This window comes from Hoplias malabaricus, chromosome Y (assembly GCF_029633855.1).
Source record: "Hoplias malabaricus isolate fHopMal1 chromosome Y, fHopMal1.hap1, whole genome shotgun sequence".
Taxonomy (NCBI): domain Eukaryota; kingdom Metazoa; phylum Chordata; class Actinopteri; order Characiformes; family Erythrinidae; genus Hoplias; species Hoplias malabaricus.
The window spans coordinates 55,849,476-55,900,037 of NC_089820.1; the positions used below are offsets into that span (position 1 = coordinate 55,849,476).

Consider the following 50,562-nt stretch of genomic DNA (forward strand, 5'->3'; position numbering starts at 1 on the left):
AGTGAGTGTGTGTAGTTGGTTCTTGAGTTCTCTGTATATTGTATTCTTTGTATTTTAATATATAGTAGATAAATATGACAGTAGGAATGAGAAAATATACAGTGTTAGGACAATGGGGACACGTGTCTTCCTCCATGAGAAAAAATAATTATATTATATCCTCCATAAACTGCAATTTCTTTTATTGAAAAATAAATGCTCAAGATCAGAAGTAAGACCAGGGAGTCAGGGCCGCAGGGCTGGGACCACAGGGGCCGGATGAAAAGGCATGACTGGAGTGGGCTGACAGAGAAGGGGTCACAGAACTTAAACCCCTGCCCTTTTCTTTTTCTAAAAATGAGCTTATTATTGACCTGCAAACCTGTGTACAGCTTAAAACCCAAGTTATGTTGCCCTGGCTGCACTGCTGTTAGTCCCCATGGTCTGAAAGAGTCTCACAGACCTGATCAGGCGGAGAAGGCAGAGGATTTATGCTCCATGTTCGCAAAGTACCCAGAGAGGCAGCTACTTTTACACACAGACCATGGCATTACCCAATAAAGACGGGCATACAAACGTGTGTGTGTGTGTGTGTGTATGCTATTTCCTCAGCTGAGGAGATCTGAGAGTGTTCTATTTCCTCAATTGTAAAGTCTTGTCTTCTTGAGCCGTGAGAATTATCTGTGAATCAGATCTTTCCTGTGCGACCGATTACAGCGGCCTGATGCCGAACATGAACACGAGTGCCGGCACTCACAGAGCAAGAGGTGGTTGCTGCTGATGTCTTTTTTTTTTTCTCGGGACTTGTTTCAGCTCTCACTGATTGTAGAACCTGATACCTCAAGCTTTTATTAAAAACTCTTTCCTTTTATTTACACTCACTGGCCACTTTATTAGACTCTCCACACTTACTTCCAATCACTTTATTAGAAACACTGCACAAGACTTACACTCACTGGTCACTTTATTAGAAACTCCATCTTGTACTTTCAATCCTAGTTCACTTTATTAGAAACATTCCTCTTGTACTTGTACAAAATGGCCACATTATTAGATTCCTGGGGTGTCATTAGACCCAATATACTGGAGTCTGTGCACCAGTTAATGGTTGTTGGGCCCCACTAAAATCACAGCGGCAAAAAGTTTATCCCGCAGTGATCAGCAGAATTCACGGAAATATTTAAACGTAAGGTCCAAAAACACATGTTTGTAGGTGGATTAGCTGCTAAAAAAGGGTCCATAGGTGTGAGTGAATGTGTGTTGCCCCCTCCAGGGTGTGTTCTGGGTGACACCTTGAATTGGATATGTGCTGATGAATGAATGAAGTTACAGAGGACCACACACAAGCCTTATAAAGCAAAGGTTTCCATTAAAGTGGCCTGTGTGTATGTGAGGTGTTCGTCTTGCAGTGTGTGAGATGTTTTTGAGTCAGATGCGTGGTCAGCATGTGGAACCCTTATTATTTCCAACTGAAAGCTGAATGTACAACACATTCAACATTGGTTCCTTTCCCTCTTGTTTTATTATGACAATTAAACGTAGATTTGCATGTCGTGTCAATAACTGTGTGTCTGAATGGGAGCAAAAGAGCAATTATGATGATCATCCTGTAATTGCTGTTTGGTTCAAGCTTGGACAGAACACAGCTGTGCGATCACGCCTCTTTGTGGATCGGTGATGGCAGACCTGATGTTTGGCTCTTTCTCTGTTCTTTTCCTGTTTCTTGTAACGTGATTATTTGTTTGTTTGCTTGTTTTCTTTAACCTCCTGCTGCGCTCCTGTGTGTGATGACCCCTGTCCTGCCCCCAACGCCTCGCAGAGAGTTCAGAAGGCAGCCAAAATCAAGAAAAAGGCGGTGTGTAAAATGACAGATGCTTTATTAAAAGACACAAACCATCAAACAAGAGAAACGCGCTCCACATCCCCTCCTCCGTCTTCTCCGCCCTCCTCCCTCTCACTGCTCTCCCTTCATCTGTGCTCCATCTTTCTCTGTCTGACCGCTGTGAATCAGAAAGACTAGAAAATAGTGTTATTATCAGATGATTTGGGGTGGTTCGCTCTTTAAAGGGCATTTAGACTGAACCTCTTTGGAAGACAACTAAACTTACATTTTAAATTTGTAAACGTACATGTGTTTACTGTGATATGGCCCCTTTAAATACATCTGACCAAAGTTTACAGACAATGCTTGGCAAGGACGTTCATCCTGTGCCAGAAAACAAATAAAGCCACTGGCTTATGTTAAAAGGCCTTTGCTGTAAATCATTATATTGCGACTAACAGACAAACAATGGCTTGTTGTGCTGATGAATGTGGTCATTTACAGTTAGTTCAGCAAGGTCAGCAGGGAAGAGGGAACAAAAAACATGTCATGTCTGAGTGATGTCATCGGCAGTGGGCAGTTGATGACATGATACAGCACCAGTGTCTCTCTCTCTCTCTCTTTCTCTCAGTCACCTGTCGCTCATCTCTCGTGGTGCTTGTTTTCCCGCTTGGCTGCTTCACCGCACAGATGGCTGTTTTGTTTATTCGTTTTTTCGTTTATTCATTTATTTATCCCATTTTTTTCCACTCATCCCTTATGTTCATTTAAAGACATGCTTCAGTTGATCGTGTTAATGGTAATGACAGTAAAGACAAATACAGTCAACAGTCAAAAATAGTCAACAGTTAGCATTATTCACATAGCATCAGCCTCGGTATTTTCATTCATTCATTCATTGGCTGTAACCACTTTCCAGTTCAGGGTCGCGGTTCAGTGTGTACGTCTGTGTGCAGATCTGACAGTTAGGCCTGTCACTGTAGGTATACTACAGTGGTGGACAGAAATAATTGCGATAAATGATATTATTTGTCATTTAAGACCATTTTATGCAACTGGTAATTAATGATAATGTAAATAATAATGCAATTACAATCATTTAAAGAGATATGAACTGTAGAATATTTAGATACTGCGCTTGGAATAAAATAATGTAAAAATGTACAAATTAATGTAATAACCAGAGTCCAGAGAAAATCAGAGAACAGAGCGAGTGGTTAAAATATTGGAGACATTCAAAATTATATATAAGAAACACACCAGGAAACACAATGGGCGATAATAAGGTCAGCAAAAATGATTGAGAATTGTATGCTAAGTCAATGATGTCATTATTGTGACAGGCCTAACTACAGGTTTGTTTGTAGTTACAAAGTTTGACAGCACTAATTACAGAGTGATTTCAGTGCTGAATATATCTGTAGAATATTTTGCATCCTGTATGAATCTGCAGTGTGTAGTTGTTGCTGTTTCATTTATTATATAGATGCTCTCTGAAGTGTGTCCTTTACTGTTTGAGCTATGAATACCATTGTTTACTGACTGAGCATATGTCCAGCCCCCCTGCTGCCCCCTGAGACCCAGCTTGCATTAGCCCCTGATTTATAGATACATTTAAAGCGCTTTCGGTAGAGGTCAAGGAGCACAGTGCCGATTATCTTGGGCCCCTCATGGGCCTTTGTGAGAAAATAATAAAGGGACGTTAGTGGCTACTGTGAGCCTCCAGGGGGCGCTCATGTGTCTCATATACGTTTTCTATATGTTTCTCTTTAGAGTCCAGATGGGGACACGCAGACTCTGACCGAGGTTGACCTCTTCATCTCCACCCAGCGGATCAAAGTCCTCAATGCGGACACACAGGTATGCAGACGCAGGGGGAAATGACAGTGTTTATATAAATTAATCACTGAACAAAGTCGTAAGAGCGTGCGAGCTGTTAAAACAGGAGACAAATGAAGTCATTTAAACGCCAGACACGCTGGACACCAGCCACAGCAATTAATTACCACAGCTTCAAAAAATACCATCAGAGAAAATCCACTGAATTTATTTAGAAAAACATAAACAGTCACTCTCCCTCCCTTCCTCTTTCTCTCTCTCTTTCTCTCTCTCTCTCTCTCTCTCTCTCTCTCTCTCTCTCTCTCTCTCTCTCTCTCTCGCTTTCTGTTTTCTCTCATCTCTCACTGGCAAATATATATATATGAATTAAATGATGATGATATGGTATTGTTATATATTTCCTTTCACACTTGATGATGTCATGTGTTTACCTGACCTCAGAGGACTCTGAAACAAAGGGGAAATCATGTCATCGTAATCCACATCGGTCGTGATCTACAGGGAGATTAGCGCTGAGCGTTAATCCTTCGTCCTTACGCTCGCTTGTCTATAGTTGAATGCTGCTGCAGCCTTTTAACAAACGTCTCACATATTGATGTAATCACAGCGCAATCCAGAATTATCTCTGTGCTATCTAACACAGACGGCTGCGGGAATGAGAGCATGAATTATAGATGATGTAAATGATGTGGAATGCGTACCAATGGACTCTTTCGGTCAGGAGTTCTAGTGCCCGTGTAAAGAAGTCGAGTGGTGGAGTGATTGCAATTCAGTATGAACCTGCACTTTGTGTAGGGTTTACAGTTTAACAGAAAGATACGCAGGTTTAATCTTTTGGATCTGTTTGTTTCCCTTTATTAAATCCTTCTTGTATAGCTCCACATTCTTTCAAACCCATAACACTAAGTTGTTTTCTCACAGTGGAAGGATGGACAGTCTTTTTTTTTGTTCCCAGATCTGAGCCAAGAGGTTCCTGTCTCTCAAAGATGAAACCGTTAAGTGCTGATTGGGTCCACCAGCTGTGACATGGTTAAGGATGTTTTCTGATCTCCTAATCGTTTACAAACTGCGGTTTTAGAAAGTCATTCTACTTCACATCCTTCTCCTCTGCGCTCCCTTACACAAGGGGGTAATCTTCCATCTAATGCCCTCAGAAATATCCCCTGACCAATGAATACATTTTGTATATACCACTGGTTTTAACTGGAAATTAAGTTACAGAGGGTGGTCTTTTCAGAGGAACCGTGTATCAGTTTTCTGTTTGTGATCTAGAAAGTGATGGCTGTCAGGGTTTTAACCTCCGCTGGCAGTGTTATTAGAAGCATATGGCATACTCTCATGCTGGGTTTACTCTTGTGCATTACATCCAGAGAGCTGATAATAAGCAGAAAATCTGTGTGTTTTTGTGTGTGTGCACGCATTTGAGAGAGAGAGAGAGAGTGTATATATATATTTATATTTGTGTGTGTGTGTATGTGTGTGTGTGTGTAACTGAACAACAGCAGTGTGTGGGAAGACTGGCATGGACACTGTGTATGTACTGCAATGCAGTGTCTCTCTGTCTATCTAACACTCTCTCTCTTACTCTCTCTCATTCCCTCTCTTTATTTCTCTTTCTCTCATTTGCTCTCTTTATCTCTCCCTCTCTCTCACTCTGTCTCTATGAAGTTGCTGCGAAAGGGTGTTTTACAAAGGTCTAAGATCATTCGGAGATGCCATAGGTGTGGAGATAAAGTCAGGAGCCATTAGTAAATCCAGGCCATGTCCTGCCGCCCCTTTAATTTAAAAGCTCCTCGGCTTCGTCACCGGGGCAGAGTGAAGAACAGGGGACTGATTACACTGTTGATGCACCATTATTGGCCTCCTGCCCAGTGTGTGATTTGAATGGAAATCTATGGATCTCTGCTGTGCTCTCTCAGCCTGTGAAAGGTTAAAGGATGCATGTGCCCCACATGCACACACAAATTGGATCATTAATTGCTCCAAGCGGCTAATGATGTATCTGCCGAGCGTGTGTAAGGTGTGAAAAAAATACACTGCTCAGGCGTGTTCTTCCACAACCCACATACACTCCGTTAATCAGGTTAACACAAGCCTGGGGACGGGGCCAGTAGACATAATCATGTAATGTATGCCGTTTTACAGTAAATCTCTCAGAGACGACCTCGGATTCATAATTATAGTTCAGAATTATCTAAAATATAGTAATTATATATGGTTTTAACAGATAATCTATTAAAGCTGTCTTAGATTTATCTGCGTCTAGTGGTAAGTTTGCAGAGTGCAGTTAATTGAATACCCCTCCCTCACGCCTCCCGTCCCAAGCTGCTGCTTAAATGTAAAAATGTAAAAGGCACTCTCAAGAGTCAGTGTTTGTTTTGTTCGCCTCTGTTGAAAGAGGACCCACTCCGTATTTAGATATGAAGGGCTCGTCCAAAGCTAGTGAAAACACAGGTGATTATACACTAATGAGAACATGGTTTGTATAATATTTTCCATTTCTGCTCATACATCCCCTTTAACTCACACCCTGCATATTTAACTCAGTAGTGAAATGTAGTGTTGTTTGTAGGTTTTGTGTGTAAAGTGTCTCTATTCCCTGAGAATCACACTGAGAATATTATTTGAATCATACTGAGCTTATTGAATACTGATTGTAATCAGTTCTTGCAAAATCAATGCAGTAGGATCACCACCTTCAGATCCTTCATTAGGCCCCATGTGCTTTCACACACCTTGTGTTAATCATCTAATTAAGATGCTGCACCGTGTGAAACAATGCAACTTGAATTTGAAGGAGGTGGATTATTCTCCTTGAAATAAATGTTGCTCAGTCGTGGAGAAATAATGCTTTGGTAAAAAGTGATGAGTGAAAAATGTGTGTCTGTCAGAAAAGAAGGGTTAGTGTTGATTTTCTTGTCATTTTTTTGCAGGAGACGATGATGGACAATGCGCTGCGCACCATCTCGTACATCGCTGACATTGGAAACATTGTAGTGTTGATGGCGCGCCGGCGCATGCCCCGCTCAGCCTCGCAGGACTGCATCGAGACCACCCCCGGAGCCCCCGAGGCCAAGAAACAGTACAAGATGATCTGCCACGTCTTTGAATCAGAGGATGTATGTGAAGGCCAGGCTATGTGTGTGTGTGTGTGTGTGTGTGTGTGTGTGTGTGTGTGTGTGTGTGAGTATATGTGTGTATGTGTGTGTGTGTGAGTGTGTTGGGGTGAGAGTGCTTGTGGGGGTTGGGGTGTTGTCTCTATATGTGTGTGTGTGTGTGTTGGGGTGAGAGTGGTTTTGAGGGTTGGGGTGTTGTCTGTGTGTGTGTGTGTGTGTGTGTGTGTGTGTTGGGGTGAGAGTGCTTGTGGGGGTTGGGGTGTTGTCTCTATATGTGTGTGTGTGTGTGTTGGGGTGAGAGTGGTTTTGAGGGTTGGGGTGTTGTCTGTGTGTGTGTGTGTGTGTGTGTGTGTGTTGGGGTGAGAGTGGTTTTGAGGGTTGGGGTGTTGTCTGTGTATGTGTGTGTGTGTGTGTGTTGGGGTGAGAGTGGTTTTAAGGGTTGGGGTGTTGTCTGTGTATGTGTGTGTGTGTGTGTGTGTGTGTGTGTGTTGGGGTGAGAGTGGTTTTGAGGGTTTGAGTGTTGTGTGTGTGTGTGTGTGTGTGTTGGGGTGAGAGTGCTTGTGGGGGTTGGGGTGTTGTCTCTTTATGTGTGTGTGTGTTGGGGTAAGAGTGGTTTTGAGGGTTAGAGTGTTGTCTCTGTGTGTGTGTGTGTGTGTGTGTGTGTGTGTGTGTGTGTGTGTGTGTGTGTGTTGGGGTGAGAGTGGTTGTGGGGGTTGGGGTGTTGTCTCTATGTGTGTGTGTGTGTGTGTGTGTGTGTGTGTGTGTGTGTGTTGTGGTGAGAGTGGTTTTGGGGGTTGGGGTTTTGTCTCTCTATGTGTGTGTGTGTGTGTGTGTGTGTGTGTGTGTGTGTGTGTTATGGTGACTGCCCACTGCACTATATTGAAAAATCCAATATATATATTATAGAATGTGCACTAATATAACAGGGCTAATATAACAGAAGAGACAAAAAGGACATTATTTGTCTTAGAGATTTAGATTACATCGTCTTTAATATTATCTCTTAGTGTTATTGTTGTTGTTGAATCATATTAACTTTTATTTAATAACATTATTTCTATTCATAATAACAAGACACGCATTGTGTGTTATTCCCTGTGTAGCTGATGATAGAGATATGCATTATATTGTAGAAATGACTAACTGGAATATTTTATATCTAAAGGGCAGTTGTGTAATGTGTTATATCATTTTTACAGTGTGCACAGCGGTGCTTTTTTACACTCAGTCTGAAGTGGGTGCAGTCTTGGTAAATGTCTTCAGTTTGTAATGATGCAGTTTCTTCTTACCCTCGTCCTCTGCAGTGCAGCTGTTACTCACTGAGGCTGGATAATTAAGCTGTCTGTACGAACCAGAGCGAGGGACAGGAAGAAAGAAACTTATTGTTTGAGAGTGAGAGGGATTAGATGCATCATTTAGATGCCGCTCCACCACATCCACCCTCAAAATGTTCTTTTATAGCACTTTGAACCCCGACTTCTGCACCACAGCACAGCACTGGGATCAATAGTGGGCCGGTTGGTTTGCCTTTATCCTGCAGAGGCTGACTCAGTCTGTAGCAGGGTCCAGACCCCATGGGATTCTCTTCTGACTCCACTTTTCCTCAAAATGTAGACTAACTAAGATGTAAACAGAGGTTTTCATAGTGGTTTAATATTAAGTGCCCCATTCTGGAGAAATCTGTAGAGTGAGAATTATTCACAGTGGTGGTGATAAGAACCAGACGTCTGAAGAGTTTAATGGCTCTAAAAGCTCCTCAAAGAAAGGTATTACAGGAAGCAATTATGAAAACGCTGCCTGAAGCCTGAGACATTGTTTTGTGAACAAAAGCTAAGCAGCAAAAGTGGGTAGTAACCAGTTTCAGGGCTATTTTTCAACTCTAAATGCTTCTGTTGAAAGTGTAGTTGTGAGAGCATTTGAGCATTTGAACTATGGAAGTTGGTTACTTCTCTGATTTTCAGATTTAGTGTTTCGTTTTAGACAAAAAGACAACAGTAGAGTTTAGGAGAATTCAGTTCTTTTGCTTATAAATGCTGTTCTATTGGTTACTTAAGGTGGCGCAGCAGGTAGGTGTCGCAGTCACACAGCTCCAGGGACCTGGAGGTTTTGGGTTTGATTCCCGCTCCGGGTGACTGTCTGTGAGGAGTGTGGTGTGTTCTCTCTGTGTCTGCGTGGGTTTCCTTCGGGTGACTGTCTGTGAGGAGTGTGGTGTGTTCTCCCTGTGTCTGCATGGGTTTCCTCCGGGTGACTGTCTGTGAGGAGTTGGTGTGTTCTCCCTGTGTCTGCGTGGGTTTCCTCTGGGTGACTGTCTGTGAGGAGTGTGGTGTGTTCTCCCTGTGTCTGTGTGGGTTTCCTCCGGGTGACTGACTGTGAGGAGTGTGGTGTGTTCTCCCTGTGTCTGTGTGGGTTTCCTCCGGGTGCTCCGGTTTCCTCCCACAGTCCCAAAACACACGTTGGTAGGTAGATTGGCGACTCAAAAGTGTCCGTATGTGTGAGTGTGTAAGTGAATGTGTGTGTGTGTGTGTGTTGCCCTGTGAAGGACTGGCGCCCCCTCCAGGGTGTATTCCCGCCTTGCGCCCAATGATTCCAGGTAGGCTCTGGACCCACCGCGACCCTGAACTGGATAAGCGGTTACAGATAATGAATGAATGGTTACTTAAGTATTTGTGCACTGCTGCTCTTGTGTGTGTTTCAGATTTATTTTCTCTGGTGTTACTCTGCTTTCACTGGAATTTGTTACCACTCCTCTGGCCACCTCTGGAGAGTATGGCAGGTGTTTGCAATGAAAAGAGGACTGCTTTCCTATTGATTCTTTTTTTTTAAAAGCAATTTTTTCAGCCTTCCAGAGTATGTTTTACTGCATTTTAAACCTTCCAGTGAACCTTTGTGTTGCTCTGTCTTCAGAGAAGATAGCTGGCCTTTTATCTAAGTGAGAGCACAAGGCGAGTGTGTTCTCAAATGTAGGAATCAATGAAACTGGCACAGAGCAGAGCAAGGCCTGAGTAGCGTCATTAAACCCAACTCAAACGAGATGTGATCTGTAGCACTTGAAGTGCATTATGGGTATCTGATTCAGATTTGGCTCTGACAAATAATGTGTGGTGAGTTTTTGGACGAGGGGTGAGTTGTGGATAAGTGAAAGTGTGAAAAAATGTAGAACATTTTAAACGATAAAAGGACACTAGATCAAATCACAATTCATCTAGTTTTCATTCATTCATTCATTTTCTGTAACTGCTTAGTAAGTTGGAGCCTGCGTGGAATCAATGCAGGAACGCACCCAGGACAGGGCAGCAGTGCATCACAGGGCATCACACATTCCACCTGTCCGCGTGTGTTTTTGGATTGTGGGAAGACACCAGGAAGCACCTGGAGTAAACCCATGCAGACATGAGGAGAACACATAGTGACCCAAGGATTGAACCCAGGATTGACACTGCCTATAGCATCACCATACTGTTAATTGTTAACGTTGCCTGTTTTTTGCTGGTTGCGTGGTTCACAATGCCATCTAAAACAGCTGTAGTTTTTACCACCTTCAAGACGTGTCCTCAGAAGGAATTTATTTTCTAGTATTTCACTGGACAAGTCCATTTGGCAGCACTTTAGAGTAATCATAAGGTATTGAAGGTCAGATGTTAAGATGCAGGATGATTACACTTTCCATTTTGGTCAAAATGTCACTTTAAACATTATACCGTGTCCTGAGCTATGATATCAGAGTTGCAGTGTCCTACCAACGAGTGTGTGTTGAATAATGGTTTATTCCAGGTGCAGATAGCAAGGACATTAGAACCCAATGAAGCAGTGAAACTAATATCTGAAGCTTGAGAGTGTTTGCCCTGAGTCAGCTGCAGAGAGCTGGTCATTACCTTGCTGTTGCAGATCTCTCGGTCTCAGCATGCAGCACAACACTCCCAGTGCTATTCAACTTCTTTATAATTCCAGTGCTCTGCTGTGTGCTGTTGTTCTGGGTAATGTAGTGGAGACAATTGCCTTCCTTAATTGCCTCTTATTGTCCCATGTTGGGCTCAAATGCAGTCTTTTGTTTCTCATGTCTTCTACTTTCTCTGTCCAGGCCCAGCTCATCGCCCAATCTATCGGCCAGGCCTTCAGCGTGGCCTACCAAGAATTCCTCCGAGCCAATGGCATCAACCCTGAGGACCTGAGCCAGAAGGAGTACAGCGACATCATCAACACGCAGGAAATGTACAACGACGACCTCATCCACTTCTCCAACTCGGAAAACTGCAAAGAGGTCAGTGACTGGATGTTGTTCCTCTTCGCTGCCTTTACCTTACGGCCTTAGAGCTGAATATAGCTCCTTCAGGGCCTCTCTGGAATTACAGTAATGGAGAGGACAATGGTGTAAAGCACAGAAAACGCACTCACATGCTTTTTTAAGGTTGCATTGGTGGCATTTGCTTGAGTAATAGCTGTATAGATGGATAGATAAATGAGTGGATAGATTGCTAGATGCATACATACATACAAAATATTAAAAAGGGTCACCCCCACATGAGGAACCAATTCTTTGGAGCATAAACTTGTTCGGGGACTTCAATAGAGTTCTCATTTTAATCTCATATCAGTTGCCCTTCATTGTTGCTTCCAGAACAATTTTGGTTGTATTTAAAGATTAATCCTTTGTCCTGGACACTGTCTCCTGCGGTGTTTTTGATGTGGACTGAAGTAGTGGTTAAATCAGAAGCTGGGTGTGTGTTTAGTCTGAGTCAGCTGCAGAGTTGTTGTCTGAGGTGGCAGATCTCTCAGGCTGTGTGTGCAGGACTCTGAAAGCTGTTCAGCTGCTGTGTCCTGTTCTTGGCGTAACGTAGTGAAGTCGATTGCGTTTTTTTAATTGCCTCTCTTTGTCCCTCTTCAGTGCATCCTCTTAGTGGGAATCAGCACTTTCAGCATTTATTACTCATTTATTTTTTCACTGCCTCTGTTCCAGTCTTACTCAGTGAAGCTCTGCACATTCACAGTGTTTCTCTTTCATGCAGTCTCTCTCCTCTCTCTCTCTCTCTCTCTCGCTCTCTCTCTCTTCTCTCTCTCTCTCTCTCTCTCTCTCTCTCTCTCTCTCTCTCTCTCTCTCGCTCTCTCTTCTCTCTCTCTCTCTCTCTCTCTCTCTCTCTCTCTCTCTCTCTCTCTTCTCTCTCTCTATCTCTCTGTGTGTATCTTTCTCTGTGTGTATCTTTCTCTGTGTGTATCTTTCTCTCTGGTCTCTCTCTCTCTCTGTGTGTGTGTGTGTGTATCTTTCTCTGAATATTCTGTCTCTGCTTCTCACTCCCAATTCACTTCAGTTCAGTTCAATCCAATGCTTTGTTTGCTTTATTGGCTCCTCCAATTGATCCATGTTCTGTCCAGAGTTGTGTTGTTGAGTAGCGAAAGTTGCCAAGTTGGAAAAGCTGGCAAAAGTGTAGAAAAGCTGCCATAGTGTAGCACACAACCTAAAGATATATCTACATTTAAGAGAGTATTGTTTGTTAATAATGCAGTTTTGATGTCACATCATTCCACCAAAGAGTATTAGTAATGGCAGTTTTGGGTGATCCCAAAATTACTGGAAGGAGCTACATCACTCCAGAAAATGCAGTTTCACTGCGACACAGATCAGTGCTTGAGTCCCCACTAGGGCTACGGACTTTGGTAAATACACAACGTATAGGAATCCTGCTTTATGCTGCATGGCGTCACATGGGTTTCTCTCTCTCTTTCTGCCTTTGTCTCATGTCTGTCACAGCTACATCTGGAGAAACAGAAGGGGGAGATACTTGGTGTGGTCATAGTAGAGTCCGGTTGGGGCTCTATTCTACCCACAGTGATTCTGGCCAATATGATGAATGGAGGTCCAGCCGCTCGCTCTGGGAAGCTTAGCATCGGTGACCAGATCATGTCCATCAACAACACCAGCCTGGTGGGACTGCCCCTTGCCACGTGTCAGGGAATTATTAAGGTCAGTAGTGGTCCTCAGGGAAAACCTGATGTCTTTTGGAGACATTAAGCTCATGTGCAGATGCTCTAGAGGTTCACCTTAATATTTTGTGTATGGAAATTATACATTTTAGGAGTATATATATATATATAAACCCTATATGTAGATACAGTGGTTGGACAATGAAAGTGAAACACCTGTCATTGTAGTGTGGGAGGTTTCATGGCTAAATTGGAGCAGCCTGGTGGCCAATCTTCTGCACCAATAAGACCATGTGCATCCAATGGTTCAAACATTGTGTCCTGAAGGCGGTGCCGTGTATCAGGACGACAACGCACCAATACACACAGCGAGACTGGTGAAAGATTGGTTTGATGAACATGAAAGTGGAGTTGAACATCTCCCATGGCCTGCACAGTCTCTCTTCACTTGTTGTTAAGTGTTGTTGAACATTTTTGACCTCAGCTGGCTTTATTAATTTGTACTTGAGCTATAGGGCTCATGTCACAAACACACAGTGCCTTGCTTCGTATCATCAAACTGCAGCTCTCAGTCATCTTATATAGGCTTTAAAACCATGTTAAATAAAGTAATCTCTAACAGATTTGTTTGTGTGGTTTCTGACACAAAAATAAAATACTTCTATCCGTTTATACCAGTTCAGTGTATTCAGCATAATGCAACCTCAGTTTATCAGCTACACACTGGATAATTGTGTGTGCATTTGATTTTCCACTGAACTAATGGTGTGAAATAAACCGATGGCAATTTAATGTGAGGGCAAACGGAGTGTGTATAAAGCAGTGTATTTAAAAAATGCAGTGACACACTTCTGTGTAGGTGTGATACCAATCTATGCTTGCTCTGTCCCTCTCCCTCTCTCTCCCTCCCTCTCTCCCTCTCTATTTCTCTCCCTCCCTCTCTCCCTCTCCCTCCTTCTCTCTCTCTCTCTCTCCATCCCTCTCCCTCGCTCTCTCTCTCTCTCCCTCTCCATCCCTCTCTCTCTCTCTCTCTCTCTCTCTCTCTCTCTCTCCATCCCTCTCCCTCTCTCTCTCTCTCTCTCTCTCTCTCTCCCTCCCTCTCTCTCTTACACTCTGATGCCTCAGGGCCTGAAGAACCAGGTGCAGGTGAAGCTGAACATTGTGAGCTGCCCCCCTGTGACCACAGTCCTCATCAAGAGGCCTGACCTAAAATACCAGCTGGGCTTTAGCGTTCAGAATGGCATTGTGAGTAGCAGGAGCATAAAACCTCCACAAAACACATACGCAAAAAGTCCAGAACGATTTTAATGCATTGTTCAGCATGTATTTCCATCAGCCTCTGCTTTGCCACTTCATAAATCTGGGAGTTGAATTGACTAAGTATTGGCTTAGCGGCTCCCATGAAGTTCCCATTAAATTTAGGATCAAATGATGAATACAGGTTGAAAAAATGACATGTTTCATTATATTTAGGGTAAAAAAAATGTTGTATTAAAACATAATGGATGTCAATACCCACAGTTTTAAAACATTCAAAGACTTGGGTGAATATATATATATATTCACCATGACTACTCCACATCTCCTTCCTGCATTTTCAGGATTAGCTTATAACGCTTGATGTGAAGCATTCACTGGGTTAAATCTAAATGTTATCTCAATGAAAACCCCTTACAATGGCTAATCATTAAACCATAAATAATCATGGCGTAATGAACATTAAACCTACTTCTGATGTTGTTGTCCCTGTGTAGAAGCCCTTATCATGTGTTCACACCAGCAGTCGACAAAGCGACAAGTGTCCAGTCATTTCCTATGAAAGAATGTGATTTGTAGCCGCGATTCAGCAACAAGCGACACGGCGACAGAGTGACAAATCAAGTTGAGATTGAACCAACCGTAGACACAGGGTCCGAAGTTCGGCTAGCTTCTGTTCTCTGAACACACATCCCCCCACCTCACCACCCCCCGACAGCACACCTACAAGAGACAAACTTGGGGGGACGTAAGCAACTTGTCCCCTGCTAGTGTGAATGTAGGGTTAGGTGTGACAATGAGGAAACACACTGCTGTGTGTGTAAAATTTGGACTGGATGTTTTGCATAACACTCATGCCTTGAAATATTGAAATATTTTATATTACAACCCATCGATTTGAAGGCATTTTTGTTGTAATTCTAGATAATCGGTCCCAACCCTTTTTCCCAAATGTTATTCAAGACCAGACTACGGACTGTTGGCTGAAAAACACCCAACCCATCCACATATCGACAGTGCTGAAATCCTCGTGTGTTTATGGTTCTGTACAGATCTGCAGTCTGATGCGTGGAGGAATAGCCGAGCGAGGAGGCGTCCGAGTCGGCCATCGCATCATCGAAATCAACGGCCAAAGCGTGGTAGCCACAGCTCATGAAAAGATTGTCCAGGCACTGTCCAACTCTGTGGGAGAGGTAAGACCTCAGGACGCTAGAAGCACTGCAGACAATTCCGGAACATAGTCTTAGAGTGTTTTGTCTGACCACTAGGGGTGGGTTATATGGCTAAAATATTATATCACAATAGACAGTAGGTATCAGAATTTCATTCAGTGTGATAATGTGTCTATATTGATATTAAACTCTTTTTTTATCCCTCTCTTCTAAACAGATCCATATGAAGACAATGCCAGCGGCCATGTTTAGGCTCCTAACTGGACAGGAGACTCCAATGTATATATGACTTAAACAAATCTCTGTGACTGGTGAAGGGCCAGTGATTACTAAAGACTTCTGGAAGGGGCGTCTGTGTCTAAGGATATCTGTCTTTCGTCATTCGCCAGAATCCTCCTCGCTCTTCTTTTGCTTCACAGATATTAACCCGTCACTCTTGGTTTTTAACACATTGTTTTACACTCGTTTTCTGATGAGCCTGTGGGTTTTGTTTGCGCCGTCTGTCCACACCTTGTTGGGGATTCGGTCGAAAGTTGAAAGGTCGAGCCAATTCATCATTTCTTTCCTATATGCAAATAAGAAAGGGGAGCTCCTGTATATTTATTTCAGCTTCCCTCATTGTTGTATTTATTTTGTATTGATGATAATGTGGGCGTGTGTGTGTGTGTGTGTGTATGTGTGTGTGTCTTGCTCCTGTGTGTGTTGGATTCTGTTGGAAAGTTTGTGCTGTATATATTTACTCATTCTGTCACAAGATAGGAAATGAAAAGCCAGGGTGAGAAGTCCACCCATGTAATGCCCAAAAATAGCAAGACTGGAGGCTGTATCAGAACAGGGAAGAAAAGTTGTTCCACTTGGGAAAAAAAAAGAAAAAAAGAATAGCAACACAATCTCTAATGAATCTCCAACTCTTTTAACAGTGTGGCTGTCTGAACTGAATACAAATTTTACAGTAATTACTCTCAGGAGACTGCTACGCTGAAGTTGAGTAAACTACCGTGCACCTATACTTTAGTAATTTGTTGGTTTTTGAAGCTGAATGCCAAATCCAACACCTATTTTTTTCCACCAAAGCTTTTTACTGCCAGCAATATTGGAGATTTTCCAGATCAAGGGATAATTTACTTTGACAGAGGGAGAGTGCAGAGAGCCCACCCCCTGCTGCGGCTGCACACAGAACCTCTGTGGAAAAGGGGAAAAAAAAAAAACTCTCAGTCTAGGCAAGCGAGCCTGAGTTTGGGTGCCCATACATTGCTGCAACAGTATGTCAAATGCTGGCAAGAAGGAAGTGTCAGCAATAGAGCCTTCATGCTACTTCTGGGGCGAGAATGCCAGCCAATCCCTGGTGGTAAAGTTGGGGGAGGGGCTGCAGAGCGTTATGGGAAATTTGCTCATAGTGTAGTACTTTAAAATGCAGTCTGAATGTAGGAGCTTCATCACTGAGGAGTTGTGTAAAACGTTATGTCCCACTGATAAACCCATCCAGGCCTTGAGAGAATAGAGAGTAGCAGCTCGGTTTCGTAAATCTGTTACTGTCACATAAATTCATACAGTAAGAAGGAACACGCTTTCAAAATCACATTTTATTACCTTAGGCCCCTTGACTTTTTGCTTGTGGCCTGATACGATCCGTAAAGTCAACACTGTGGCTCCCACTATTCAAAGAGTTGAGTTTCAGTAGCACGTCGCGTTAAAGTTGCAACAACTTCTTTTTCTTTTTTTTTTCTTTTTTGGAAGTTAGGACAACTTCAGCTTTCCCCCACAGTGAATGTTGATCTACATCACTGAACATATCGAGGGCTATACTTTTACCATCTGTATATACTCTTAGTACTTCAAATAGTGTAGCAGCAGCAGTGGGAGGTTCAGTATTCTTACAGAGATGAATGTCTCATGCTTTTCAGTCTTCAGCTTAGCAGGAAGTAGACTTGGAAGCTTTTACTTGAATTCAACAGAGAATAGGCCTCCTACATTCAATACCCAGCAGGAGGCCTGACCCGCATCTTCAATAACCCATCTCAATAAGCAAATAAAGGATGACATTGTTAGACAGTGATTGCTACTAACTTCACAGCCATATATGATACGAAAACAAGCTCCGTCCTTCTTTCAGAATATTCCCCCTCCAAAACTCAGAAGCACTGCAATGTAGGCCACAAAACGTCATAATGCTACATGATACCCACCTATAAGCCTTTCATAACAACTGACATAAACCTACAGAAAGATCTATAAGAGCTTATTTTAACCAGCTCTTCATGGTCACACTTAACTCAGCAAGTATTGACGTGTTGAGATTTGCCTTTGTAGACGATGATGCAGGTTTATGTCTGGATCATGGACAAAGACCTACAGTGAAGTGTTACCCATGACCTTATAATATCCACCTGAAGTGGGAAGAATGATGGGTTTTAAACCGATGTACATACCAAGCATCTGTAAGGAATGTTTTTTTTTTGTATTCTAGTTTACCATCTGAAGACTGGGGTCTTCTTCATGTAGTGGGCATTAAATCAAGCCGACCATTTTAACACTACGGTTTTTTAACATGGGAGCGTCTGAACATTTTGTAATCCGCCATATGTAAAACACAACTACACACACCATAATAATCCCATAATCTAAATGAGTAACATACTGTAAATGATTTTTCTCTCAAAGGTGTATGTCGTATGAGATCTGAGAGTTTATTTTTGACGTTCGCCACGTCCATTTTCGTGCGTGTTCGACTGAAATTCATTTGTAGCTGTAAATGTGTTGTTAATAGTGTGTCCATTACCTTGCAGCAGTATTAGAATGTCTGTACATAAAATGCAAACCTTGTTTAGTATTGTGCCCATGTAGAAACCCACTGACTCTTAACACTCCCAACCCTCCCCCTCCACGTTTGTGTCAGGTTCTGGCCTTGAGGAAAATACATTCACACTGTGACCAAAAGCCTTACCACAGAGTAAGAGTGCTTTTGAACATGTAATAAAAGGTGAAACGAGAAAGCCAACAAAAAAAATCACAAAGATAAATTACCTGTCTGCATGCAGCCTACGATGTCGTTATGGCGAAATAAATAAATAAATAAATAAAAAATCCCAAAAAACAATAAAGTGTAACATAACCCCTTGCTGGAGTCCCTTTGTGCTTTTTATTCGCAGCTGTTGGAGCAGCTGGATGCACTTGCTGATAGGGTTTGTTATCCATCTGATCCAAGAGCTTGGATCTGCACCAATTTCCAGCCATTTCCAACCATGGCAGCTTTCCATTCTTTTAAATCACTATTAACCTTTGTGTTTTAATCTTATATTTTAAAGGGGACTGTAGTGATCGCTCAGAAAGACTTTATTATCTAGTCATTAACATGTAAACCATGTAAAATTTGTTCTTTTCTCACAGTGGTAGTGATGGGAATCAGATATCTAAAGATATATTAGATAAAGTTAAAGATTATAGAAAGATAAGTCTTTGAGGCATAAACATTTTATGATTATGTTGCGACACATCAAATGTGTTATATCCTTTTATCAATTATCTGTGTTAAACATAAAATTTACTGGTGGTTTTTGGATATTAAATAAAATGGCTTTGTGTTGCAGCAGGTAGGTGTCACAGTCACGCAGCTCCAGGGACCTGGAGGTTGTGGGTTTAACTCACGCTCCGGGTGACTGTCTGTGAGGAGTGTGGTGTGTTCTCCCTGTGTTTGCATGGGTTTCCTCCGGGTGACTGTCTGTGAGGAGTGTGGTGTGTTCTCCCTGTGTCTGCGTGGGTTTCCTCCGGGTGACTGTCTGTGAGGAGTGTGGTGTGTTCTCCCTGTGTCTGCGTGGGTTTCCTCCGGGAGACTTTCTGTGAGGAGTGTGGTGTGTTCTTCCTGTGTCTGCCTGGGTTTCCTCTGGGTGCTCTGGTTTCTTCCCACGGTCCAAAAACACATGTTGGTAGGTGGATTGGAGACTCAAAAGTGTCCGTAGGTGTGTGTGAGTGAATGTGTGAGTGTGTGTCTCCCTGTAAAGGACTGGCGTTCCTGCTTTGCGTCCAGTGATTCCAGGTAGGCTCTGGACCCACCGTGACCCTCAACTCGATAAGGGTTACAGGCAATGAATGAATGAAATGAATAAAATGACTTTACCTGTGACCCCTGACACTTACCATAAACCTAAAGAAATCAGAGGCAGTATGTTTCTCTACTGTCAAGTCTTTTACATTTAAATGCTCTGCTCGACTTCTGAGAAATGTCCCTGTAAAAAATGCTCCTGGTTGAAATGAATGCCTGGCTCTTCAGCCTCCACACTAGGTCTCTAAAGTCGTGCCAGGCGGCAGCAGGTGGAAAATTCAGTTTGTGGCAGTTTAATTCTTTTACTGAATTGAAGAGAGCCCCTTGGGGCCTGAGGTTGTTTGATAATTCATTGACACAATTTGTAGAGTCTTGTCGGCCCCCGGTGGTGAGAATAACACACTGCAGCGTTTGAGAATAAACGAAAATCCAGGTTAATTTCTTACATTTGGCAAAGAAACCGTGGAGTTCAGAGAAACCAGATGTGCCCACTTCAAGGAGGATACATTTCCTGGACTCCACAGTGTGGGCGTGAATAAGAATGGCTTTTGATCACAAAAGAAAAACATGTCTAGACACCATTTTATTTGAAGGTCATCAAAACTATTACAATAAACATTCAGAGAAAAAGCTGGAAGGCATGAAATATGCAAAACTGATGTTTCTTTAGTTGATATACATTTATACCAATATACAAATAAAATGAAGCACATCAGTCTAAAATAAAGTGCTTATTTAAGTGCAACAGTGGCAATTACAAATGTTATTAGTCTGTTCATCACATTCACAGTTGCACATTGATAGCTGGCTGTCAGTCATGGGTTCTGGTCACTTTTGTCACATTTGATCATGACTTTGACCCCGTGACCCTGCCTTGTTGTCTCAAACGCCTGCATGGCTTCCTCCAGTGGATAAATATGAGTGACCAGAGGCTTTACGTTCACCTGCTTAGACGCCACCATAGAAATAGCCAACGGCCAGCTGAATACAAAGAATAAAGGGAATATTCAGTATTCAGTGCCCAAATAGGTCTCAAATATGTTTACTATTCAATGTTTGATACATCCTGACCACCAGCTGTCAGTATAACGTCTGTTTCATCATGTGAAAGAGAATCACTGGAGAAAATGAATGACTGCTTCACTACAGCTTCCACAGAAAATGCTGCTATTGTTATAAATGTAATCTATATATTTGACTTCATTCATTGTAGGCAAGCTAGCATTCCTTTAAATACGTGATATACTTCTGTAAAACGTATGTGGGCAGAGGACAGTGGTGTGTAGCGTAGACTTACGTGTTACAGTAACGAGATACTCCTCTGATGTCCACTTCTCTGACCACTGCGTTGAGAAGAGGCACTGTAGTCATCTTAGCACCAAGCCCCACCAACACCACAACCCCCCCAGAGAGAGTGGCCTGACACACACACACACACACACACATTCAGTGTGCAGCAAATCTGTCAGTCCCTTTCTGAATCTTGTTAAATATACACTGAACGATCACTGGATCCCCTACTTGTATCTACATTCATTGTCCATTTTATCAGCTCCACTGACCAAACAGGAGCACTTTGTAATTCTACAATTACAGACTGCACCCCACCTGTTACTCTGCAGTTCCACTCTCCACTCTCTGTCCACTCTCTGAGACACTCCTCCCTCGTTGGTCCACCTTGTAGATGTAAAGTCAGAGACAGTAGCTCTGTGTCGGTCGTCCTCTAGTCGGCTGGATGTTTTTCATTGGTGCACAATTCTCAGTTCAGTGGTTGACACAGTGGGTTTAAAACTCCAGCAGCACTGCTGTGTCTGATCCACTCTACACCAGCACAAAACACACAAACACACCACCACCATGTCAGTGTCACTGCAGCGCTGAGAATGATGCACCACCCAAACCATACCTGGACCTTGAAGAACATGGTGAAAGGGTGCTAATAAAGTATGCAGGGCAACAGCTGGACTACAGTCTGCAATTGTAGAATTACTAAGTGCACCTGTTTGGTCAGTGGAGCTGATAAAATGGACAATGAGTGTAGATACAAGGTAGGTGTTCTGATCCAGTGATGGGTCAGTGAAATAACACATTCTCTAAAATATCATGGCTCTGTTTGACATGTGTACTGAAAATCCGCAGATCATGACTTATTTGTGTGATCGTAGAGAGCCAGCACTCACGTAGATGGCTGTCTGAATGCTGCTCTCTGCTCCGGTGCACTCAATGCTGATGTGAGGCATTCCTCCCAGCATGCCCTCCACACGTCTGGCCAATTCCTCTGGAACATCTTCTCTCTTCACAGCGAGCAGACAATCTGCTCCTAACTCCTTCGCTTTGGTCAGTCGATCTGCAGAAAGATCTGAAGACTGTGTTAGTGTGTGTTGCACGTGTTCGAGGGAAACTAGCACAAACTGTGCAGCTACAGATGAGCTACTATCTCTGGCTTTGCATCTACAAGATATATGTTTCCAATAGACACTTCGGCAACACCTCTGTTTCTGATACAATCATACCAGCAAATAACCACCACGTAAGCGTGTGACTTACCACTTATGATCACTTGGGATGCCCCCATGGCTTTAGCTACCAGCAGAGTGAGCAGTCCAATGGACCCTGTCAGGAACAAACAGTCCTAATTTGGGTTTAATCTTTGCAGGGTACAGTATAAACTCTTCTCTTTTAAGAACACTTTTCACTAGCTGTTGGACCCCTGCTATTTACCTGTATAAATTACATTCAGCAGTGTGAAGCGAGGTCAGATGCTGATGTTGAATGATTAGTTCATGATCACAAAAAAACATTCATTCATTCATTATCAGTAACCTTTATCCAGTTCAGGGTCGCGGTGGGTCCAGAGCCTACCTGGAATCATTGGGCGCAAGGCGGGAATACACCCTGGAGGGGGCGCCAATCCTTCACAGGGCAACACACACACACTCACACATTCACTCACACCTACTGACACTTTTTTTTGAGTCGCCAATTCACCTACCAACGTGTGTTTTTGGACTGTGGGAAGAAACCAGAGCACCCGGAGGAACCCCACGCAGACACAGGGAGAACACACAAACTCCTCACTGACAGTCACCCAGAGGAAACCCATGCAGACACAGGTAGAACACACCACACTCCTCACAGATAGTCACCCGGAGGAAACCCACGCAGACACAGGGAAAACACACCACACTCCTCACAGACAGTCACCCGGAGGAAACCCACGCAGACACAGGGAGAACACACCACACTCCTCACAGACAGTCACCCGGAGGAACCCCACGCAGACACAGGGAGAACACACAAACTCCTCACTGACAGTCACCCAGAGGAAACCCATGCAGACACAGGTAGAACACACCACACTCCTCACAGATAGTCACCCGGAGGAAACCCACGCAGACACAGGGAAAACACACCACACTCCTCACAGACAGTCACCCGGAGGAAACCCACGCAGACACAGGGAGAACACACCACACTCCTCACAGATAGTCACCCGGAGGAAACCCATGCAGACACAGGGAGAACACACCACACTCCTCACAGACAGTCACCCGGAGGAAACCCACGCAGACACAGGGAGAACACACGACACTCCTCACAGACAGTCATCCGGAGCAGGACTTGAACCCACAACCTCCAGGTCCCTGGAGCTGTGTGACTGCAACACCTACCTGCTGCACCACGGTGCTGCCCTTCACAAAAAAACAACTCATCCAAAATGAATTGGATGAAACTCCAACATTGTGGAGAATACAGTTTCACTGCTCCACAGCCCATGCTTTATGAACCTTAAGCACACAAACCCCATTTTGTACGGCTGCTCCAAAGAATCCTAATTTATTTCCTGCTTTATACGTGGGTGCACCAACAGTAGCTGAATTCAGTCATTTTAAAGGGTGTCTAGAAACCTTTAGACATAGTGTGGAAGAAGTCATCATGAGGCACCAACCTGCTCCGCAGATAAGCACTGAGTTGCCCACCGTGACCCCTGCTCTCCTGCAGGCATGAATCCCCACAGACAGTGGCTCAATGAGTGCTCCTTCTTCAAAACTCACATTATCAGGAAGCCTGTGATGAACATAAATGAGGGCTGCATGAAGATCAGTGAAGTCAGACATGGGCTGTCTATTTTTAGGATTAATTTTAATATTTTATATATTTAACATTATTTATGGTGATTATATCCATTTACTTTGTGTCCTCAAGTATTTACACTTGAGTACTGCATCATACACTATGTCTCAGATAAGACCTAACTCACATCTTGTGTTACATTGTGGGAGACGTAGTCGGATATATGTCTCCCACTGTGTAATAGGACACTGGGCAAGTACTGCTCGAAAACTGACCTGTAGCAGAAGCTGGCTTTGTGTGTGTAGTATCTGCAAATGGACCCATCATTAGGTGCCTTTCCACAGATGAACAGGTTGGGGGACAGGTTGTAACGGCCAGATTTGACAAAATCGTCCATTACTTGCGGTACTCCAGGTTCAACAGCCACTCTGTCTCCTGTGAGTGACAAAGAACAATTTCAAACTGGAGAAAATTAACACCTGATCTGTACAGTCACAAAAAAAGAGCTACATTTAATGATTGCCAAGGTATGAACAAAGAAAATAGACCCTTAAACATATCCCAAAAGCTTTAAGGTCCAGTTGAGTACCTTACATGAGTTCTCCCAGGGAACAGGGACATAATATTTGTTACGCTGGAATAAGGGTAAAAGGAGATTATGCTAATTAAAATGTATAATTTCAGTGAAAATTGTACAATTCTTTAATTAATTACTAAATACTAAAGAGGCACGGTGGCGCAGCAGCTAGTGTCACAGTCACACAGCTCCTGGAGGTTGTGGGTTCGAGTCCCGCTCCGGGTGTGAGGAGTGTGGTGTGTTCTCCCTGTGTCTGCGTGGGTTTCCTCCGGGTGACTGTCTGTGAGGAGTGTGGTATGTTCTCTCTGTGTCTGCGTGGGTTTCCTCCAGGTGACTGTTTGTGAGAAGTGTGGTGTGTTCTCTCTGTGTCTGCGTGGGTTTCCTCCGTGTGACTGTCTGTGAGGAGTGTGGTGTGTTCTCTCTGTGTCTGCGTGGGTTTCCTCCAGGTGACTGTTTGTGAGAAGTGTGGTGTGTTCTCTCTGTGTCTGCGTGGGTTTCCTCCGTGTGACTGTCTGTGAGGAGTGTGGTGTGTTCTCCCTGTGTCTGTGTGGGTTTCCTCCGGGTGACTGTCTGTGAGGAGTGTGGTGTGTTCTTCCTGTGTCCGCGTAGGTTTCCTCTGGGTGACTGTCTGTGAGGAGTGTGGTGTGTTCTCCCTGTGTCTGCGTGGGTTTCTTCCGGGTGACTGTCTGTGAGGAGTGTGGTGTGTTCTTCCTGTGTCCGCGTAGGTTTCCTCTGGGTGACTGTCTGTGAGGAGTGTGGTGTGTTCTCCCTGTGTCTGCGTGGGTTTCTTCCGGGTGGCTCCGGTTTCCTCCCACAGTCCAAAAACACGCGTTGGTAGGTGGATTGGCGACTCAAAAGTGTTCGTAGGTGTGAGTGTGTGAGTGAATCTGTGTGTGTGTGTGTATATATCTCTGTTGCCCTGTGAAGGACTGGCACCCCCTCCAGGGTGTATTCCCGCCTTGCGCCCAATGATTCCAGGTAGGCTCTGGACCCACTGCGACCCTGAACTGGGTAAGCGGTTACAGACAATGAATGAATATACAGAAGACCCTAGTTGTAAAACCTTTTATCCAAGAAACTATAACCACTGTCAGAACAAAACGTCAGCTCTCCAAACAATAAAAGACTATTTTGTTCATTAATTCTTAATGAAATTTTGTTAAAATACCAGTGGTAGCTGGAATTATCCCCTTAACCTATAAAAACAGAGATCCAAATCTTTGTTCCAACAGCAACAATGTAAACAACATGGTTCAAATATGGCTTTGATTCTCCTGGGAGGCTGAGAGGTCACAAACCTGGTTTAAGGTGGGTCACCCCGGAGCCCACTTTGACCACACAGCCAGCGGATTCATGTCCCAAAACCATCGGCTTCTTCACGACGGTGTCCCCAATCCCCCCGTTCAACCAGTAGTGAACGTCAGAGCCACAGATTCCCACAGAGTGCATCCGCACCAACACCTCTACAGAAATAAACAACACAAAACTATTAATGACAGCACCGCACAAATAACATCACATCAAACACTCAGATGGGAACAGTCAGAAGAAATGTGGAGATTCCGAAAAAGAGGAAACCTGCTGAGGAACGTAATGATGGTTCATACCATCTGGTGCAGGCTCTGGAATGGGGCGCTGTTCCTGCAACAGCACGAATAACAACATTAAGCCATTTAATGTCTAACAGAGCCATATGGTAATTGTAAGCTACAGTACACTTTGGGATGAGCTAGAGTGGTGTCTGTGATCCAGAATTAATCATTCACTATCAGTACTTCTCACTATAGTCATGTGGCTGGATGCAATCAAATCCAGGAAAACAGCCATGTGTAAAAATACCCAGAGGAGAAGGACCTGCTTCTGCAGCAAAAAAAAAAAAGGTTTGATTTCAGTAACCCTGGGTATACAGGCGTCTTGAAAAAATTGAACATTCAAGTTATGGCCCGATGTTTCTAGACACCTGCTGGCCCAAGGTTTCCTGTTCTAAACCCTCTAATCTGCTTCATTAACCGTTTCTACCTCTCTGAGAAGACTTTACAAGAGATACTGGAGCAGTGCTTTGATAGTTTGAGTCCCTTCAGTCACATAAACACTGGATCACTCCACTCCACTGCTCCAAGTCATCCCAAGTGCTCTGGATACAGAACACTGCACTGCTTCACTGCCCAACGCTGAGGTGGGCTTTACACTCCACTAGCCCACGCATGGCATTGGGCAGGGTGAGTTTATGCTCATGTGCAGCTGCTCCAGAGTAGTCAGTGCTTTTCTGTGGAGTTTATACATGTATACTGCTTGCTCGGTGCGCCTTAAAACAAAGTCTGAGTCCTACCAGCCTCAGGTCGCCTTTTGAGTGCAGAACCGCAGCGAGGTTGTCAGAGTCCATTTTTGCTTACACGTAGGCAGTGTTTAGTTAAAATGGGATTTAAAGCTGCATTAAACTTGCACTGATCAAACAGAAAATAGTGGGCGGATATTTGATCAAGACAGGTATTTTTTTTATGTTGTCAATTCGGCGCAAAGCGCATTTCATCACAGTAACACCAGGACCAGTCAATATTGAATATCCATACAATGGCAACATGTAGTATATTGTCGCCCCCTGGTGGGCTTCAATACACACCGCAGCTTGTGAATTAGTGGCAACACTGTCCAGAGTATGGAAACAAATCTGTCTCATCAGACTTTGAAATATTACCACCTTTGAATTTGTAGGACTGATTTTTTTTTCACTGAAATTATGCATCTGAATATAACTGAACTTGAATAGAACTCTTGAATTTTCAAGAACACGTTTTCACTGTTATTATTCAAGGTTAATAAATTCAGATTTAAAAAAAATCAAGCTAAAAAAAAGTTCAAACAATATATTTCGTTATATATAAGTTGCTCAAATTCGGTAGACGACATTCAGAGACCAAAATACGAGTTAAAAATATTCAGAGTGACATCCGGGTCACCAAGGATGAGCAATCGATTCATTTGGATTTTCTCTTTCACCTTAAATGGTGCGGTAGTTGCATTCTGTCGCCGCTAGATGGCGACACACGAACACAACTTCCACACCGTGGATAAACTACACGTTTAGCTTCCTTCCGCGGATATTATCTCTTTATTTTCAAAGTGTCTCAAAAATCTGAAAGGCTCACTAAAGACACAATATAACAGACTATTAATATCCTGAAGATGAAGAAATTTTACTGTGGAAATGTTGTGTAATGGCCCTGTGAACAGAGCATGTGATGTGACAGAAATGTGGAAACATGAACTGTGGTGCATTTTTATTTATTAATTGTCAGATTATCAAGAACCTGAAACTGATTTTACAGAAGGTGTAGTACAAATATAATATCCCAAAGTGCAGAGTTTAATTCAGAGTTTAAACACTGAATGTCGGTGTGTGTATATTAGCAATGTCTGGTTATTTCTAATATTATAAATATTTATATAGAAATGTGTGTTTGAAGATTATTTATTTGTTGTAACAGTGCTTCTTGGCAATAAATTTTACACCGTTGAAAAGCCTGTTAATTTCCCTTTTCAATGGTGCCACATTTGTAAGGAACATGCATTTGTGGGATGAGCAGTAGAGCTGAGTGTGTGGGTTGCACCCATGAAAAATTTGCCAAATCCTCTCTGCCAAAGACAATTACATTGTACAACATGTGTTTATAAGCAATGTCTTCAGTTTTATTTGTATAAGCTCCATTTCTTAGTGCTGTTCAAATGAAAGTCAAACATGTTTAAATATGTTTAAAAAGACAAAGGCTTTCATGGGGTGTTCTAATTTTCACATGAATGTATCCCCACAGTTCATGTTTCCACATTCTGTCACATCACCTGCTCTGTTCACAGGGCCATTACACAACATCATCTTCAGGATATTAATAGTCTGTTATATTGTGTCTTTAGTGAGCCTTTCAGATTTTTGAGACACTTTGAAAATAAAGAGATAATATCCGCGGAAGGAAGCTAAACGTGTAGTTTATCCACGGTGTGGAAGTTGTGTTCGTATGTCGCCATCTAGCGGCGACAGAATGCCACTACTGCAGCATTTAAGGTGAAAGAGAAAATCCAAATGAATCGATTGCTCATCCTTGGTGACCCGGATGTGACTCTGAATTTTTAGTAACTCGTATTTTGGTGTCTGAATTTCGTCTACCGAATTTGTGCAATTTATATATAACGAAATATATTGCTTATTTTTTTTATCTGAACTTATTAACCTTGAATAATAACAGTGAAAATTTGTTCTTAAAAATTCATGAGTTCTATTCAAGAGCAATTATATTCCGATGCATAATTTCAGTGCAAAACAATAATCAGTGCTACAAATTCAAAGGTGGTAATATTTCAAAGTCTGATTTGCTTCCATACACAGTGTTTCTGCCTTGCACCCAATGATTCCTTATAAGCTCCGGGCACAATGCAACCCTTAACAGGATGAAGTTGTTACAGGAAATGAATAAATTAAGGGTCAAATAAATGAACCAGAAAGTATATATTCCTGTTTGGTTCATTTATTTTCACTTAGAAAATTAATCAAACATCATTTGATGAGAGGGAGTCCACATTTTTTTGCATACCCCTGTATGATAAAGGGTCAGTGTCCATCAGAGCAGCGAAACTAGTAGGAACAGTACCCACAAGCTTCAGGGGCCCTGAAATACACACATAGAATAAAGGTATAGAGGACTTAAATAAAAGCCATAAATGAAAATAACTCAACTGCCGTGCACAATTTGATATAAACAAGAAAGCACTGCTTTATTTTGCATTTTAAGGGTTTTCACAGGTCTGACGTGTCACTGAAGAGTTTGTTTATTTCCCTCCACAAACCCAGTGTCATAGGTGTGTGTCTGTGCAGGAAAAGCTGGACCTTGGCCCTCCAGAACTCATGCTGTAAACAATTCACTGAAGATTTCAAGAAGCGAGTAAAACAGCCGGGTTTGTACCGTCCAGTGTTTACTTGTCATCTCTAATGATTAACCACACTTAGGACTGTGATTTGCAGAAGCTTCACAAGGAAAAATGTTAGAAAATACAAGTCTTATTTGAATGCCTTTGCTCAGGTGGATTATTGTGGTCAGTGTTGACATCTGTGAAGACTTCCAGGTCATGGGTTCTGGTCATTTCTGTCACATTTAAGCATGACTTTAACCCCGAGCCCCTGCCTTGTTGTTTCAAACGCCTGAACGGCCTGCTCCAGAGGAAATCGGTGTGTGACCAAAGGCTTCACATTGATCCTCTTTGATGCCAGCATTGCAATAGCCATAGGCCATCTGAACACAAAGCACAATGTAAACACACTATTCAGTGATACTCTACATTACTCCATAAATAAACACTTCAGAAGTCAGCGCAGATATTTCCAATAAAGAATGTCTGAGTTAAAACATAATGGAACAGACACTACGCTTAAACCACAACCAATAAATAAAATGCACACCCACAACCTTACATCACCTAACAACTGAGTGCTAAATGTATTGGTTGGTGTTCCTTAGTCAACACGAGTTGCTGTTTTGACTAGCCCCACAATGTGTCTTTTTCCAGGCTCCTTTCTCAACAGTGAAGTTGCACCACTGCTGATTCCATTAGGGGCAGCTATAGCCTAAAGGACATTGTACTAGACTGACATTGTGTGTGTTCACTGTCAAGGGTGGGTTAAATGCAAATGTCAAACAGTGCAGTACAATGATAAAGTGCAAATTTCATTCCTAGAATTATATTTCATTTATCATTAGCTGTGCTACCAATACATTTCAGTCCACAATCATGTGGATTTTTCACTGTATTCAATGTATTATAGTTGTCCCTACAACTTACGTGTTGCAGTAGCGGAACACTCCCCTGATGTCCACCTCTCTGACCGCTGCATTGACGAGAGGGACGGTGGTCATCTCAGCACCAAGCCCCACCAACACCACAACTCCCCCAGAGTGAGTAGCCTAAGGACAGACAAAACACACACGCACAATGATTTTATTAACACCCTCCTCAGTACAAGCTTTAGTAGTTTCCTTTCACTCAAACCTGCTCCTAAAGCACAAAGAAACGACTGTTTGGGCACTACTTCTGTATCATATACTACTTCTATATCATCCCCCAAAAAACAGCTCACTCAACAGCACAGCACAAGCAGAACTCCAGAACCAAGTCTGACAACAGCACTAATGCTCCCCATTCAACTCAAAGGGTTTATAATTGTTTCTCTTGGAGTGTTAAAGAAAAAACCCTAAACTGTGCGGTTCTACAGTCCTCCAGGAGAGCACCCTGAAATATGTATCACAGGAAAAAGTGGCGACTTGAGTCCACACATCCAGCACTCACATAGATGGCTGTCTGAATGCTGCTCTCTGCTCCGGTGCACTCAATGCTGATGTGAGGCATTCCTCCCAGCATGCCCTCCACACGTCTGGCCAGTTCCTGTGGGACATCCTCTCTCTTCACAGCGAGCACAAAATCAGCTCCTAACTCTTTAGCCTTGGACAATCGATCCGCAGAAAGATCTGAATTCATAAACATTCACAACGTCAAGTGGCTGAGGTTTGACCTTGCAACAACTTACAGTATAATTAGGCACCACATGAACATGTAACTTACCACTTATGACCACTTGAGATGCCCCCATGGCTTTAGCTACCAGCAGACTGACCAGACCAATCGGCCCTGTCAGGAGACATTGTAAAGGACATGTTGATACCAAATGTGGCTAAATGCAGAGAAAATTAGCACCGAGTGTTTGATTTTGATACTAATTCCTGAACATTTTTGCCTCAGTAGCTTCTTTACACAAAACAATGGTGGGTGTGTTTTAAGCAAGTGTTTAAGGTGTTGCTGCAAGTTGGCGTAGGAACAAAATGTAACAGACTGTAATGTTTTAAAAACACACTAATGCCAGTAGATTGTCATTTAGACAGCCATTCAATAGCCAATGTTTTGGAACAAGCATGTCTATTGGCGGGGCAGCACGGTGGTGCAGCAGGTAGTGTCGCAGTCACACAGCTCCAGGGTTCAATTCCCGCTCTGGGTGACCTGTCTGTGAGGAGTGTGGTGTGTTCTCCCTGTGTCTGCGTGAGTTTCCTCCGGGTGACTGTCTGTGAGGAGTGTGGTGTGTTCTCTCTGTGTCTGCGTGGGTTTCCTCCGGGTGACTGTCTGTGAGGAGTGTGGTGCGTTCTCCCTGTGTCTGCGTGGGTTTCCTCCGGGTGACTGTCTGTGAAGAGTGTGGTGTGTTCTCTCTGTGTCTGCGTGGGTTTCTTCCGGGTGACTGTCTGTGAGGAGTGTGGTGTGTTCTCCCTGTGTCTGCGTGGGTTTCCTCCGGGTGACTGTCTGTGAGGAGTTCGGTGTGTTCTCCCTGTGTCTGCGTGGGTTTCCTCCGGGTGCTCCGGTTTCCTCCCACAGTCCAAAAACACACGTTGGTAGGTGGATTGGAGACTCAAAAGTGTCCGTAGGTGTGAGTGTGTGAGTGAATGTCTGAGTGTGTACAGCCCCCTCCAGGTGTATTCCCGCCTTGCGTCCAATGATTCCAGGTAGGCTCTGGACCCACCGCGACCCTGAATTGGATAAGGGTTGCAGATAATGAATAAATGAACGAGCGTCTATTGGCTCATGGATACTAAGACTATTAAGTATGAAATTTTCTTTTTCCAAATAAGTTTGGTCAGTGTGATGAAAGATTTGTTCATCAAGATGCTCCCTCTGCCCTGCTAAAAAGTATAAATTGAGTCAACTTATTTCACTCCACTGTTAACATTTGGTAAACTTCAGGGTCATCCTAAGGCACTGACCTGCTCCACAGATGAGCACTGAGCTGCCCAGTGTGACTCCGGCTCTCTTGCAGGCATGAATCCCCACAGACAGAGGCTCTATGAGCGCTCCTTCCTCGTACGTCACACCATCAGGGAGTCTGCAACAGAAATAATGATGACTGCATAAAGAATAGTAGTATATGTCAACCCATATATTTGTTATACACATTCTAAAAGTGGTATAAGCGTGATGTGCTAGAAAACTCACTTGTAGCAGAAGTTGGCATTGTGTGTGTAGTATCTAGAAAGGTTTCCATTGTCCGGAGGGGTGGCACAGAAAAATATGGTGGGAGACAGGTTGTAGTGGCCACTTTTAAAGAACTCATCCATTTCACGGGGCACTCCAGGTTCAATAGCCACTCTGTCCCCTGTGGAGGAACATATAGCCACAATTAAATGAGAAACAAAACCATTTGTTATATGTTGAAGATTAGTAGAACCATTCATTCATTTTCTGTAACCCTCATCCAGTTCAGGGTCACAGTGGGTCCGAAATCACTGGGCGCAAGGCAACAATACACACTAGAGGGGGCGCCAGTTTTTCACAGGGCAACACACACACCTACGGACACTTTTGAATCGCCAATCCACCTACCAACGTGTGTTTTTGTACTGTGGGAAGAAAGCAGAGCACCCGGAGGAAACCCACGCAGACACAGTGAGAACACACCACACTCCTCACAGACAGTCACCCGGAGGAAACCCACACAAACACAGAGAGAACACACCACACTCCTCACAGACAGTCACCCAGTGGAAACCCATGCAGACACAGTGAGAAGACACCACACTCCTCACAGACAGTCACCCGGAGGAAACCCACGCAGACACAGAGAGAACACACCACACTCCTCACAGACAGTCACCCAGAGGAAACCCATGCAGACACAGTGAGAACACACCACACTCCTCACAGACAGTCACCCGGAGGAAACCCACGCAGACACAGAGAGAACACACCACACTCCTCACAGACAGTCACCCAGAGGAAACCCACGCAGACAGAGAGAGAACACACCACACTCCTCACAGACAGTCACCCGGAGGAAACCCACGCAGACACAGAGAGAACACACTACACTCCTCACAGACAGTCACCCGGAGCGGGACTTGAACTCACAACCTCCAGGTCCCTGGAGCTGTGTTTAGTAGAACCACGCAGTTCGATTTTCTTTGCAAAAAATTTTAACTGGTGAGTGAAAAATCTAAAATGTAGAGAAAATATTTAAGATTTTCTTAATACATGGCACTGGTGTAAATTATTAAATGATGACTCATGGCAGTTATGAGCTTGAGATGGTCACTAATAAAATTAGTTAAATGCTCTTATCAATTTAAATTATTTTACTGCACTTGTATACAAACATAGCTGAATTAAGTAAAATTATCCTAAACTTTAGCACAATATGAAGGTTTGCATAGCTTCCCCAGATAGTAACTAAACCTAGTCTTGGACTACACAGAATTATAAACCTTAACTAGACATAAGCTCGGTCTAATGAAAATATCAGATATGTTGTCTATGTTTAAGATGCCTTTAACTTGCATACAATTATATACTTCTTGCTGTGTTCCCCAGCACACTAATGGATCACTAGCCTGGTTTGAGATGGGTCACCCTGGAGCCCACTTTGACCACACGGCCAGCAGCTTCATGTCCCAGAATCATGGGCTTCTTCAAGACAAAATCACCGATCCGTCCATGCTGCCAGTAGTGCACATCAGAGCCACAGATTCCCACAGAATGCATCAGCAGTAACACCTCTACAGAAATAAACAACACAGAGGGACCAAATCTATTTTGAGGGAACAATTCAACAAGTCGTACTCATCTTCATTTAAAATGTGAGAACAAATTAATGAAAAGTGTGGATACAAATACATATACTTTCACATTGTCTGTGTGTTTACATAAAAAACCTTAGATGCAAATGATTAAAAATCAATCTTGGGCGTTGTTCTAGTTTCGAGAGGGATATGTAAAGTTCACTGTTACACTGAGGGAGCATTACACAACACTCAGGCGAGGGCAAAGGTCACCGCACTGTCTGAATGAACGTGCAGCTTCAGGAAGGAAAGAGACCCACACAGGATACAACATCGGCTAATGCATATGATATTCCATACCGTTATCTCCTGGCTCTGGAATAGGACGTTGTTCCTGCAACAACACGAATAAAAGTATCAGACTGTAAAACCAAGAAACTATCAGTGTTTGTCAAACTGGAGGCAGATTGTGAGCTTTCTCCCAGAACTACTGACTCAAACTTTATTCACACCTCCTCTCTGCTTTAATGAAGACGAATTCAAACAGCTCACCAGCCTCAGGTCTCCTTTAGCGTGTAACACCACGGAGAGGTTGTCTGTGTCCATATCTCCTTGCTGTTTTATTGAGCTGAGAATGAACACTGCTCTAAAGCGATAAACACGGAAACAATGGGCGGGGCATTGGCCGAGCAAAGAGGAGCTCAACTCTGCGCACTGCGCATACAAGCCAGCTCAGGTCATCCGAGGGGATACTTCTATATAACAGTGTGCTTCATTTCAACCTGAATTTGTTCTTAAAATACATTAAATTAATTAAATTAAATTAAATTAAATCAGTATGTGCAAACATTACTAAAATTAGACATCCTTAAACCGACCATATTCTTCTAGGTCAGCGCAGCCCAGGTTGACCATGGGCTAGCTGGGTAATAAGGTGGGCTCTGACTTTGTGTGGGTTTGTACACGGACAGATGGGGTTACTGTATCGGATAAATGTGAGCAGCCCAGTATGGCAGTAGCGGTTGTCATAACTTAGTGAAAATGTATGTTTTCAGGACGCCTGGTCAAATTGGCCTTATGTTTACCCCGTCCTTCTCCCACCACTGACCCTGAAGGGCATATGAACTGGAGGCCAACTTTTAACCCATGGTGAAATTTGCTAGCTTCAAGCGCTAGCTATTTCACCAGTATTCAGAAAAGTGAGCAGGTGTAAACAAACGGGGACGGAAGCTACGCGGCTGTCGCCATGGTAACACCGCTCCTACAACTCACCGCTGCATTGTGCCGAGTCCACTATCGTCCATTTGCTAGCATAAATAACTAGTTAGCTACATTGTTTTCGTTTTTATGACTAAATGAATGCAGATGAAATAATTGGAGAATGTCTTATACAGCAGCACGAGGCGTTAAACATTAGCCACCGTGGTCTGGTCGTCCTGCCGCCGCGACTTTCTGAACTAAAACATTTAAAGAGACTTTTTGTGAATGACAACCGCCTCATTCTCCCCCCTGACGAGGTAGGATACTGCTGCTGAACAAAACATGAAGTCTGTTAGTGAATAAACCATTTTAAGTCCCACTTTACAATAACATTAGTTGTTCTAAGCGGTGTGAAAGTATTAATAAGGTTATAAACACGTTACCTCTTACTTAAACCAAATAGAACATCATAAAATAGGTCGTGTGTTTAGATATGCTACCTTTCTAATGAATATCTGATGAGGGGTATAATGGTGACTGATAAAGAAGGTAAATAAGCACTGAAGTTCAAAGGTAGAGCATAATATGAGTTCTATATTTAGTAAGAAATATGTCTCTGTCATCCATTCTATAACTAGTGCTATAGTTTGGTTTTAAAGTGTTTACAGTTTAATCCGTTTTTTTACTGTAAACACGCCATCCTCATCAGGATCATGGTGGGTCTGGAGCCTAACTGGTATCACTGGGCACAAGGCAGGAGCACACCCTGGAGAGGGCACCAGTCCGGGTACTACTTTCCAACATGTGTTTTCAGATTGTGGGAGGAAACCCATTCCGGCACCATAAGAACACACTAAGCATATCACAAACAGTGACTTGAAGCGAAGAAGACCCTGAGACCCTTAAACTGGGCGGCAATCCCTGAAACTGTGCCACCCCTGGATTAAATGCCTTCAGCAAAATAAATTTACAATCATTGTCAGCGCTTTATAAAAGTATTGTAAAGTGGTACCTCATAATGTCAGTGAGAAAAAAGTTTATATATTTCTCCTCTTATTATTGTGCTGTGTGATTCTTGGCCCATATTTGCCTATGACCCAATAAACCTTTGCAGATTCTGCAGCTTGAAAGGCTTCAGGAGCTGGTCCTGGACGGAAACCAGCTTACTATGCTTCCTTCTGCCATGGGGTCTCTGAAACACCTGATCTACCTGGGAGTGAGTCGCAATCCTTTATCAGTGCTTCCAGAGGTCTTGGGAGAGCTGCGAGAACTCAGAGAGCTCTGGGCCATAGACTGCGGCCTTGTCTCCATACCTCCATCTATTGGAAAACTCGCCAAGCTGCAGAAGCTCGGTCTAAATAATAATGCAATCACAAACTTGCCACCACAGCTTGGAAACCTCAGAGGTCTACAGTGGTTGAATTTGGCTGATAATAAACTACAGGATGTTCCAGAGGATTTTAATAATTTACAGTCACTAGTTTTCATCAGTTTTAATAAGAATGGCTTTCAACATATTCCCAAAGCACTCACAGGTTAGTCATATCTCCAATGCATAGCCTACATATTAGTGTCAGCGTAGACCATGTGTTTATCAAAAAATGTGGGGGAAAACGGGTTATTATCTATGAGAACAGCAGGCATGAGATCAAGAATGTGTTAAAGGGACATTCTGGCCTTCAAGTAGCATTGAATTTGTTGGTCAGTGTAATATTGTTGAGCATAGCACTGTAATATTTCCAATCTTTTAATATGCCTCAGAGAATGCATTAATTGTGCTTGCTGGTGATTTAGTTTTATCAGGCTTTATTCAATCTGCATTCCAGAAATGGAGAACCTTCGAGTCCTGCTTATGAAGTTTAACAGCATTACTTCACTGGAGGATGAGCTAATCCTTGGGTTCAGCAGGCTTATAAAACTCGACCTCAGACAAAACCCATTAAAGGACAGACCACATCACTGGAAGGTAAACACCCAGTAATTACAAAGTGTGCAGTGCATGATTTTTGCAAGTTTTGAGATAATACACTTCTTTTGTTTTTTTGCAGGGCCTTGATTTTATATTGCTAGGAAACACAGAAGGGACTGCTGCTACAGATGGTTTATAATATGCATTAAACATCAGTGTTGGACTTTCACATGACAGCACTTCAGAGGAGCTACAGTGGATGAGTTACGAAGCACACCGTAAAATGTTAACGAGAAGATATGTTAAATAAAATGGTTTGTTTAAGTCATGTTTTATAATGACTCTTTATTGATTCTTGACCAAGACTTGACCAGTTTTCTTCATTTCTGTGTAATTCAACTGACAAATTGCACCATTTCAGAGAAACTTAGCATCTGATTTGTTTACAGTGTTGATGATAGGCGCCAGGGGTACGGAAGTCTATCATTTATTTATTCAGACATTTTGCACCATGAGTGAAATTCCAAATTTACACGTTCTGTTCAACCATGTGGCATTAAACAGGAGTAGGCTTGCTGTTTGTGATGCAGCATCATGAAGACTTTAATCTGCCACTAGATGGCGCCCTAAGTTATGACATTGTGGAACAACCAGACAGTCACTCTGCCTTTATAATAGTGATCAGCAGATTTTGCAAATTACTGCACACTCCAGCAGAAAGACTGTCTGCTGTGAGATATTGAGACCATGTGATGTCATCAATTTTGTGTGTAATTGCAGAGCTTCTGTTTAGTCCCCGTAAACCATCCAGCAGAGAAATCTCATCCTGCAATTTTAACAGTCAGTTTGATCTCAGAACCTTTGAGCAAATCAAACAGATATTGTAAGTATCTTGCTTTATCTAAAGCACACTGTATTGTACAATGCTGTGCAAAAGTCAGAGATTACAATGAAAATATCTCCTAAAGGTTTGGTCTTTCTAGCCACTTTAAAAAAAAAAAAAAGCCTGTTGTGGGTCTGAAAAGATGTGACTCGGTCAAGACAACTTTACTGAAAATAAGAACAAATTGTCATCAAGCCCAGCACGGGATCTGTGGCAGCTTCCAACATTTCCCAGGATTGTTTGCAAACACTTGTAAAACCTAAGGTTACACAAACCTTTTCATATTTATATATATATAATAGCTTCCTGTTTTTGCTTTCACGCGTGATTTACACCAGGGAACAGTGTGTACTACCTGCTCTTTGTACTCTTTTTCAGCCTGGTTTAACTAGTGTTACAGACATTGATAATTTATGAATGGGTTCCTTGCCAAATTCTGAAGAATTCTGCGCTCAGGTGGAAATTATCAGTGACACTGTGACTAATGGGGTTTCAATTTGGACTGCTTTAAATTTACTTTTAAAAGAGTGGACACTTGTATTCAGAAAGAAAGTTTTTTCTTTGCCATTTTTTTATTCGCAAAGGTTGGACTTTTGTGTATGAATTACTTTGTGCATATAATATAATACATTTAGGACAGGTTTTGTTGCTGCCACACAGCTCCAGGGCCTCAGGGTCCGGGGTTCGATCCTCCTTTGGTCATTGTGAGGAATTTAGTGTATTATCTCTGTGTCTATGTGGGTTTCCCCTGAGTGTTTCTGCAGCTCCAGAAAACTGCTACACTGATGAGGATGAAGCCGCTCTACATGAATGAATTGAGTATTAGCGTTAGCTAACGTGCTCCCTACGTGCTTACACATACTGTTCCTGGAATACATGATATTGAAACTTTGTTTATGTAAAGTTATGTGAAAACATCTAGAGTTACAGAGTCAAGCGTGGCATACATGTTTCTCTGAAGAGGTAGAGAATATGAAAGAAATAGGCAGTTGTTCTGCTAGCATGCCTAAAAACCTAGGATTAGCTACATACCTAGCACATAAAAAGGGCCTTAAAACGTTCTACCACCTGGTTAAACATTATAACAAAAGTCCACTTTTGAAACTCAAGATGCCTTCATATTACAGTCTGTTTATTTGAAGTGAAATCCACAAAAATGTGGAAATAATTGTTGTCATCTCAAATAATTGTGAGCAGGCAGTTATGTAAAATGTGACAGGCTTAATTCCCAGGTGTAGCTGGTTATGACTAAACGGGACTTGACACTGACATTTTAGGACCACTGCTCTGAGCTGAGATAACAGTGAATGAGTGACCAATTGAACTATCATTTTAGAGAAGTGACTGTCACCTTTTGTGTAAAAAAAAAAAAAGATAAAGAATCATAAAAGTTGAGACAGGTGAGTGTGATTTACACCCTGAGAAACGTAATATTACACATTACAGGGTTAGCTGCAATGTGAGCAGGAAGGAGGTTGCAACACTGTCCCTGTGTGACTGTGATACCATGGTAGATATTCAGGTATTTGAGCATAAAGTTACAGCAAATTAATATATTTTAGGGACGGTGGTGCAGTCACATAGCTCCAGGGACATGGAGGTTGTGGGTTTGAGTCCCGCTCCGGGTGACTGTCTGTGAGGAGTGTGGTGTGTTCTTCCTGTGTCTGTGTGGGTTTCCTCCGGGTGACTGTCTGTGAGGAGTGTGGTGTGTTCTGTCTGTATCTGTGTGGGTTTCCTCTGGGTGACTGTCTGTGAGGAGTGTGGTGTGTTCTCCCTGTGTCTGCATGGGTTTCCTCCGGGTGACTGTGTGTGAGGAGTGTGGTGTGTTCTCCCTGTGTCTGCGTGGGTTTCCTCTGGGTGATGTCTGTGCAGAGTGTGGTGTGTCCTCCCTGTGTCTGCGTGGGTTTCCTCCTGGTGACTGTGAGGAGTGTAGTGTGTTCTCCCTGTTTGCGTGGGTTTTCTCTGGGTGATGTCTGTGCGGAATGTGGTGTGTCCTCCCTGTGTCTGCGTGGGTTTCCTCCTGGTGACTGTCTGTGAGGAGTGTAGTGTGTTCTCCCTGTTTGCGTGGGTTTTCTCCGGGTGACTGTGTGTGAGGAGTGTGGTGTGTTCTTCCTGTGTCTGTGTTTGTTTCCTCCGGGTGACTGTCTGTGAGGAGTGTGGTGTGTTCTCCCTGTGTCTGTATAGATTTCCTCCAGGTGACTGTCTGTGAGGAGTGTGGTGTGTTCTTCCTGTGTCTGTGTGGGTTTCCTCCGGGTGACTGTCTGTGAGGAGTGTGGTGTGTTCTGTCTGTATCTGTGTGGGTTTCCTCTGGGTGACTGTCTGTGAGGAGTGTGGTGTGTTCTCACTGTGTCTGTATAGATTTCCTCCAGGTGACTGTCTGTGAGGAGTGTGGTGTGTTCTCCCTGTGTCTGCATGGGTTTCCTCCGGGTGACTGTGTGTGAGGAGTGTGGTGTGTTCTCCCTGTGTCTGCGTGGGTTTCCTCTGGGTGATGTCTGTGAGGAGTGTGGTGTGTCCTCCCTGTGTCCGCGTGGGTTTCCTCCGGGTGACTGTCTGTGAGGAGTGTAGTGTGTTCTCCCTGTTTGCGTTTGCGTGGGTTTCCTCCTGGTGACTGTCTGTGAGGAGTGTAGTGAGTTATCCCTGTTTGCGTGGGTTTTCTCCGGGTGACTGTCTGTGAGGAGTGTGGTGTGTTCTCCCTGTGTCTGTGTGGGTTTCCTCCTGGTGACTGTCTGTGAGGAGTGTGGTGTGTTCTCCCCGTTTCTGCGTGGGTTTCCTCCGGGTGACTGTCTGTGAGGAGTGTGGTGTGTTCTCCCCGTTTCTGCGTGGGTTTCCTCCGGGTGACTGTCTGTGAGGAGTGTGGTGTGTTCTCCCCGTTTCTGCGTGGGTTTCCTCCGGGTGACTGTCTGTGAGGAGTGTGGTGTGTTCTCCACGTGTCTGCGTGGGTTACCTCCGGGTGCTTTGGTTTCCTCCCACAGTCCAAAAACACACATTGGTAGGTGGATTGTCGACTCAAATGTGTCCGTAGGTGTGAGTGTATTAGTAAACGTGTGAGTGTGTGTCACCCTGTGAAGGACTGGCGCCCCCTCCAGGGTGTGTTCCTGCCTTTCACCTAGTGATTCCAGGTAGGCTCCGGACCCACCGCGACCCTGAAGTGAATAGGTAGTTTCAGACAATGAAATAATTATATATTGTAGCCATTCACACATGGTCCTTTATTGTCTTGTTCATGTTTTTTCCGCTAATGTTTACATTCAGCAAATAAAGAGTAACCAAGCTTTTAAATGTCTCATTAGCGAGTATAGAATAGTGTTTACACTTTCATATTTTTTGTTTAAACAATTTCTGTAAAGCACATAGATCTGTATTTATGTATGAAAGGTGTTATACAAACAAAGATTATTATATTATAATAATTAATATAATCAACAGAAATAAATTTTTATTTATTTATTGATTAATAACAGATTTATTTTTAATATAATCAAGAGTTTAATTTGATCAGGGATGCCCAAACTTATATATATAAACACTAATGTACCTAAAGATTTTTCAATTATTTCTGTTATGCTGTTTTGATTCATATAATGTTAGCTGTATAAAGTTCAGTTTAAGACATCTGTCCTCATGGAAAGTCTGCTGACTAACCCCTCCCTAATCTTGAAGGATCCAATTGAGAGGGAGGAATTAAACTCTAACCCAGCCTCCTCTGCTTCATTCAGCTGTGGAGGAGGAGTGGTGACATGCTTCACCTCCCACTGCTGCTGGAGGAGCCTGGCTTTAGAAATTCCTACACCTCCAGAAGTGAGTGTGTTCATTCACTTCCCGCCACTCCAGGAAGGAGAGTCTCTTCCACTCCTCTGTACTTTCCTTCTGCCTTTTGTCCAGCACCTGGGCACTGCCATGACTGGCCATCAGTGGGGATATGGGGAGGACGATGGTAAGCAGTGTCCAGTTGTTTTAGACTCTTATAGACATCCATATGAGCTGGTGCCTGAGCTCTTAAATGTGAGTGAGTTTATTTGAGGTGGCCCAGGTTGGACTCATTCATTTGAGAAACTTCAGGGCAGTGTTGTAGTTCTTAAATGACTCTCAGGTTAATGAGAGATTAGAGAGTCCTTACAGGAATAACTACAGCCTGAACAGGGTTTGTCTTTGAGCCAGGTTGAACCTGAGAAGGCAAAGGCAAGGTTGCTACATTAGTCTCAGATGAGCAGCACCTGAACCCACTGCTCCACTGGCCTTTGGTGCTGGGTTCTTTAAAAGAGTATTTGTTGAGCAGTGTTTCCAGGTCCCTGCTCCAGCATGTCTGTTCTGCAGGGCTCCTGATTCACTGCTGAGCGGACTCAGTTGTGTTGAGGTTAAGGCAGAGAAAACACTAAAGTGTGCAATGAATGAGATTATGAAATTGCAAAGAGAGTTTAATTAATCCTCTTTACTTACATTGTGGTGCTGTGTGAAATGTTGCTCAGAGTTTGATGTGTAGTGAACTGACCAGTCAAAAAGTCTTTTAAACAAAATGTATTGAAAGCTGGCAATTTTCTAAATGTTTCTTTGTACACACACGCACACACACACACAAATCCTTGTTTCTACACTTATTGTCTATTTTATCATCTCCACCGTCCATAGTTTCACTTTATAGTTCTACTATTAGACCATATTAGTCCATTACAGGTCTGCGTTGTGGTGGTACGAGTGGATTAGACACAGCAGTGCTGCAGGAGTTTTTAAACCACTCAGTGTCACTTCTAGACAAAGGATAGTCCAACCTGTGTTAAAAAAAATAATACCTACCTAGTGCAATTGTGAACTACAAAGTGCTTGTGGACGGTGAGTGTAGAAACATGGTGGTGGTAGTAATGTTATGGCTGATTGTTGTAGGTTTTAATCCGAATAGGGGACTTTATTGGTGCTGTTTGTTCGCACACACAAAGGAGTTACACAGTAGCTCACAGGGCACAGTATCAGACCTTCAGAGTGACTGTGGTTTAAAGGGTTAACTATTACAATACTAACTATACAATAAGGTATTACTTTCTTCTGACTTGCTACTAGGCCTGCCATAATCTTTACATTATTGCAGGTATTAAAGCTAATAAACTTCTAACTTGTGATGTAGAAGCTGTAGAGGGCAGCAGTGAGTAGTGTTTGTTTATTTGAGCTAGAGCAGTGTATGTGTGTCTAATGTGGTCAGCTGAGTCTTGTATTTAAATACTTGAGAAACAAAGTGCCATGTTTGCAGTTAACAATGGATCGTCGGCTACAATTTCATAACTGATATCCATTGACATGTTTAGACAAACACGTTTTCCTACTATCTCTGCAGGTCCTTCTGCATGGTACAAAGAGTACCCTATCGCTGAGGGCCCCCGCCAGTCCCCCATTAACATCGTTCCCGAAGAAGCGCAGTTTGACAGCAAGCTGCCGCCAATCTCTCTTAACTACGACAACTGCACCTCCATCAACATCTCCAACAACGGCCACTCAGTGGTGGTGGAGTTTGACGACGCGGATGACAGATCAGGTTGGTGGGATGAGGGCATGTGTTCTGTTCAGGAAACATTATGGCGTTTAATAGAGTGTTGAGCAGAGCCAGAGGATTGCCCCAGCTCTGTATGTGAGAGCTGGTTATTTTTAGCCTTGAGTCAAGGTGAGATGGTTTTAATGGTAGTGAAGATAACATCTCATAACTCACCACAGGCACTGACTCCCCGGAACACTAGGGAAATGACTGGTTGAATGAATGACATTCGTTGGGGTTAAATGTAGTATTGCTTCTGCACTAGACCCATGGATTTTTACATAGAACTGATTTTCATATGGACAAACAAAAGAGGTAATGCTTGCGGTAGTTTGACTGGATTTTACTATAAACAAACACAGTTCTTTTGTTTTTAGAGGAACTGTCAGTGCAGTTTCCATGTCAGCATCCTCTTACACCCTGCTTTAATTTTAATAATCTGATAATAAAGAGGGCATCATATGGTGTACATTAAATAATGTAGTTTAAATTGAAGGTGGAGGTAAAGGTTAAATGTTTCTTGTTAAAGACGTACTTTAGTCAAAATTAACAGTGTTACTGCAGTAGTAAATACTCCTATTCTGATGTGTACTGAAGGTGAACGGATCCTTTAACAAACTGCTTTAAGGTAGACTTCTGGACTTGTTTAATCTTGCTGTATGAAGACTGAACCTCTACTTTCTGGGTTTATTATTATTATTATTATTATTATTATTATTATTATTTATAAACATGAGTTAAGAGTAATATTAGTCATAGCTTGAATGTATTTACTAGCGTACAGATCAGTAGCTAGGTTAGCTGTCAGGACTAGCTGATGCTCCAGGGATTCCCAGTGATTGTATAATGTATTTGTTTGATGCATGCTTTGAAACTGCAGAGTTTGGAGGATATAATACTGAACATCAGACGTGTTGTCCTTTTAAATATATATACAATACAATTAAATTAATGCTTTAATAAATAAATATATATATATATATATATATATATATATATATATATATATATATATATATATATATATTAGTATTAATTGAATTGTATTGTCATTCCAGTGTGAACCAGATAACATTTTATAACCGTTTTCTCTTAAATAGAATTACAGATAGATGCAGTGCACGCTTCATCAGTGCAGTAAATGATGCCTTCCCTGTGGTTGAAACATAAGAGTACTTCCTCTTGCCAGCAGGTTTTTTTTTTATTCAGATTACTGGGCAGTCGGCACTGGCCGCCAAAATAATACATCTTTTAAAATGGACTAAGTGAATAAATTAAGATTTGAGTGCTTGTCTGTTTTGAGAGGGTAATTATCTGCAGTAAATATTCGATTTTATTTAAAAAAAAAAAAAAAAAAAAAAAAAAAGCGCACAACACACACAACACAATGCCACTGCCACATCATGATTTTAGCTGACGCAATGTAATTTCACTTCTGCCAGCGTCTGACCACATGTCTCTGGTGTAATTATTGCGCTGAGTTTTTTGCATGTGTCAGTATTTCAGGTAAAGTTATAATTCTGGTTATGTAACAAATAGCAATAAGGAAGGAAAGCACACACACACACACTTCCATACCAGAGGTGAAACTTTATAAGGAGAGACTGGACAGAGAAGTGGACACAAGACCTTTTAGACCTTATTATTTTGCTTAATTCTCAGCTAGTCAGCAGAATGTTGTCTAAAATGACCAATTGTCACATTTACGTAGTCTTTAATTTGGTCAAAAATGTGTATACTTCCTCAGCCAACGTTTCTTCTGATATTAAAAGTGTCAGTTGGTGGTTGTAGTTTGTAAAACCTATCCTCTGACTACATGTTGGACAATTAGTTTTGACTCCAAACCCACTCCAGCTCATCCCACACTGTAGGCACGCGGGCAGCATTTAGTGCTTTACATGTTATAAATATAAACAGGGAGACCCTCAATCCCAGTAGCTTTCCATTTCTGACCTGGTGAGTTACACTATAGGTTGTACATTAGACATGCAGGAGCCCTGCATCCTTATCTGCTGAGCTCTGAGTATCTAATCGCCATCTGATCTTCCCTTCTGTCGTGACAGTGATCCAGGGGGGCCCCTTGGAAGGCGCGTATCGACTCAAACAATTCCATTTTCACTGGGGAGGGAAAGGCTGCCACGGCTCTGAACACACAGTCAGTGGGAAAACCTACGCATCGGAGGTGAGAGCACAGACAGGAGCTAAAAACAGCCTCGGTGCTTGAGGGGGCAGTGTGACTGAGTGCTGTTTGTATTGTGATCATGTTGCATCATGATGAGTATGGGTAGTTTTCCTAGAGAACTGAACAACTTCATGAATCATCAAGAAAAGCCCAGTCAGTTCATCTGTGGGGAGCTCAAACTCCGCTAGTACAATGATTCATTTGTTTTTATTTATTTATTTGTGGTTCCTTTATTATTTAACTGTTCGTAACTACCTCTACATGCAGATAAATAAGCCCAATATTATAGAGAGAGCTGATAAAACAGGAGTCATGAAACTCTCCTGTCATCAACAGGATCTGAAATCACAACCTACACCAGCTGACAGATTTTGCTATTTTGCGAGCCTTTTCTAAACCCTCTTCCTCTGTTCCTTCAGCTACATCTCGTACACTGGAACGCTGCTCGTTACAGTTCGTTTGGAGAGGCCGTTGCTGCTCCTGATGGTTTGGCTGTGTTGGGCATCTTTCTGGAGGTTGGAGCCCCTCTTCTCTTTTCTCACGTCCATAATAAAATTTACTCAACTTCAGTGATTTACTGCTTGTGTGAGATTCATAACATTTTGTTCCATCAATGGCCATGTCCTTCATGTCCTTTATGCCACATGACGATGACTTGTTGTTGTACTGTGGTTATTCAGACAGGAGATGAACACAGAGGTCTACATACGATAACAGATGCCCTGTATATGGTTAAATTCAAGGTAATTTTTATGTACTTAACGTGACCATTTTAAACGTCCTGAAAAACAACACTTTGACCTTGATGATTACTATATCATATATATAACACAAACAATGTATGTGTGTGTATGTATTTATTTTTACTTTTTTAAGGGAACTGTTGCCGATTTCAGAGACTTTAACCCCAAGTGCCTCTTGCCCCGTAATCTGAACTACTGGACCTACCCCGGGTCACTGACCACTCCCCCCCTGTATGAAAGTGTCACGTGGATCGTTCTGGCTGAACCTATTGTAGTCTCAGAGAAACAGGTGGGTTTTTGACTCCACACACCTGCAGGCCTTTATTCATTTACACCTGAGTACAGCAATTTTACACACAACTGTGGTAAGAAAATGGTATTGATGTGAATTTCCACTGGTTATCAGATATCATGGTGTGTGTGTGTGTGTGTGTTATTTAGTCACTTTTAGAAATGATTGAACAAATCTTTATCACAGTAAATCTACTTTGTGTTAATGTAAGAGACACTACAGTCTTGTGCTCTCCTTTGTGTGTAGATTCTTTATCACCTCTCTGTTGTGCAATTTTTGTTTCATGTATTTGTGGCCAGGTTTCACGTTCTCTGAGCTAGTATCATGTCGTCACCTCTGACTCAGTCACATTGTCTTCTTTCAGGAAAGGGTTGTTTTACTTAAGGTTGGATGATTATGATCTGATTAAGATTTTTATTAAATACAGTCATCATGCTTTGTGTTCATATTTTACAAGTATTGCCGTAATATTCAGTGTTAAATTTGACCTGAAAACAAGTGTCACACTTTTTAAACCTCTTACCCAATCAGGATTTTTTTTATTTATTTATTTATATATAAATATTCTCTGTAGTATCCAGGCAAAAAGGCCAAGCAACATTAGTCAGTTCCTCTGGAGCTAACCAGGAAGTGTTAGTGATTAAGCACTAAAATGGTTATGAATTCTCTAGAGAAACCTCTAGAATTGGCAGAAAGTTTCCGTGTGATTCACTGTTGGCGCATCTGGAAACCGACCTCTGTAAATACATTTTGTTGTCGTTTTTCTTGTTTATGGAAATTTCCAGCGACTACCAAGACGTGGAGGCTGTACTCAGACAATGGATAATGGGTTTATATTCATGCATTTGGCTCTGTTTAGTGTTCCTGGTATTAATGCGACGTTGAAGTCATTGTTTGAGCAGATTTCATGAGTCTGCTCTTCTAGTTAGTGTTTTAACAATGTAATTTATTTATATATTTAGTGTGTGTGTTCCCAAGGGTTACTATTCTTGAGTGCTACAACCACCATTCATTTTAGCAAACTTTTCTTAAAGGCCAATAGGAGTGCTCCAGTAAACACCTTTTATAACCTCACATTAAAGTTAAATATTGTTCTGCTCCTGTAACCTTTGTGAAAATCCGAGGTTTTGTTTCAAAATCAATGTAGTGACATTATTCTCTGATTTTAAATGCCACACTAGTTTTAAACTGACCCAGTGGTGTAAGAGGAACTGGTCTATATTCATCTGTTTTGATGATCGATGAGTGTCCCATCTCCATGCTATGCATGTTTTCAGTATAGATCTAGTGTGTGTCTGTAGCCTAAGCCCTGTTCCTGGGTCCCTGTGTTTCCAGACTGCGTCTCAAATCCTTTAACCTTTACAGATTAGCATGAGTGATGTGCACTGGCTTTACTCTCATACTTGTGAAAACCTGTGGAGATGCTCGGCAGGCAGTAAAGATCTGTGTTACGTAAGAGTATTAGGGATGGCATTTTACTGAGCTCGCCTCCTATGGCCAGAGGATACAGAGCAGTTTGGGACACTTTAACCAAACACAGCAACTTGTTAAAGAGCAGAGCATCCTCCTAATAGTGCTCTTAGTCTATATGTTTGTAGATACCTCTTGTGATGAGTGATGTCAGTCTTTTATATTGACTTTTGGAGTCTAATCTAGTGGGCTGTATTACTCTACAACTTATAAATTTAATAGTATCAACTTTTTAATGTCAGTTTAAAAAAAGAAGAGGGAGAGATTTTTTCCAAACTGTTAATTCCTTGCCTTTTCTGATGCTTTTCTTGTTCTCTGGGTGCTATCTTTCACCTGGCTGTAGATGGGGAAGTTCAGGATGCTTCTTTTTAATGGAGAAGAGGAAGAAGAGCGGAAACGGATGGAGAACAACTTCCGCCCTCCTCAGCCGCTGAAGGGCAGGGCTGTCCGAGCCTCCTTTAAGTAAATTTAGCCTGAGTCCGTTCACTGGTGAGACATGGGTCTAGAATCAACTGTCAACAAATGGGACCTCTGTAATTTAGACGTTTTTGGACAAAACTCTGAAAAAGAACATCTCTACTTCAATAAGCACTGTGATATTTATTAGAAGATATTTATGAGAAGGTGATTGCTGTGCATGAATAGTTATGTTGGGCCACTCGGGTTGAGGATACTCTCGTCACTTGCCGAGCCAAGACAATGTTCGCATACCCTAATGTTTCTGTTGAATGTAGGTGACTTGTGATAATGTAGGGTCTCAAATGTTTGGAGAATGTTTTGCTTTGTTGGAGTGACTGTCTCCATGATCATCCCCCTCTGAGTCATTTGCTAAAGGGTGTTGAGTAATGACACCAGTGCTTTGTGTGATTTGACAGTGACACTGAGCTCTGGCAGATTCCCTCTAATCCATCTTGATCAGGCTTTAACTGAGGGATCCACCCTTAGATGCTTCAGAACCCTCAAACCTGACACTGGGACTGGAATAGCTCCAGCTACTGACTTGAATTATAGGGACAGTAGTCGGAGCCCTGCAGTTTGAGCTTGGACCTGAGATTTACACTGAGCTCAGAAAGGTCAGGTTCTGCCCCCTGCACTCAGCCTTTTATTAATCTGTCCCTGGAGTTATTCACACTGCTCCTTTGCAGGCTCACACTTCTTAGAAGTACAGGGCACCAGATTTAAATGCACAGAAGCAGGATCGAGTTTCACAGGAATGTCTTGACTAATCGAGTTAATGTTGTCATTTGGAGTTGTGTGAAGACACAGTTGCTCTTCGTTGCTTGCACTGTTTATAGGTGAGCTGTTGGTGGTTGTGAAATGGTTAAACCTCTCCAGATACACTGCAATTAATGTGAAATGGTCCCTTTTTAAGTGGCTTTTAGATTTGCAGGCATTTAAAGGAACGTTTTTAACTGTTAAGGCAGATTTGAGAGATTTTGGTCCACATTTCTAAAGTATATCTTCAAATAAACTACAGCTTTGGGCCACCAGGTAACACTAGATATATTTTATATTGTGTTTATATATATACTGTCTGCTAAAATGGCAAAAGTTTGAGCACCCCTTGTAAAATTGCATGTTGGTTTTCTCATTAACATGTTTCTAGATCCCTTTATGGCATTCTTCTGCCAATAATATTGCACTATGTACAAAGAAAAGTGTCTTCTGTATTTAACCCGTCCATGGCAGTGAACACCCCTCCACCCACACACACGTTAGTGCACAAAAGGCAGTGAACATGCACACATCCAGAGCAGCAGACAGCCATCCCCAGCACTTTTGGGAGCAGTTTTGGGTTAGTTCCCTTAATCAAGGCCACCTCAGCCGTGGATTGAGGAAGAAGGACGGTGATGTTCCTTCAATCCTCCAACACCCACCACAATTTTCCTGCCAGTCGTGGGGAACAAATCGGTGACCTTACGGCACCAAGTCCACTTCTATAACCCTAGGCCACTGCTGCCACAGCTGCCCTTAAATTGTTCATCTGACTTTAACACATTGCACAAAATGTTAATTCACATGGTACATTAGTTGTATTTATTCCTATTGTTAAGTTAAACAAATAATGTTATGCATTTTGAACGGGGTGCCCAAGCTTTTGTAAACACAGGCATTATTTCAGTTTTATCCATTATAGGTTTATCACAAATATACAGTTCTGTTTATATATTGTAGCAGTTAGGAAAATGTATGCAATGTGTTTTATTAAACATAAAATATTTAACAGTAGAATTGACATAAATAACAAGCACAATAACAATGTTTTTTATAAAAGTTATTGAAATGTTTACATAAGAATACAGGTGTAGTTTCTGCGCGCTACTCACTGAAGGATTTGTTCAGTTGAATCTGCAGCCACTGAATTGGTTTAATGAAGGTTTCGTTAGATTAAAAGGTGTTGGATGGTAACTGTAAATAAAGAGATTTAGATTTGGCTAAAAAATAAACACCCTTTCATGCAATAATTACAATGCACGGTTTGTTTAGTTCTATTTGTTAGAATTGTTTCGTCCACAAATGCAGTTGCATGCTCTTTTACACACAATTACACTTGATTGTTTGTTTGTATATTTTTATAATTAGAACAAGGCTTACTCCATTGTTAAACACATATTTTTTAGATGCTGAGGTGTATGCACAGTGCTGGGTGTTTTCATTTACGGAATTGCAGCTTAAACAATTTAACTGTGTGGCAACACAATATAAGACTACTTTTAAATAATGGATGCATTTGTGCATGTAATATATTAATTATTTTTATATAACATGTAAGAAGAATGTTAATTCAATTAAAATTGCATTAAAATAACTAATTGTCTATTTTTAAATGACTGTCTTTGTTGAGGTAATGTTTATTTGAAGTTAATAATATTCATTCATTATCTGTAACCCTTATCCAGTTCAGGGTCGTGGTGGGTCCAGAGCCTACCTGGAATCATTGGGCGCAAGGCGGGAATACACCCTGGAGGGGGCGCCAGTCTTTCACAGGGCAACACACA

The 50,562-nt window shown here is 42.4% G+C and overlaps 5 protein-coding genes across 8 annotated transcripts in view; 3 read left to right on the forward strand and 2 right to left on the reverse strand.

Annotated features, from left to right (window-relative positions):
• LOC136679606 (amyloid-beta A4 precursor protein-binding family A member 2-like) overlaps positions 1-18,210 on the forward strand; it is a 118,957-nt gene extending 100,747 nt beyond the window's left edge. The window contains 8 exon segments of the mRNA XM_066658234.1: positions 1,799-1,834; positions 3,575-3,661; positions 6,574-6,759; positions 10,835-11,014; positions 12,500-12,712; positions 13,798-13,917; positions 14,982-15,122; positions 15,319-18,210. Coding sequence (XP_066514331.1) covers positions 1,799-1,834; positions 3,575-3,661; positions 6,574-6,759; positions 10,835-11,014; positions 12,500-12,712; positions 13,798-13,917; positions 14,982-15,122; positions 15,319-15,390 — 1,035 coding nt within the window. The 3' untranslated portion in view covers positions 15,391-18,210.
• A 1,665-nt stretch (positions 18,211-19,875) lies between these two features.
• LOC136678040 (sorbitol dehydrogenase-like) lies at positions 19,876-26,427 on the reverse strand. Its single transcript, XM_066655815.1, has 9 exons — positions 26,121-26,427; positions 25,399-25,432; positions 25,090-25,254; positions 23,490-23,649; positions 23,090-23,208; positions 21,688-21,753; positions 21,321-21,499; positions 20,438-20,559; positions 19,876-20,121 (listed from the first exon to the last, which is right to left on the reverse strand). The coding sequence occupies exons 1-9, from the start codon at positions 26,172-26,174 to the stop codon at positions 19,956-19,958; spliced, it is 1,065 nt and encodes a 354-aa protein (XP_066511912.1). The 5' UTR covers positions 26,175-26,427; the 3' UTR covers positions 19,876-19,955.
• Positions 26,428-28,499: 2,072 nt separating this feature from the next.
• LOC136678039 (sorbitol dehydrogenase-like) lies at positions 28,500-34,021 on the reverse strand. 2 transcript variants are annotated; one of them, XM_066655812.1, is made up of 9 exons: positions 33,919-34,021; positions 33,727-33,760; positions 33,199-33,363; positions 31,808-31,967; positions 31,579-31,697; positions 30,395-30,460; positions 30,122-30,300; positions 29,618-29,739; positions 28,500-29,070 (listed from the first exon to the last, which is right to left on the reverse strand). In XM_066655812.1, exons 1-9 carry the CDS (start codon positions 33,970-33,972, stop codon positions 28,905-28,907), a joined length of 1,065 nt encoding a protein of 354 aa, XP_066511909.1. In that variant the 5' UTR covers positions 33,973-34,021; the 3' UTR covers positions 28,500-28,904. The 2 variants fall into 2 exon arrangements, with proteins under 2 accessions (XP_066511909.1, XP_066511911.1); XM_066655814.1 differs by having other exon boundaries at positions 28,503-29,070; positions 33,879-33,947.
• A 313-nt stretch (positions 34,022-34,334) lies between these two features.
• LOC136678703 (uncharacterized) lies at positions 34,335-36,766 on the forward strand. Of its 3 annotated transcripts, none has more exons than XM_066656807.1 (5): positions 34,335-34,361; positions 34,761-34,883; positions 35,681-36,101; positions 36,393-36,532; positions 36,615-36,766. In XM_066656807.1, the coding sequence occupies exons 1-5, from the start codon at positions 34,338-34,340 to the stop codon at positions 36,672-36,674; spliced, it is 768 nt and encodes a 255-aa protein (XP_066512904.1). In that variant the 5' UTR covers positions 34,335-34,337; the 3' UTR covers positions 36,675-36,766. The 3 variants fall into 3 exon arrangements, with proteins under 3 accessions (XP_066512904.1, XP_066512905.1, XP_066512903.1); XM_066656808.1 differs by lacking the exon at positions 34,335-34,361 and adding an exon at positions 34,383-34,615; XM_066656806.1 differs by lacking the exon at positions 34,335-34,361 and having other exon boundaries at positions 34,627-34,883.
• Positions 36,767-41,107: 4,341 nt separating this feature from the next.
• LOC136678705 (carbonic anhydrase 7-like) lies at positions 41,108-50,296 on the forward strand. The gene is made up of 7 exons (XM_066656809.1): positions 41,108-41,292; positions 42,682-42,879; positions 44,940-45,058; positions 45,478-45,573; positions 45,739-45,801; positions 45,935-46,090; positions 47,907-50,296. The coding sequence occupies exons 1-7, from the start codon at positions 41,256-41,258 to the stop codon at positions 48,027-48,029; spliced, it is 792 nt and encodes a 263-aa protein (XP_066512906.1). The 5' UTR covers positions 41,108-41,255; the 3' UTR covers positions 48,030-50,296.
• Positions 50,297-50,562: the final 266 nt, after the last annotated feature.

Coding starts and splice junctions, on each gene's coding strand:
- LOC136678040 (XM_066655815.1), bottom strand. CDS start 26,174: ATGGACTCTGACAACCTCGCTGCGGTTCTGCACTCAAAAGGCGACCTG. Junction 25,255..25,398: donor TCCAGAGCCTGCACCAGATG/GTATGAACCATC, acceptor TTATTTCTGTAG/AGGTGTTGGTGCGGATGCAC. Junction 20,122..20,437: donor GTATCTCGTTACTGTAACAC/GTAAGTCTACGC, acceptor CTTTGTATTCAG/CTGGCCGTTGGCTATTTCTA.
- LOC136678039 (XM_066655812.1), bottom strand. CDS start 33,972: ATGGACACAGACAACCTCTCCGTGGTGTTACACGCTAAAGGAGACCTG. Junction 33,761..33,918: donor CTAAAGGAGACCTGAGGCTG/GTGAGCTGTTTG, acceptor GTGTTGTTGCAG/GAACAACGTCCTATTCCAGA. Junction 31,698..31,807: donor AATGCCAACTTCTGCTACAA/GTGAGTTTTCTA, acceptor TTTCTGTTGCAG/ACTCCCTGATGGTGTGACGT.
- LOC136678703 (XM_066656806.1), top strand. CDS start 34,722: ATGAATGCAGATGAAATAATTGGAGAATGTCTTATACAGCAGCACGAG. Junction 36,102..36,392: donor TATTCCCAAAGCACTCACAG/GTTAGTCATATC, acceptor TCTGCATTCCAG/AAATGGAGAACCTTCGAGTC. Junction 36,533..36,614: donor ACAGACCACATCACTGGAAG/GTAAACACCCAG, acceptor GTTTTTTTGCAG/GGCCTTGATTTTATATTGCT.
- LOC136678705 (XM_066656809.1), top strand. CDS start 41,256: ATGACTGGCCATCAGTGGGGATATGGGGAGGACGATG. Junction 45,059..45,477: donor GGAAAACCTACGCATCGGAG/GTGAGAGCACAG, acceptor CTGTTCCTTCAG/CTACATCTCGTACACTGGAA. Junction 45,574..45,738: donor TGTTGGGCATCTTTCTGGAG/GTTGGAGCCCCT, acceptor GTGGTTATTCAG/ACAGGAGATGAACACAGAGG.